Source organism: Oenanthe melanoleuca, chromosome 8, assembly GCF_029582105.1.
Source record: "Oenanthe melanoleuca isolate GR-GAL-2019-014 chromosome 8, OMel1.0, whole genome shotgun sequence".
In the NCBI taxonomy this organism is placed as follows: Eukaryota; Metazoa; Chordata; class Aves; order Passeriformes; family Muscicapidae; genus Oenanthe; species Oenanthe melanoleuca.
The window spans coordinates 12,005,098-12,077,186 of NC_079342.1; the positions used below are offsets into that span (position 1 = coordinate 12,005,098).

At 42.9% G+C, this 72,089-nt stretch overlaps 1 protein-coding gene across 4 annotated transcripts; it reads right to left on the bottom strand.

The window, feature by feature from the left end:
• Positions 1 to 6,968: 6,968 nt before the first annotated feature.
• On the bottom strand, positions 6,969 to 57,361 carry LRRC8D (leucine rich repeat containing 8 VRAC subunit D). Of its 4 annotated transcripts, none has more exons than XM_056497444.1 (2): positions 56,595 to 56,850; positions 6,969 to 9,844 (listed from the first exon to the last, which is right to left on the bottom strand). In XM_056497444.1, exon 2 carries the CDS (start codon positions 9,840 to 9,842, stop codon positions 7,275 to 7,277), a length of 2,568 nt encoding a protein of 855 aa, XP_056353419.1. In that variant the 5' UTR covers positions 9,843 to 9,844; positions 56,595 to 56,850; the 3' UTR covers positions 6,969 to 7,274. The 4 variants fall into 4 exon arrangements, 2 of the variants coding, with proteins under 2 accessions (XP_056353419.1, XP_056353421.1); XM_056497446.1 differs by lacking the exon at positions 56,595 to 56,850 and adding an exon at positions 36,576 to 36,627; XR_008841060.1 differs by lacking the exon at positions 6,969 to 9,844 and adding an exon at positions 45,125 to 45,258 and having other exon boundaries at positions 56,595 to 57,361.
• Positions 57,362 to 72,089: the final 14,728 nt, after the last annotated feature.

Sequence of the window (72,089 nt, forward strand, 5' to 3'; positions counted from 1 at the left end):
CACATCCCATCACAGACACCACCGTTTTATCAAACTTGGTCAACTGAGAGGAGAGAAACAGGAGTCCCAAACCACACCCAAACAAGAAAGGCTGAAGGAAGAGGTTTAACCCAAGGCAGAGAGAAAAAAAGGGTGGAGGAGAAGCACTCACTGCAGGAGAGGCTGTGACAATCACCAGGTGTTCTCTGCATCCTCTGTGAACAGGTTAGAAACACACAACCCAATTTCCAACAAAGATATGGGAGGCTCTTGAGACACAAAACTGCAGGAGCCATGGGGCTGCCTATGGAAGATGCAATTTAAGGATGTTATGGCAAGCTTTTCCTTGGAAGGCTGCAGGAAGAACGTGGTTCCCAGCAGCTGTGTGAGCTGGAAGTGGACAGGACCCTGCCAGCCCCAGCACTGCCAGCAGCAGAGTGGAGTGGGAGGCTGGGGGGAGCCTGGAGCCCTGCTGTGCTGGCAGAGCCCTGCCCAGGCAGATATCACCTGCCAACCAGGAGGGACAATCCCTTCTGGGGAAGCTGCAGCTCCCAGATTAGACTCTGGCCCTGATAGTGCCAGGGTTTCCCTGCAGGGTGAGCACGCAGCAGGGCAGGGGTGCAGCTCGTGCTAGGGCCCTGCTGGGGAAGTGCCAGCACGAGCTTATCACAGAGACTTGCACAGGAGCAGAGGGGAAGGACAGCATGCCAGCATGCCCTCTGCCTCTCAGAGCACACAGATGTGAAGAAACAAAATAGAAAAAATACAGGCAAAGTCATTAAGTGCCCTGAGAATTTGAACTTAGCTCTAGGCAGAAGCACCTGTAACTGCATTCCAGATTTTACACTATCTAAAAGTTCTGAAATGTCAAGCCAGAGGTGAGGGCTCTACCTCTTCTCAGGACCATTTATTCCCCTTCTCTCCCACTCATCCTGCATTTCCTCCTATTATCAAATCCCCATCTTTCAGAAACACTGCATGTTTCATTCAACAGTGTTCCCTTTATTTTGTGGCTAAGGGCACACTCTTTCTTGTACAGCATCTCCCTTAGATGCCTCAGGAGTGAGGTAAATCTGGCTTCCCCAGAAGAGCAGACCCTCCGTGGGGTGCTGGCAGCAGCCACAACACCCAGAGCACCTCCAGCAACACTCTTTGGGGTAAGCCTGCCTGGCCCAGGCCAGCAACTGTGGCTCTGGAGTTGCTGCAGCATGGTGTTAGGGAAAATGGTTCTAAAATCCATTTTTACAAACCACGCGAAGCAGCAAAAATACCCAGAACTGGTTAGCAGAACAGCAACATGTTCGTGCATTTATTTTTAATGGTCTACACAACCCAGTCCTAACTTGAAATTTTATTGTTTATGGGCACAGCATGTTCATTTTATGGGAACAGACCTGCTCTGTGCTGGAAGACTTCCTGCAAGCAACTGTGGTGTTAATTTAGAAGATGGCTTTCTTCCCAAACAGTCATCATTAAACCAATAACCCTGTGTTACCTCCAGCATCAAGGGGCAGTGTGCTGTAGGAGGCAAGACAGAACAAATGTCCCAGCGATAGTAATTGCAAAAGGGCTTCGGGGCTGTTCTCTTCAGGGAAGGGAGAGAGATGCAGCCTGGCCAAACTCCAGGCTGTGTGGTTTTAAAGATCCCCACTTGAGTTGTATTGTGTTAATGTGCAGCTTTACAGAGCTGCCACTTCTGCACCCATGCCTGGCTGAGTTACAGGGACTATTTTCAGCATCTCAGCCAGAAATGACATCTCTCATGACTTTTATCGTGGAATGAGTGCTTGTTTGTAATCAGCTTGGAAAATCTGTTTCTGAGCTTAATTCTAAAGGCTCATCTTTGCTACAGAAACAACTGTACTCAGTGACACAGTGTACCCTCCCTTGAGCAGCATGGGGAATGATTTGTGTCCTGGGAAATTGGTCACAGCATAAACCCACAGGGTTTTGCAACCTCAGTGTTTGATGCCTTTGGTTTGAGTGTTGAACACACTGTATAAGCACAAGCGAACAGCCTGAACTAGGAACACTTCAATAGTGCTGAAATGCTAATCATGTGGGTAATGCTGTAAGTTAATCATTAGTTTGTGCAGTAATTTTATCAATTCACAGAGGGAGGCAAGGGATTAATGTCAGGGTCAAAATCACAACAGAATTTGTCTCAAATCTTTCCATTTTGGTAATCTTAAGGATCAATTTGCGTGTTCCTACAGCAAACTTGCTCAAGAAACTTTTTATTTAAATGCCTCCATCAAATGTCTTTCTGGAGAAACAAAGCACCCAGGCTTTGCAAGGGCAAGGTCTCCAGCCTAAGACAAGGCAGACCAGTCATGGATGCACTGCACCGTGGTTGGCCCTGCTGTCGCTGGAGAACACAACTGCCAGCACTGGATCTGTAACTGAACTGATGCAAACTGTCCCTCAGGGCTTTTTCAAAGGAATCCTAAACTTCAGTCCTCCCAAGCTGCTTGGGATGCAACATATCTACACCTCTGCAAACAAACAGGTCAATATATTTCTAAGCATTTGGTTTGGCTTAAACAGAGCATTAGCAGTTGTCTTGCTGTATTTCTACAATGAAATGATTTAAGTAAACAGCTTGCCTAGAGAGGAGGCATTTCCATCACTGTCTCACCCATCCTAATATTGACAAACCTCTGACAGGAATGAGTAAGGGAACCTTATTTCTGCTTGAGGCAGGGTGGCAGGCTTGAAGACATCCTGAGGTATCTTCTAGTCCTGCCCAGACTGATGATGGTTTGCTGTCTAAATTAAATTGTGCTGGGATCACACTTTAGAAACACATTGACAGGGCTCTGCCATGCAGCTAATGATGAGACTGCCTCTGCCTCTTGAATCTTTCTAGTGACATAATTTCTGCATGATTTGCGTTTTCCATCATCATTCAGGCATTTTACTTCCCTTAAAGAATCCACAGCTTATAGACAGGAAGTGTTTTCAATATCCTTTACCCCAGGTGAGGAGAAGGCTGTACCAAACCTTAAAGTAGGTGTCAAGTCACAGGCTTAGCCTCCCTCCTTGCTGTGGACTGAAAAGCAGTGCCATGCTCCAGAGTGGCTTTGAGGCCACTATACATTATTTAACATTGCATAGAAAATAATTCCATCACACTGGGTGACAGCTGCCCAGATAAGCTCCCCTCAGACCAGTGCCACTGTGCCCCATGGCTCTGCTCTCCTCACCCCACTGTGCCACTGTGCCCCATGGCTGTGCTATCAATACCACAATCCCTCAGCAAATCCAATACTTTTGTTCTCATGTTTAGCACCCTCACAGGGCTGCCACCTGAAGACTCAACAGAAACCCTGTTTTTCATGTTCACAAAAAGCTGCAGAAGGTTACATGTGGGACTGTCAAGTTTCCTGCTCAACTCTCTGTCTTGAGAACTGAGAAGTCTGAAAGCCAGAATCTGCAAGAAATGAGAATGACAGTCAACACCACAGCTGTAGAAGCATCTGCCTTGTTTAACTTGACTTTATGTAAAGGAATCACAATCTAATCCATTGCCGTCATGTAACCATACACCACTAATTTCTCTGCACATCCATGGAAACACAATATACAGCTATTTCTCTAAGATTTTTATTAAGCATGCAGTCCACAAAGCAGAACCCTCATACTCAAACATGATGTACAGTGCCTGGGCATCCTGCTTTGCCACCAGAGAGGGCAGCTCAGGACTGCAAAGCCATTTGTGTAGCAGCAGAGAGCCTTTTATGAGTGTCAGCATCTTCCCTTACACCAAGAGGCTTGATACCTGCCCATAGTTCAGTCTGCATCACTGGAAGCAGTTTCCAAAAGGTCAGTTAATTGGAAAACTAAAGGATCTTTCCCAAAATGAGTTACTGTGGCAGAAGCAAACAGAATGGGCAATTTCCTACTTCCTCTCATTTGAACAAACACAGGTTTTTCTTCCAGGGCCATACGTGTGTTCTGCAGAATTCAATTAACCAAATAAAAACAGTGGTAGGTCATTTTGATAGTGTACATGGAAAAAAAAAAAAAAGAAAATTTTTTCTAAAGTACAGTATTCTAGATAGAAACATACCTACAGGATTTACTGGGAGCAGCAATTCATACCTCTTCCTTCTTAGAGTACAGGCACCACAGAAAAGTTCAGCATGAGGTACTTGAAATCAGACCTTTTACTATGCAAACACACTTTTCACCCATTAAAAAAATAGATTAGAGGAAGATATAAACATCTTATTTATTAAATCAAATAGAAATGCAAAATATATTTCACATGCCTTACATGGAAAAGAGATGAACTTCCAAGACTTTAAAGCAAAACTGTGTCAGTTGACACGCAGGAAACAGGAACATTATAAACAGTCACAAAGAGGAGGAAGGACTGGGGGGAGGTGACATTGGGCTGCTGGGCAGTTCCTCCTCACTCTGAGAAAGATCTCCTAAAAACAAGAATGAAGTTTATGCTAAGCAAACATTAGAAGCCTGAAATTAATTTTAACATACACTTATTTTGGAGGAAATTGTCTAAAGAAGTACAGTTGGCTACTAACTAGTTAGAACAGTGGTCTAAGTATATAATGGTATGTATACCATACTCATTAAGTGGACATGGGTTTAATTTTTAAGTATACCATTGTCCTATGAAATAGACATGAGTTTATTTTTTGAACATCAGTAGGGCAACCAGGAGAAACACCAAAAACACCTTTTAAAAACTAGATCAATACACAGCCACGTTCTGAGCAACTCTGCTATTAAAAAAGGGAAAGAAGATGAAAAATAGAACTATTTTCTAAATATTTTAATAATTTTGTCATCCTCCAACTCTTCCTCCCTCCTACACAGAATTTCTTGGAAACTGAAATGACACTCAACAGCAAATACAAAGCATACACCAATAGTATAGTCCACAGTTTTTCTAAAGAGTCAATAGTCCAGCAATTTTAAAGTGATCTATGTGCAAAAAATAAACAAATGAAAGAGTTTCTTAAAAAAAGAAAAGTCTGCTGCAGTCTTAACTTCTACTTTAAAAAAAGAATCTGAGGATTAGCTCTAAGTTTCCCAGTGGAGGACAGATCAGTAACTCAAAGTACTCTGCCTAACCTGTGACTTGGTGTTGCAAAACTGTCAACATCCCAAGTTTACTACCTGCTGGCAAGTGGAAAACAGACTGTATCCCCATGAGAAATAGGAAAACCACTATTCATAAACTGGTCTTCTGAGATACATAAACATATGGCGCAGGTATGTATTCAGAGACTGCTACCTACAGCTGAGAAGCGTCCTCCCAGCATGACTAACAGTAAATTATTAACAATAAAATGTGCAAGACTTCTAAGAGCAGTATTTGAAATGTTCCTGCCTGCTCAATGCCTCTAGGCCTAAACTATCTGCTCATTAATAGTGGTGTAAGTCAGGGCAGCTCTGGTGAAGTTACAGTAGAAATCACTGAGCATGAGGATTTCTGTGTGAGAAGAACAGTCCCTTGAACTACAGACTAGTTCAGTCCTGACCACACTACAATAGGGAATTGTGTTTAAACCATGAGTAATCGTGCAATCATCTCCCAGCATAGTACTTCTTTTCTGCACACATGGAATGTAAATGACTGAGATTTACAACTGATGATTTTGCAGATTTAATGGATTATATTTCTCTAATGGTTCTGGCAATGCAAACTCAATTTAAAAAAACACCAAAAAGGCAAAAAAAAAAAAAAATCCCAAGCTCACTGCTGTCTACTTTTTTCTTCATTGGATGACTTATCTGGCACACAGGATTTCTAACAGTAAGTAAGTGTTCAAAGATATCCAATTAGTTGGGCTGGGGTATGGTAAAGTCCAGGTGTGGACACCAAAACAGGTGATAAAGCTTAAGCACAGTTGAGTGAAAAAGCAGATTTTATGTCTGTTATTAGTCTAGCAAATGGAGATGATGCCCCACATCCTAAGCAAGGGCTGTGAAACAGAACAATCATCAACTCATAAATGCCTTGAGTTTTCCAGATAAAAACTCAGAAGAGCAAAACATGAGCAGTAAAGTCACTTGGTGTTTAACGGCTTTCAAAGTCACCTTCCAAAATGGTTCAGACATCAAAACTATCTCCAGCTTGAAAGCCATGTGGCAATATTCTCCCTTTTGCCACCCACTGCTGCATGGGACAGAGGAGCATTATGGAGGCTGAGGGGACACCAGCTGCAGGAAGGTGCCCAGCCTTTGCCAGTGTGAAGGACCAGCACACCAGTCCACAGAATGAATCTCAGCCAAAAACATGAAGCCTTGAGAAGGAGAATGAAGGCAAACACACTTAGCCTGATGCAAAACACTGAAGTACTGCAGAGTGTCCAGAGAAGGGCAGTGGAGCTGGTGAAGGGTCTGGAACACAAGTCCTGTTAGGACTGGCTGAGGGAGCTGGGGGTGTTGAGCCTGGAGAAAATGAGGCTCAGAGGGACCCTGATCACTCCCTACAACTACCTGAAAGGATGGTGTAGAGAGGTGGGGGTCAGTCTTTTCTCCCAGGTAACAAGCAATAGCACAAAAGGACAAAAGTTGTGCTAAGAAAGGTTTAGATTATTAGGAAAATTTTTTTCACTGAAAGAGTTGTCAAACATTGGAATAGGCTGCCTAGGAAATGGTGGAATCACCACCCTCAGAAGCTCTCAACAAAAGCGCAGACATGGTGATTAGGGACATGGTGGACCTGGCAGTGTCAGGTTAATGGTTGGACTTGATGATCTTACAGGTCTTTGCCAACCTAAATGATTCTATGAAACCACAAATCTTAATGCAGGAAAATGGTGGTTGTGGTGCAGTTCAAATCACAGCCAAGCTGGTTTCATTTGCCAAGGATAGCTGAACACTAACAACACAATTCAATGTGTTTCAAGTGCTGTTAGCCCATACCACATACATTTAGCCTTGGTTTGTCTCCCCATAATGCACTAAAGTAAAACCAGACCTTAAGGAATAACTTGCATAGTAAGAAAAGGTCATCAATTTAATCATTTACTTTAAGCAGGCAAGCAAATTTGTAAACATTCAAAAGCGGCAGCATCCAAGTTACAAACAATTTAAGGAAAAAAGAATTGAGATTATTAAGGTTCTTTATCCTCTCAAAAATTTTGGAAATGAACTTTTAAAACACTGCAAACATTGAACACTCAGTTGCACTTCTTCTAATCCTGCTAGTAATTCTGCCTTCCAAGGAATTCTGCTTTCTAAAACACATGATCTCACAATTGCCATACTTCTCAGCATTTGCCGTTTGGAAGTCAGCTACCAGAGCATTTCACCTCAGTCTAAATCCCATTAGCAAAGGGAATGCCTGTGTCTTGATTCAACACCTCTTTAACTTCTGAGGGTAAAGTGTCAAAGAGGTGATCTTCCACTACGAGCCCGCTTTTCCTGAGAAGCTGACACTGCCCCAGCGTAGCTGGCAGACGGTCCAAGCAGTTTCCCTTCAGTTCCAGGTAAGTCAGCTGCAACAGCTGGCTTACTTTATCTGGGATTGAGGTAATACAGTTTTGTCCCAGACTCAAAGTCCTCAATTTAACACATTTAAACAATTGTTTTGGCAAAACGTCGACTTTGTTTCCTGTGATGTGAAAATGCTGAAGATTTTGAAGCAAACCTATTTCTACTGGAATCACCGCAATGGAGTTGTAGCTTACATCCAAACACCTAAGCTTCTGTAAACTGAACACTGCGGCAGGTAAGGTTTCAAGTTTGTTATTGGAGAGATAGAGAGATTCCAAATTCTTTACGTGGGTAATGGATGAAGGAATGCTGACTATTTTATTGTGCCACAGCTTTAAACAAGTCAATCTTTTTAAATGCTGGAAACTGATGATTTCTTCAATTGTGCGTATGCTATTAGACTTTAAATCCAGTTCCTGTAAGTTAGAGAGACTGAAGATGGCATGGGGAATTCTCTCCAGTTCACAGTTCTGCAGTTCCAACTCTGCAACATTTGTCATTTTCTTAAGGCTATTGAGTACCACAAGCTTAGTGCCATCATTATGAATGACTAGTTTTGTCAGATGTGGTGCTACATCTGTGATATTGGGGGGAATTTTGGTCAAATTGCTCTTCACGTGGAGAATTTTAAGGTGTCTCAGCTCTCTAAGAGATTCGAGCCCTATCATTTTATTATTTTCAGAGTTCAAGTTGCCTATCAAATACAATTCACGGAGGGTTTTGAGCAAATACACCCAGGCAGGAATTTCTGCAACATCTGTGAATTTCACATGAAGGCATCTCAAGTGGTCCCGGAGGAAGCTGAAGGCAGTCTGCTCAACCTTCGCAGGGCAGTGGTACAGATGAAGCTCCTGAAGATTCGTCATCTGGGAAATTTTGGCTGTAATTTTGGCTTCAGGAATCAGCTCCAGTTTCAAGACATCCAGATCTGTCAGATCAAACACTGCATCGGGGACTCCCGAGAGCATGAAGAGATGCAGCTCCTGCTTGTCCTGGGCGTTGCGGGAGACGTGCTGCCGAAGCTTCTCGTAAGTCCACTCGTGGTTCAAACTGATCCCGCGCAGCTTGTTCTCGCTCACCTCTGACAAAAACACACCAAATCGCTTGGAATACAGCTGGTCATACTGATCCACCATGTGCAAGAGAAAGGCAAAATCGTTTTTGACGTCAGGGATATCGCTGAAGCTGCTCTCTTCTCTGACCTTTTCAAAAGAGTATTCTTTTAAAGGTATTCGGAACAGCCAGAAAAGCGTGTAGAGGCAGATAAAGCCATAGACACAGATAAGGGAAATATAGCTGATGAGCAGCTTCTTCAGCATATAAGCCATATTGTGTGTACATTCAAACTGTGTGTAGCCAATCAGGTGTTCCACTTTTGGGTTGCAGATGTGTTCAAAACTGATGGTGTTGACAAAGTTTGCAGTATAGCAGAGAATAAATATGAACTTGACAGTCTTGATGACAGTCTGGCCAACATAGAGCTTATAAATCAGATCACTGTCCTCCACGTGAGCCCGGAACTTACGGACCTTCTCAAAGAGTGCCTTGGCTTGTTCCCCATCCTTCTTATCTAAGATCGTGACACTGGGAATCTCGATCATCGGCTTGTCGGCTGAAAACTTGAAGCCAGATTTGGTTATCATGGGAGTGCTAGCACTTGGGCTTCCTTCATCACTGCTGGTGGAAACATACTTGGGAAGGGACTGGGCACCAGTTAATCTCTGTTTGTTCTCCTCAGAGTCCTCACATGCCGTTTCTGACAATGCTTTTGTAGTCCAAGGAGACTCAAAGCACTTCCCCAATATAGACACAAAGTGCTCAATTTTTGAGCAAGTCTTAGGATACTTGAACCAAAAATTACTACTGACTATTAAAATGATAGTATGGATGAGAACAAGATAGGGAAAATACTTTGAGTACCAAGGAAGAGCCAAATGATAGCACATCTGGTTAATAAATACGTACTGCTGAAAATCCAAATTTGTTTTACGGCCTGAGGAATCTTTCTGCTCCTTCTTCAGCTCCTGGCCTGATTCAGTGGGTTGATACTGAGAAGAGGTAGCTCTGCTCAGAAGAATGTCAGGTGCTACAGTGGTGGGACTTTCGAAGGAAACAGTTCTCACTGATGTTTCTTCTTGAACAGTGGTTGTTTCAACAGTGGTAAAGTCAGCCTTCCCTGCTGTATCAGGCTGCACCTTTGGATTTACAGTAGACTGCAAAACTGGCAAGCAGACCACCTGGTCTTTTGTCAGCTGCATGGTTCCAGCAAAAATGGCAACCATTAACATAACCACAGCGAGATAATCCATAAATACATCCCACCATGGTTTCAAGATACGGTAAGTTGGCTGGATGTCACTGAGCGATGCAACTTCTGCAAGGGTAAACATTCCTACAAGAGAACAAAGACAAAATCAGAATTGTTGACTGGGACATTAATTTTACCATATAAAAACAATCCCAGCATGACACACAAGTCCCTCAGAAGGTTTTGCTTTTTCTTATGGTTTTTTGCCTGTCACATGCTATCCATCATTCCACTTAGCAGTTTTTCCAAAGGATACGACCGAAACAATGAGGTATTTTAGCAAAACAGAAGACTTCCCACTTCAGGCTAGATCATGTTTGTGTATCTTTGACACTTCACAGCACCAAAGCCTGCTCTGTGCATGTGAAATATCTGAAAGATATAATACTGTAGCTGATATGTATTTAAAAAAGGAAGAGCAACAATAGACTATACAGCACAAAATCCAGTTCTGTAAAAATGACTGCTTGAGTCTGAGCATATAAAATCCAATACTAACAGTACCTTGCATTTAAACAAGCATTTAAAATAGTATTTTTCTAAATGCTTTGCACTCTGCTCATGACTTGGACAGCACACTTTAGGTCCTGTTGTCAACAAGGTCTCTCATTTTATTTTCATTTAGCACAAGACAGTATCTTCCACTCCTTCCTCCTGAGCATCCACAGGTGACTTACCAGATTGATTGGTTCCTTTCCATTTTAAGTATCACTGCACAAGTGAAAGCCTCATAGCTACTATGTGAACATTTGGCACAATCTCTTCTAACATACTTGGACATTGTAAAGTAAAAACATTGGACGGGGCCCTGAGCAACCTGATCTAGTGAGTGGCATCCCTGCCCACGGCAGGGGTGTTGGAACTAGATACTATTTTTAGGAACCTTCCAATCCAAACCATTTATTCTATGACTGGACTAAATATTAGTCCATATTACAGTCCAACTGTATACATTTTTCTCCCCAATTGATTTAACCCAGCTAACCAAGAACAAACCCCACAATTCTTTCTTAATATAAAGGGCAAAACATTTTTTCAGACTATCATCACAGCCTAGTGATCACAGGAAGCTGGTTAGTACAGGTAGGACAGGAGCTGACTGCAAGGCTTTCACTTTGTCTTAAATATATATGTGTGTGAGACAAAGCAGCAAACTGACCACATGAGGATCCAAATCTCTCTGCAGCTTTAAATAATTTGCTTTGCTTTTTGTTTTGACAAATACGGAGGAATCAACTTATCAGCTTTAAAAAAAACAACTTCCTGTGCATGCAGGATGTGGTAAAATGATCATTTTGACTGCTGAATGTGTGGCCCAAATTTGCCATTTCTGAAGAAAAATAGCTTGCTTGTGTGCACACATGCAGCTGGGAAGGAGACAGCATGTACACTATCCCACAGAGTCTGTCTCCCTTTGCTTGGGTGATGAACAGCTTAGCAGAGCCCAAGGAGATCAAAGCAGGGAGAATTCAAATAGACACAGAATTCAAATACCAGCAATTGCCTATATGGTCAAAGCCATGCACTAGCACCCCTCCATCCCCACAGCAGTGTAAGCAGCTCCCACTTCTCAGTCTGTGGGAAAGGCCAGCACTTGTCTGTACTACCACAGAGCTCAGGATCCAAGTGTCTCCTCCAGCACAGGGAGACAGCCAGCCCCTGCCCTCCCACACTGCTCCCAGAAGCTTTCACCAGTCTTGCACACCAAGCCTGGGATCTGGTGGAGGCAGCCAGAGAGGGAAGGACTTTATCGCACTGCAGCACTCATCTCCGTGCTCTTGGCACAGCTGCCAAAATTTAAGTTAGGGCTGAGTTTCTCAGGGAGTCAGCAGAAGGAGCTTCCAGTTCTCACCTTCTTTATTTTCCAGTGGGCATATGAATGTCAAATACTCCTCCCCATCAGAAGTTTTTGAGGTCTTACAGTCCCAGCTCCACAAGGACCCCCTTGCTGAGAGTTCCGAGGCAGCCCCTCACCCCTGCAGGGCGCAGCCGCAGCACCAAGCGCTGAAGGAGACAGTGACACCCCAGCTGCACAGCCTGGCAGTGCCTTGGTGGAACTGAGCTACAGCTCCCATCCTCAGTGTCCCCAGGGCTTCACCTACACCCAGTCACAGCACGACTGCTTGCTCCAGAACTACCACCTGACATTTGACATCTAAACAACAACAAATTAATTAATTAATGTGTGCAAACGAACAGCATTAGCCATTTGTGCTAATGTGAAGAGATGGATATAAAGGGACCCTCCTAACTCCTGGGGCCTGACTGCCTGGCACCTGCCCAGAACAGGAGAACCACAAACCAACAGAGAGGGGATTTTTTTCCCCTGAATGGATTTTTCCTTTCCAGGAAGCTCTCTGGAAGGCATTCTGTTGATCTCCACGCTGTTTGCACTGTGGTCTCACCTACCTTGGCTGCCACAAGAACTTCTCTGCCAGCAGGAGAGCACAAAGGCAGAGGCAGAGCGAGGCCAAGGCAGCCCAGCTCACACAGCCACGGCCGTGCAGGGAGAGCAGGGAGGAGGAGAGGGAACAAACACAGCTCCTGCCACTGCTCCTTCCTCTGGGCCAGCCTTTCTCTCAACTCTGCACCGCCCAACTACCTGGGAAGTTACCTCACTGTGGCCTGGGGCATGGCCTCCAGAACTCCTTTCACAGAAAGGTGATTTCTGTGCTTCTGCACAAACACGTGGATAATAAAACATGGAGACCCAGGCACTGCAGACATGACTGCTCTGAGCAACTGAAATAATGGAGAAGAAATGACAGAGCACAAAGTGGTTCCAGCTGAAGACTTGGAAAGAACAGCAATAAAAGCAAAAGTTAAAAATTGCCTCTGCCAAACCTCTGTCTTGCATACACAAAATCATTCCCAAAAAGGTTAGAGGACACAGAGCCCGAGTAATCCTCTCTGTGAGGCTGCAGGGAGCATGGTGTAACAGGAGCTTTACACCAAGAAGTACCACATTCAATGTTCTGAACACATCTTTTCTTTCAGGTTACTGATACTTAGAGAAGAGCTCCTGTTTTGGCAGAGATTAGCAGTTATAAAAACACAAAAATCTCCTCTGTGGGACTAACACTGTCTCATAAAAGACAGACCTTTTTCTAACCAGCAAAAATATATTCCAAGACTTGAAAACAGATCTGCCTCCTTACATGTCCAAAATGTTTAATGTTCTGAGTCTTAAAAACCAAAAGAAAAAACTATAAACCTACACACAGTACAAGACACATTCTAAAAGGCTGCAAATAAATTTGGTATTTTCTCTTTTAAATCCATCATAACATGTATTGCTGTTTGATTTTACTACAGTAATAACCACAGAAGTTAACTCCTATTTCTGTGCACACTTAGAAATCAAGCAATTAAAAGGCACTCAGAACAACGAGTCTGTACAGTATTGTAATGGGTTTGGATTTTCTTTATTCCAGCTGAATTTAAACTATTCAAAGCTTTTAAAACCTACTGTCTGGAATAGTCCTTAGAGTAGGTGGATAGTATTTTCACTGCTAATTTTCAACTCCTTTTAAGAGTGACAAATTAGGCTTTGAGTTTCATTGTAAGTTACAATGGAAACACAGAAGTAAGGAAAAGAAGAAAGAAAAAAGAAAGAAAAAAGAAAGAAAAAAGAAAGAAAAAAGAAAGAAAAAAGAAAGAAAAAAGAAAGAAAAAAGAAAGAAAAAAGAAAGAAAAAAGAAGAAAGAAAAAAGAAAGAAAAAAGAAAGAAAAAAGAAAGAAAAAAGAAAGAAAAAAGAAAGAAAAAAGAAAGAAAAAAGAAAGAAAAAAGAAAGAAAAAAGAAAGAAAAAAGAAAGAAAAAAGAAAGAAAAAAGAAAGAAAAAAGAAAGAAAAAAGAAAGAAAAAAGAAAGAAAAAAGAAAGAAAAAAGAAAGAAAAAAGAAAGAAAAAAGAAAGAAAAAAGAAAGAAAAAAGAAAGAAAAAAGAAAGAAAAAAGAAAGAAAAAAGAAAGAAACAAATGCTAGTCTGTGTCTGGCAGGCAAAGCCTGCAACACCTTGCCATAGGTGGTGTCCCCTCAAAACCAGTCATGGCATCTCTACTCACAACCCCAATGCAGAAAACATCTGTGAGCAGGTAGGTCAAAGTGAAGAACAAAGTCCTGTGCAGCTGAAATGTTGCAATACCTGGTTTCTCAGGGTGAAACCATGCTCTTCTTTCAGCCCTCATCAGGGCTTACAAGGCACCAAACAGACCTTGAGGCTCAGCAGAACATGGGGTTTTGATGTACCCAAGATCCAGAGAGATCCACACCAGAAAAGTGAGGTTCTTGAAGAGAAATTTTTTCATTTCCAATATGGAATGACTCCTTTTTTAAATAGCACATTTTGTTCAGTTTTAACAAGCATAGATTTTAATTCAAGCCTATCAGTATAATCCTTAGGGCTGCACAGCTACATTAAGGCTTTAATTTTAACAAATAACATTTTCCTTCCCAAACCCTGTCTCCAGTTTTGTAAATGGATGACATCCCAGGATAGCATCAACTTCTTTCATCTCCATCTATCACTTTTAGCTATCTACTGGGTGTATTCTTTCTCCTGAAACAAATAAAATGTATTTAGCCTAAATAAATGCCACTGTTCTAAGCACAGCTGTTTCTTGCTACCTTCTGAGATTTTAGGTGGAAAAACTTGAAGTTCTGAAAGTAGTGCAGTAGTGTCATTTGGAGCTCTAGAATTAAACCTACTTTGTTTGTTTTGCTGTTATACAAATTCCAGTGAAACTGGAATATAAAGAGAAAAAAAATAACAATGACAATACAATTGTCATAGGCCCACATTAAATCAGCAAGGGTAGCAACTAATTTAATAAATAATTCTTCTAATTATAATAATTTCATTAGTCTTAAAAGCTGTAATAAAAAGAGGTCAGAATGCGATTAGCCTGGAGAATTTCTGACAAATTTCAGACTATAAATGCTGAAATACAAAATGGACATATTTGGGATATTTCCTAAGAAACTGTTCTAGCTTAAATACAGAAGTTAGCAGAAAAGGAAGCAGCAGATTGGTATGTCACTAATGTTTATTTACATCCTACTTCTTCCTGTACTTACAGATAAAAACTGTCTGTCCTGTAACTCACTGGCCCTCCTGTCTTAAAAGCATATTTAAAGTTAAAGCAAATTCAAAGTTAGAACAAACAAATAAAACAAGAATTGTAGCACATGATACGCTCATTTACTCTCAGGTTCCCAAGACTCCAAACAAGTGCACTTTGTTTCAGGAAACAAAAAGATTCTTGAATTCGCCTTGTTACTACATCTGGCAAAGAATTTCCTAAAAAAACTCAACATTTCTAGCTGAAAAGAAAAAGTGCTACCATGAATAAAATTGTTTTCTCCCTTCCCACAGGAAATTAAGGAGAAGGAAAGTTTTCCCATAACTAAAAGGATTTGCTTGCTTGTTTTGATCAAGTGACTATAAGTTTAAAGTTATTTCTACTGTATATTTTGTTGTCTCTTTCCACCAACCATTTCTACTTCTGCAATATCCTAATAAAGCAGACTATAAGACCTTAATGTTATAAGAATGGATTATGAGATTCTTGTTAGCCAGGATGTCAGTCAGGACCCTGCCAATATCAATTACTCTCTGGACAATCTGCAAAAGTCCAAAAGGCATTATCCTTTTTTTCCCCCCTCCTTTTCTTCTCCACAGAACCAAGTACCAGGAGCCCCAGAAGCTCCTTATTATATATTGTATATATTCTATATTCTATATTATATATTGTGAAATAATGCACAAAGACATAGAGGAAAGTCTATGAATCAGGTTAGGCATTCTGAGCATACAGACACAGCCACAGCTGCACTGGTTGTTCAGGTTCTGAGACGGGAAAGTTTAAAACAAACTGAAGGTTTAACCATCAGCAGACTTTGTAACTGAGTAATAGAGGGAAATTGCCCTGCTAAACTAGGTGGGAATATTACAACTATCCCTAGCCTGGTTTGCAGCTCTTAGTGCGCCCTGGCTAAGAGGACTCAGCTCTCAGCTGCTTTACTTCACAAGGGATTATTGTGTTTTATGTGAGCCCACTCAAGCTAAAAAATCAGCTGTAGGTACAACAGTGACTAGAGCTCCTCCTCTCAACCACCCTGCAAATAAACCCCCAAAGTTCAGCTAAGCACAGATTTGTGCTATGAGTGCCTCTACTGCCTGGAAAGTCCAGGAAACATTTCACAGGAAAATACAGCATGGGTGTTTTTATAGTATTTCTCTACTATAGGCAATGTTTTGGTGCTATTTGAGTGATGGAAGGCATTGCAGAACATTAACACCAGGATGGGGCTTATGTTATCACATACTTCCTGATCAATGCTTTTATCTCTGGAAAATAAAAAACAGCTTTAACATAAAAAGCTGCATAGAAAAAGATTTCCATTATTTCTTTCCACCCAATTAGAATGACAAGAATTCCCACTTATTGTTTCTTCCCTAAACACCTGACAGCAACCAAATCTACCCATTTGAAAGCAATCTGCAAGATCTAGTTTGGCTTATTTTTGTATGGCTACCTTGTAATGGATGATGACTGGAGCAAGGAACAAAAAGCTTCCTATAGAGAAAAACATTTCAACTAAGGAACAAGAATTCCACAATAGCTTTTGATTAAATGTTCTTAGATAAATATATATGGAAACATATGATGCTCTTATTTGATAACACAATTAAATGATCAAGGAGGAATAATTAGCATGACTTGTACACTCATTATTTGAGAAACCAAAAAGCAACCAAACAAACCCCTCCACATCTAACCCATCTCCCCAGTTCCCACTGCCCAAACTGCACAGCTATAATTTTGGACTTTCCCTTAAAGTGGAAAAATAATATTTCTCTCTATATATATTTATATATGTAATATATATAATCTCTGATATAGTCTGCAAATACATTCTCCAGTTAAGGAAACACCTTTATGAACAACATGAACCTGACAGTGACTTGCAAAACAAAAAACTATCAAAATCTTACTTCTCTTAGACTACATAAAGAAATATTAGGCTTCAGTAAGTTGGAGACAAAAATAAGATTCTTTACATAATCAGTATCAAATTAATACCATTTACAGAAATGAAATCTATAAAAACCACTTTTTTTTCTTTTTTTTTTAAATCTTAAAAAATACAGCCCTTCAAAGCTGGGCTTTTTCAGGTTGTGTAACACTCTAACCTACTTTTAGATGCTGCTATTTAAGTGTTTACACTGAATCTTCCTTGTTTACCAGTTCTTTGAAGGTCTAGTGCCATACACCACTCCTACACAAATGTGTAATCAATGTGATATTTAAAAAGCAGTATTAGCAGCCATTATTTCCCTAACAATAAACTGTCAAATCTTACCTCATTCTTGCCTTGCTGTAAATGACCAGAGAAGTCTGTTTAAAAATGACTTTCAAAACAGGAGCCCATTTTTATATTTCTGAATAGTTACCCAAAGCATTATTAACACAATTAAAGCTCCCCAAAAACCCCCAAAATTATTAACACAATTAACTCTGAATTTGCTGAATGCAAATTCTGTGTCTGCAGAGCACAGAAAATTAACAACTTCCCACTCTGCCTAGTTCAGTACTCCTGAGCATGCTCTTATTCAAAAGCTGCTTTGACCAGAAGTACAAGCTTCAGGTTTTATTGCCATTTATCCCCAGGCTCAGAATGCAGAGCAGGTGCCCAGTATACTTCAGAAAGCTCAAGGAGACCCCAAGCTGGATGTTCAGCAGTACTGCTCCATCCTTACTTCTCACAGTTCAGCAGGGTCAGAGGCCACGAAGGGCAGGAGAGAAGAGCTGGAAGAAGCAAACAAGACTGGAGAGAGTGGTCCTTGAGCATCCCTCTCCAAGGGTCTCTGTATCTGGTGAAGAGCTCAGGATCAGATGTGCTCCAGTTGATGTCAGTTAACCACATGTGATTTTACAGCTGCAAGACAAACCACCCAGCAAGGCAACATGCTAGAAACCAAAAGAGGTGGCTAACGAGACACTAGCAGGGTAAATACTCAACTTAAGATGCTTCTCATACCTGTAAGCAACATTCCATGAATGCACAGGCATTTCATGGGCACAGAAATCCTACAGCAGAGTGGCAAGGACCTGGCACAGAAGGCAAAGATCATGCCTTGGATGTACCCTGGCACATGCACTCCCACCCCTACACTGCTGCCACAACCCCTCTTATTTTTGTTATGCCAGTTCTTCCTCCTTTTATCTCAGGCAGCAGATCCCAGTGATCCGAGTCACATCCCTAAGGCTGAGTAACCAAATTCCCAACAGCATTTCCTGTTTCACCTAGCCAGAGAGAAAAAGCAGTGAGCAAACACTTTGTGTCTCATTTCACAGAATTCCCAAAGCAGCCAGACCAGGGATCTTGAAGAGACAGCCCAACTTGTGCCTGCAGGACTCCCAGTTTAACAGCAAGCACTTTGACTCAAGTGCAGACACAACTGAAAGCTACTGAAATAGATTTAACCTGCACTGGCATGGATGTAAAATGCAATTAGAAGTTACACCATACAATAAACTAACAGCTTCTTGTGCTCAAGTATAAATATTTAATCCTTTTGCCCTTTCTAAATCTGCTGTTCCCTGTCCTTTAGGCCGTGAGGTTTCTGCAGTTTTCATGACCACTATCAGGACCAGAGGAACACACAGTAAACATCTGTCACTTCTACTAACCAGAGCACTTTGGGAATTTATCAAGTTGCAAAAGCAAGCTGCATCAAAATAAAAGCACATCTGGTAACTCCGTCCCTAGAGGCTGATTTTTATCACTAAAAACAACCCAGCAATACAATTAAAAATAAATTTAAAATAAATTAAAATTATTGGAAGAGAAAAAAAAAGTAAAAAAATAGAACAAACTTTTATTTCCTTTTTAACTTAGAAACCTGAAAAATAGAATAGTTAAAAATGGATTATATCCAAGTTACTTATGTAAAGGCAAATTTGAACAAGTCCACATGGCTACAAAGCTTGTTACATGAAATTGGTTTATCTCAGATAGAGACAGCACTCAGCAATTCATGCAATGCCTCTGAAAAATACTCCTCTCTGATGCACAGCCACACACACTGCCAGTCTCTCTGTCTCCTTTTTCTGAATTCACTTGGAACTGGGGAAACTGCAAAGTGGTAAGAAATTGAACCTGGCATACATGGAGCTGATAGTTTGGTGATTTTAGGCCACAGAATGTAAAGACAAAAATCTTATTACAGAATGTATTAGTAAATACATGTACCTAAATGTACCTAAAGAATAAGGAGGAGTGCCTACCAAAGAGAAAGAAATGTGTTGCTGAAGTTCACTTTGCTGTGAATTTTAATAGCCCCTCTTCAGGGCAAAATGAACTCTCCACCCTAACTCATGGTACTAAAGTCTAATTTTACCTAATTTCTAAACTGCATTCCCATCCACATGGAAGCAGGTTTATTGAGTAACTAAAGTAAATGATTTTCAATGAATATTCTCTCCTTCCTTTTATTTTTAATGGACATGTCTGCAACCTTGAACAGGAACATTTACAGCACCCTCATGGAGATCTAGAGACAAGAACAGACAAAAAGTTCCTGTAACTAAAGAACAGGCTCCATTGTTCCCTATCTGAGCTGGTTCATCTCTTCAGCCTGCAAACATAGTGACTCTTACTGGGTTACATGTTGAACAGAAGTTTCATAAAGATTTGCACACATACAAGCTACTGTATTTTCAAACATCTGCAGTGGCACTTTCATTATACCCATTAGCTAAAAGCAGTGGGTAAAAGGTCACACTTTAAAAAAAAAAAAACAAAAAAAAACAAACAAACAAACAAAAACCCCTAAAATAACAAAAGCAAATTACACATATGCACACACACAAAAAAGTGCCCAGTACACAAGAAGCTACATGTAAACATGAGCCTCCTACTCACACATCAGAGTTCCTCTGTTTCTGCCAAGATCTTTTCTGTAGCAAGAGCAGGAAGAAGATGAATTAAATGCAGTAGAGAATCAGAACATGAAAAAACACACTCCAAGTCCACCTCTCCTTTTATCCACTCTGCTGCTTTGATAAAATTTAAAATGCTAGTTTACAGCTCAAAAAATAGGCTGCACCCTCAATGTTCAAACACACAATCTCTCCACTCTTCATGGAACAACAGTCTAACTTTGTTCCTACTTAAATGTCACATAGCTGCTTTTATCCCCAGGGAGAAGGGGATACTTCCTTGCTCAAGCCAAGGTCCAGCTGTAAAGCCCAGTCACAGAAAGCACTGGGGGCAACAGCCAAGCAGCCCCTGACACCCCCAGCACCCTGTGGATGCCCCGAGCCAGGGCAGGCACCTCTCAGCTGACAGCCTGCTGCCAACTCTACCTGCTCTTTATCAAGCAGAGAGATCTTCTACACCTCAGACATCCTGCCAGATGGGCAACAACTACGACTTCTCCATAAAACTCTGATCAGCAGATGAAGGATGAGTTATTAATGTTACCACATTCCTGCCAAGCTTCCAATAGCTGAACCTCCAGTGGTTTCATGCCAGGAAAAATGCCTGCAGCTGAAGCATTTATCCTCAAAGGGATTTATTTAAGTTTACTATAATTCTTTTTCCTCTTCTAAACTTAAGCTGCTTTCTGTAAGAGATAAGCTATTTGCTTAGTCCATCTAGTCCCATAATTGTTTGGTACAGGGTGTGTACTTCAGCACTTTAATATCAAAAGAAATTGTGCTGCAACACATTTTTGGGGGCTCTTTTGAAATTTTGCTGATGAGTTCAGATCACCTCCTTCCTTTCTTTTTATACTTTATTTTCTTAAAACCCCTTTCAAAACATTGCCTTAAGAACAGAAAGAATGTTCCAAGACTTGCTGTCCTCCTGGAGATCGCAGCATTCCTGCTCTAACAAGCAAGCTTTCAGTTCTGCAAAAAGTTTGAGTAAGTTCCATTGTATTGCTTGATGCCATTCTCCAGGACTAACAGATGTATACAACCTCCAATTTAAATATTTACTATTGCTAAATTTGTATTTTGATTTGACTCAAATGCTCCAGCTGGAATCGTAACCTCTTCACTCAGGGCCCTCCAGCAGGGAGTGGGCAGACAACCCTTGCCCCTGAAGGCTCACAATCTAAAAGTGATTATTTGTTAGGCAATAATAAGCATGTTTGTGGCTGTAACATTCAAAGAAAAAAATCAAAACTCCTTCAGGCTTCCAGAAAAAGATAAAAGAAAGTGGGATAACAGCCTGATTAAAGTATAATCAAATTTAACGTTTTAATGCACTGCAATCTTTGAGAAGGCTTAACATTATGTCCAGATAAATCCCTTTACAATTACAGCATTCCTGTATACTTAGAATACTCCTTCCCACTGCTTTCAGGACAATGCTATCTCAAAAATAAGGCACTAAACCTAACAGGTCTTGAAACCTACCTTTCCAGTGAAATGGACAATGAAGCTTTCCTTTCCAGTCAAATTTGTTTTAAAATAGATAATGAAGCTGAGTGTATACTTCACTTCAAGTAAAATAAAAGTACAGAAAGGAGACACTTTATTCAACCCCATTTACAGACACATACCACTCCTGCTGCAGCACTTACAACTTTTCCATGATTACTCCAAGCTTCCACATGAACATGCAATGAAGTTTTTGGCACCCACCTTCACAGACAAGCTCCCATGCACCATGTCACTGTCTGTCTGACTTTTACAGCTGACATCTGACGATATCCACATCAGAAAATCAGTGCAGAGGCAGCTGTTTTGTTCTGCTGGTAGCTTCCCCTTATCCCAGGTGCTCTCCATTTGAACTGGTTTTAGCAAGTTTCACATCACTTAAGGGTAGCACAATAGCTGCTCCCCAGCTGCTACAGAAATAAAAGCAGAGTGCCTTCTAACAGGAGGAAAACAAAACAATCAGGTTTTGTTGCTGCTGCTGTAAGCAATTTTCACATCCTTCAGCAGGCCCCAGCCAGGTCCCCAGGAGATTCTGTGCAAGCATGAACAGCCAGCAAGGCAAGCTCAGCACACAGCACTACATCACACTGACCTGGTGGAAGAAGGGTCCTCACCTTCTTAATCACCTTCTAGCCCTTCCATCAACATGCCAAGATTAAAAAAAAGAAAAGTGGAAATGCAAAGTCTGAGCTTTGATCAAGTACATCAGTGATTTCAGAATCCTGGCTCTCATTGTGACTTCCATCCAGCATAATGCAAGACTTTCAGAAAGAGGTGCAGTCCAGCCCCCCCAGGTGCCCTGGTGTCCTGAGCAGAACAAGAACTTGCTCTAAGGGAATTCTTAACATCACATGCAGCAGTGTTTCTATAGGCATGTGTGATGGACTAAGCATCACCTATGCACAAAGCAGGAACAGTGGAGCAAATGATCTTTTTATCTTGCAAGAACACCAGAAAACACCCGTTTTGGTGCAGTGGTGGTGGTGAGAGTGAACAACAACAGTGCCCTCCTCTCCAGGTACTCACAGTGATCAGGTGGCATGGGCCAGCAAACAGCCCTCTCAGCACAGGGTATCCTGGAGATATCCTGCAACTACCAGGGCCAGCAGGGATTATTTGAGCTCTTGGTTTGCATTTCAGGTTGTTGACTCAACACAAAATAAAACACAGAACGACCACAATTTCCCACACAGTGACCTGTATCACGTCACAGCTGAACACAAGTCATCTTCTATACAGACCTTTCTGTAAGTCTGACTAGCATTATTTTCACAAAAGTCTGCTCAAGAACATTAGGACAACTAGCTTTATTTACATTTTCCTGTAATCTCATCACACACTTGGACAACTGCCTGTGTGTGTGGGTGTACAGCAATAATATACATATGACTACATACCCATCAGCCATCAGTCAAGAGTTTAGGATTTGTCATGGCCAGACTGAAATCATCCAGTTAAGATAAGTTTTGTAACAGCCTGTGTTTGACCAAGAGCTCTGCCTACCACCAAATCATGTCTGAAGTACATTCTTTTAAAAATTAGAAAAATTTTATCAAGGCTCATAACTCTATGATAGTTTTTGTTCCCTTTTCAACTAAACAGCAATTCTGATCTCAGTTTCAAGTTCCACAAAGGCTAAAAGAAAAACCCTTTCTCTTAGATATAAAACCACCAAGCACCTTTGGATTAATGAAAATTTAAGTAAAATATGCCTTTTAGTCTTCACTGGTTTCAATTTCCCAAGAACAGATTTGCTTTAGGAAGCCAAATGAAGTACTGCTCTCTACCCCCACGACAAAGCTTGGGACATCCACACACAGCACCAACTGACCAAGCAGGTAAGGTCCAAAATGGTGACTGAAAAAAGGCAGGTGATGTGCTACTGCTGTGAACTCTCAACTCTTGCACACGGACACAGCCCTGGATCACAATGCCAAAGCTGGGTCCTTGCTCACCACACATAACAGGCACTGTTGCTGCAGCCTAGTCTTGAAACATGGCTCATGGCTGGCAGAGCTCCTGCTGGGTCACACATTCTGTATGAGACAGAGCACTGTGACAATCCTGCTCCTGACTCAGTAGGGATACTGGCTCTGTCTCACCATGCCATGCTTCACATGTCACTCACTGCCTTCCACAATACTTGATTCTATGTTCCACGTGCCTTGCATCTCCAGCTCCTGTGTCTTGGTCAGTTTCTTCAAATGGACACAAACAAAGTGATTTTTGAACAAGACTTGGACTCTGCTAGCATTTGGTACTTAAAAGTGCATAAAAGGTTTAATACCCTAATCTATATCAAAGCCTTACAGCATTATACAGTGTGTCATCCTGTTTCAAAAGGATTATGGTCCAAAAATTCAGTTGAATTTCATCAGATTTCATAATGTATAACACAGCAGAGTGTCTGAGGAAGGGAGAGTTTCAAGACTGACCAGTTATGAAAAGGAAGAACCTTGACATTTCTGCCATGGACTAGAAATTGGAAGAAAACTTTTGTTCTTTACATTAGCATTTGACCTCAGGAGTAACCACAAGGTAAATTCATCCTAAAAAAATTTTCCAAGTACTGGCAGTGTGTTGGAATTATTCCTTACTATGCAACTCTACCGTGAAAAGTGATTGAACCAATGTATCATTGAAAGATACAAAGCAGCAGGAAATTTTGGTATTCCCATGCAGGTGCACAATTCACAAATAAAACCATTTCTCTCAGAGTTACTGAAACTCTTCTTTTGGGAGTGTAGCCAAGTTTCCCACATACAGTTGATCTGGTTATAGTTCTTCTTAGGGCTCTGCATAGACGTACTTGATGAAGCTGGCCATATTCACTGGCACTTGCTTTGTCAAATTACGAGAAGCAAGTCATAAATAAAGTTTTACTTCTACCCCTAAAAGGGGGAGAAAAAACTGCATGTATGAAATGAGTAATCATGAAGTGGTTTAAAAAAGAAACAAAATCCCCATTAAAAATTAAAACAGTCATGGAAGTAAAAGCCAACAGGATTAGACTACAAGATCTCAAATTATATAAATAAGAGTAATAATGCTATTATGACTCATTTATTAAAGAATCTTTATTGCTTTCAGTTAACAAAAAAAAAATAATGTGATGATGGCACCGCTTGAAATTAAGTTACTTAAAATGATTTCTTGCCTCTGAGTCGCTGTTTGTGAATAGCTGCAATTTGAACAGAGATCTCAATAAATCTTCACTATAACACAGACTCAAAATTGGAGATTTCTTAGCAATGAGCAAAAACATAATCATATTAACATAAAATATTCAATTCTTCCCAGTGAGGCTTTCACTTGAGTTTTTTAATTACAAGGTCTACACCTCTATCATCCACAGCAAGGATCAGCAAGGAGCAATCAACCATGTCACATCATCACAGCCAGCTACTAAAGTTTTCTCCAGTCCTTCTCTGTGACATCTGTCACTGTCAAAGCCACACCACACCACAGGGTCTGATCCTCCAACTCCTACAGAAGGTCTCCCTGCCAACTGTAACACCATCTCACCAACCACTTCAGGGCAAACTACTTCTTCTTAGTAATTTTAAGTCACTGGAAACCCACAGGACATAAAATTATAAATCACCATAGCCATGCCAAAACCCAACATGGCCAAACACAGCAGCAAAGTGTAGCTATTTCTCTGTAGATGAAAGCCAAGAGATTTCTAGTGTTTTATTTCCTCTAATGCACAAAACCTAAATGCCAGCAGCATGCTTCTTGGTAGAAGCCCAAAGACCACTTAAAAGTCAATTTTCAAGATGTCTTAGACTACATAATTTATTTCATTACTTTTCCCCCCTTAAAGTACAAAAGCAGCTTCAGTTTCCTCTATGATCCCCTCTGACTCTTAGAACTCCTGTGGGTAGACAAGAATAGCAAGAGTTATGAATACAGCTCGTATTTGGCATGAACTGAGCATCTTTAATTTATGATTACAATTACATTACAAAATGCACATATACACAAATGTGTCTTACAGATCAAGCCATCTTTCCACAGTCAGCAAATGATGCAATTCATTCAGTCATCACAGTCCAGATCAGACCAGTGACACTGTAAGACATCACACAAACAATACAATAGCATGTACTGAAGAACTACTGAAAACTCATTTAGCAAATAAAAGCCATCTCGTAAAAAAATCCCATGAGAGTCTTTTGCTGCAGTATATCATCTGTGTTTCAGACTCAGCATTCAAAAATATTTAGCTTTCCTACAACAAAGAATTTAACTTGTGCTGGAACGACTGCATGCAGGGAAAAATATGGCAGTCATACAAAGCCACAAAATATCACAACTCACTGTGTTTCTTGATCCAGCTCTTAAGAGGCAATTCACAGCATCTGTGACTTGAACGTGGTGTTTTCCTCTGCTCACAGTCCAGTATCCTTACTTGATCCTTTGCCAGATTAGCTACATTAAGCTAGAAGGGCAGCCTGTAGAGGTAAGACTGACGTGTTCCTTTTATCCTTGCAAAGAACTTCCAAGGAAGTCTGCTCACTGGTCCCCATCTTTGGGCCACAAATGGCATGACAAGAAAATAACCATTCCCATCTACAAGGACTGCAATGCTAAAATGTTTCCTTTTTTGAACCTGCTTAAGTTTTGAAACTTGAACTACATCACCATTTTTCTCATGTCCTTGTCCTAAGACTTCCCTTTCTTTATAATCCTTCAGATTGCTTTCCACCAAGATTTGGGTGGTGAACTGATGTGTGCTGCAAGACCCATGCAGAACTGACTGGGTTTCCTTGACCATGTGCATGTGCTTGTGTGTGGACACAGTGACAAACACAGAGGAGCTCTCTGCTCTTGGTGGGGCATCTCAGGAGCACGCTGAGCATACACTGCTAACAGTGCTGAGCCATCCCAGGGCTTGGAAACCATGAAAGGGAAGCAGCACTGAAACAACCCTCACAGTCATTATGCCTGTACCTGCACCTTCCCATCAATACTTTCTGTCCACTTGTATTTACCAGATACAACTGTCACACCAAATAAAGCTGTGGGTGTGCCTGTCTCACCTACATGTAACCTTGTCAAGAAAAAAAGGGAAAATAAAAAAGTAATGAAAATTACAGCATTTGTAACTTTCCATTTAAGAGCAGAGAGAAGCTTTCTCCAAAACAAGTGTCAAGAGGTGATGACAAAGGAAATTGAAGACTATGCCTGACAAAAACACAGCTAAACCTTCTTCTTTCCATAACTTTAAATCTCCTTGCTCTAGGTTCTCTCTCCACTTCTGATGGAATCAATCCTCAAAGATGTTCCATCTTCCCAGCAGATTAATTACTTTAATACAACAAATACTGTATAAGTACCATCACTGAAAAGCTGAGTATTCAAAAAGCAGTTTGCTACTCTGATCCATGTAGATCAGCATGTATGCCCTGCAATCAGAGGTACAATGACACATTTTAGCACACAGGGTGCGTTCTCCCTTTATCACCACCTCCCCTTCATACACACACCCTCAGTGTTCCTTCAGCCCGAATTACGCTCCTTCTCATATCAAACTTAGAAACAGAACTCTGAATCACCCTTTCCTGTTGTGAAAGTAGCTAGAAACAGATACAGCAAAAGAAGTTTCCTAGTAAACAGCTATAGAATAATCAGTCCACCACATCACACCCCATTGTTACCAACTGCTTCGTAAGTCCAGAACAGAATCATACAGATTTACATGAAACTAAATAAAATAATTTCCTGGGTGTCTAATCCATTCTAGATTCCTATCAGTTCTTATCCGTAATGGTATTGTGCAGCAGTGAGTTTCAGAAATTAACTGTTCACTACAAAAAAGGAAAAAAAAAAACCACCCTCCTCCCTAAATATTACTCTTGTACTCATTGCTTGTGAGCCTGCTGCCACACTTAGTCCATTCTGTTCTACTTTTCCTCAACACTCCTTTAGATGCACCTTCAAGAAGAGGAACAGGAAGATCTAAGCTGCTGCTTTGTGAGAGAAGAGCAGCACAAAGATTCCAAAACTCATTATATGCAAGAAAGGTCAGTTCTAGAGAGAGAAGAGCTCAGACAGCATTACACATAAGTTAGTCCGCCCCGCAGAGAGCAATTATCCCAGCATAAGCAGAGTGGAAATGCACTCATGTTTCCCAGTCTGAGTCCATGAAGAACTATATGCATGGTTAGGAAACTCTTGGTCACCACTTGTGGGTTCCAGTTTTTTCAGTTGCTCTTGAAACATTTAACAGAGAAGCTACAAATCTCAGGCCAAGAGGCACCACCCATGTTTATTCCTCTCCTGTAGTATACACACACATATGCTATATATATATATACACACACATATATACACACACACTTTCTAGCAGAGAAGCCAGCTGATGCTCAACTGTGCAGCACACATGAAGAACATTTTGGTTTCTAGGTCTGTATAGTCCCATCTATGACCAATTCATTGAAGTCAGTTTGACATCACATACCACTACTCTCAATAATTCCTGTACTTAGCACATAGGACACTTTAAGAAAATCTTTCAGCCCTGCAAACATTTTGGGTAGAATCCACCACTTTCCTCTGTTATTTATTTGTCCTAGCACTTATGCTCTCTCACCATTACAAATGCATTTATTTCCAACTGCCTGATTGCAGCTCCCAGCCATGTTCTGTGTTATGCCTGCTGGCATTTTAGCCTCCAGCGTGCTTCCCACCAATTACCGAGTTCCTCCACTTATCAAAAAACAACAAACCCAGAAACAGAATGAGCATTTCAGGCTCTCCTTGTGGAACACCAGTCTGCCTTCAAGTATCTCCTCTGACTTAAGTGAATTCACTCCCATTTTCAAGGCTGTTCATGATCTCAGAATCGTACACTGGTCACCTTCCTTCGCCCACTGCCCCTCCTACACACAAGTTATACCCCTGTGCTGCCCTGCAAGACAGCAGCCACATCCAGTTGCTGACTCACTATACCCCCAAGCAGTCTTCACCCAAGCTCCTATTCTGTCACTACACTGAAGGACAACACCTGCAGGCCCCATGATACTGCAGATTATATTAATTGCACCTTTGATTGATACAGTTCACCAGGCTGTGCAAATTCCATTGTACAAGCTGCCCTGTCCTTGTTTCCCACACTGCCTAGTGTGATATAGCCTGCCAATTCTATCAGTACAGATCCTATCCTTGTCTCTAGCCACTTGATGAAAAGGTTCAATGGAATCTTGGCCTCACCTCAATCCTTAAAGCAAGATTTCTAGAAGCATTCCCATTTGACAGTGATTCACCACAAGTGACTAACTTTTAAACATCAGTTAGTCAGTTCTTAATTCGTTTACTTTTGCAATATCAGAGCAGTAACATGCCAGGACAGGAGTCCCCAAGGGACACAGCAGTCCTCACTGACTACCTCTGCTGCTGCTGAGAAAGGGAATGAGAGACAGGACTTGGAAGGAGCTAGGGAGTTGCAGAGGACCACAATGGGTTGAACTGTCTCCATCACCCTTGCATCAGATGCCTTTTAAGACACAGTTTTACTACATCTCAGTGTCCTGGTTGCTTTAATTTTTCCAGTGTTTTGGTGACTATTAATGTCAAGCTAGCTGGAATATGATTAAGCCGGTCTCCCACGCCTTCCTTGTCTATTCTGTATATTTCCTTGTCTATTTTAAGACCCCCAATAACAACAGTTATTAAAAACTGTCTGCATGCCTACAGACTTTTCATCAAGGTCTTTAGAACAATCAAGCCACAGCACTGCTGGTTTACATATGGGCATCCCTAGAAGAAATCTTCATTTATTAAATCAGACTTCATTCTTTGCTGGAATTGCAATGATGGTACCACATTCTACACTTTCCCAAATATGGAAGAGTATTAAAAAATATTTCTACTTTTTTGCAGGAGCTACTTTATTATATCTGTCTAGTAATTGGAATTATTTCTGACATAGTTGAGCTGTAGAAAATATTCAGTTAATTCTCTAACATACTTGCTTAACTTCTAACTTGCATTCTCATATATCCATTTTCCCCTTAATTACTGTTTTTCTCTGAAATTTCTAGATCTGTCCTGAAACCAGAGGGTTTTTAGTATAGATGTCTTCTTTCTTTAAACCAGAATTTCAGCTTTTGGACTATTTAGTATCTTCTTACAGGGATCTGTTTTCCATATACCTTTTTTTTCCTGCAATGACATCAAGTTCTCTGTGATGACAAATATGCTCTTTTGAAGCACTAAGTCTAATTTCTTTGGGGCTGTTCTCTGTTTGTCTATCCTTTACACAAATGGGTCACACTCAATGGTCCCATGGCAACCACCAACTTCTAGCTGTGTGATACCAAAGTCCACAGCAGCTTTCACAGCTGAAGACCTGAAACAAGAACTGACCTGCAGTGGGCTAAATTTCCATGGCACTGAACATCTTTCCATGACGCCAACAGGACGTTCAGCACTCTGAAGGCAACCAAAACAAAACTTAACAGAGTATACAAAGGGAAACAAACCCATCCATTTGCTGATCAGCCATCTCTAAAAAGCACCTCAAAATCTAGTCCTTGACTCTAAGGTGAGGTATTTACCAAATAACCAACTTGGTAAGTCAACCAGACTGGACAACATACAAATTCAGACTCTCACCATCAGCCTGACCCTCACTCTGGCTGACAGCTTCTGCACAGCCCAGCCATCTGCTGCTTGTTTGATGAACAAGGCAAAATGAGCTGACCTCAGTCTGATCCCAGTGGGACACTGCCACAGAAACTGCACAGCTCCTCAGCCAAGAAAGGCAGAGCAAAGCACACTAGAGTGTACACACAACATCCCTCCTCTGCCCAAGGTGAAGGCATCTGTGCTCTACCTGCATTTCCCCATCCTGTCAATTAAGCCTTAGTACAGAAACAGTTCTTAGTCTCCAGGACCAAGTCTTTCACAGGGCAATAAAACAAAGCATTCAGCAAGAAAACTACATCTGAGTTTATAACTGCCTCAAAAGTAAGAAAAACATCCAGAACCTTCCATTTTCACAACCTTATTTAAATAATATGCTAACTATCCACACAGTGATGTGTTATATGTTCTAGAAGCATGGCAGTAGCAATCTACAGATGAATTCTGCAGTTCAACATACATGATGGACCTTTCCACCTAATCTCACATGGCTGCTGGAACACATACTTGCATGAATTTAGTTACATTACAAATTCCTTCCTATGTTTCGCAAGCCTAAACTCAGTAACTGAAAATGCAATAATCTGTGCTCTTGCTGTACATCAGCCACTGCAACTTATTTTGCACAACTGAAAATGACTAAGGAAACATACCTACAGTAGTTCAGACATTCCTCTTTTTATTAAAGCAGGAAGTAAAAAAAACAAAAAAAAAAAAAAAAAAGACTGTAGCAATACATTAAAATGCAAAATGGAGAGTTCTGCCCATAACTTCTCCAACAAATTCCCCCTGAATTAGGCAGCAAATATTCAAAGCTGCCAGTCTGCACAGACAGTTCTGTCTGAAGAGCACAATCCCTGTGCCAGATTCCCCTGTCTCTTACCCTTGAGGTAAACATAACTATGCAGGTTGCCAAAAGCCCCAGATAACAGAACAGTCAGCCTTTTTCTACTACCCAGATTTTGCTAAAGGTCCCTGCTTCATACACACATCTGAAAAAAAGACTTTGTATGGGATGGGAAGAATTTCAGTTTGGGGTGGAAGTCCAAGATTTGCTCAGAGGGCTTGTACTCCTCTAACTTCCTTCACCCTCCTTCCATCAGCTTAGAAAATCTCAGAAGAAATCAGCAGCAATACCCACGAAAGTGCATTCCATTCACTATAAAAGATTAAATATGTGAACTAGAAGTTTCTACTGAAATTACATGACTAGTGACAGCTTTAAGGATGCCATCAGCAGCAATTCAAAGGTCTACTGCAAACACTAAAGTCAATTAACATCCTTTCTTAATTTCTGCTTAAGGTAAGCAGAGTCAGAAGGTTGAAAAATTAATTCAGATGAAAGTGCAAGGTGACTTTAAAATACAAGTGCTATTCCTGACTAGTAACACATCTGCATCCACATAAACCCTCCCAAATCCTCAAGAACAGCTTTCCTATATAATACAATCCACTTTGAGGCTTTGTCTGCATAACGCACTTTGGATTAATTCTTAAAACAAAAACCACACAAATTTAAAAAGTGACTTGATTAAACTGCTTGAGACCTTCTCCAGATGCTCTTCAGAATCAGAGTGACTCTCAATTATTCTGCCTCAAAGATGTAGAACAGTTGAAGCAATTCACTTTAAATTCACACCTTCAGCTGACTTGAATAATTTCTTAATGGCATGTGAAGACAAGCCCTTAACTCCAGAATGACACACAGAATTTACTCAGGAGTAACTGTCCAAAATATCTCCCTTGGGAGACAGGCCCAGACAACACAACACATCAGGATACTGGTTCAAAACCAAACCATTCTAAGAAGAATGCAAGAAGCCACACAATCAGAAAACCTTGAATTCTGCTAAATGGGATTCCTGGCTGTGTATTTGTCAGGTTTTAGAGAAGTATTTCTAGCAGGCACCTAGCCTTGGCTTAAAAAGCTTTTTATTCTGACACAATTATCCATGATTCCTCTCCAGTCCTTCCCTCCCCATCCCTACCCTTTCTCCAGGAGCTGCACTCCCCAGCTGCTCTTCTAAACCCCAGCCTGTTGCCCTAACAGCTGACACATGGGGCACAATCTAAGACAAAAATGTGACAGCCCCTTCTTGACAAATTTTAAGCATCACCTGCCTACAATGCAAAGCAGCTTGGAACAGAAACTGCAGGTGCAGAACCAGCAGAGAAGTGCTTTGACTTCAGATGCTCCCTCCCCCACAGCTAGGCTCTCATTGTTTTTTCCTGGGGATACATCTTCAGACCAGAGCCACAGCCTGCTGCAGATACAGAACAGCTTTGCTCATCCCACCATTCTCTGTCACCAGCAAAAAATAGCTCTGGAGGGAGAGGAGGAGGTTTTCAGCTGTTTCCTTCTCCACTTCTCTCTCTCCTCCCTTGCAGCAAGGGAGAAGCCATTTTCTCATGTCCATGGCTTGATGTCAATAACTGTTTTCTTACTCTACAGAGCAGTAAATCCCCAGATGTGCCAGCAAAAGAAATTTAATAGTAGCCACAATGCTCCAGCAGCATCCTCAGCAACACAATCAGCAGGCATTTCATGGAATAGCAGAAAGAAGCTGGCTGGCATATTACTTGTTTCCTTACCAAAGGCAGCCCAGAGAAGTGGCTGGAGCCAAAAGGAGAGGTCTGCATAGATGCTTCTCCTAGGCACCACTGATACTCTTACAGGGTTCAAAAGAACCACCAGAGAGGGACATTTTCCTAGAAGGGTCAAAAATAGATGGAGGAAAAGCACGTAATAAACTATTCTTTAATTTTCTCATAAACAGTAACTTTATTCTTCTCGAAACATTGATTGACATTTGATCCTGTTATGAACAATTCTGAGGCCTCCCCCACAGAGCATCTAAGCTGCATCACATTAAAGCTGTTCCTTTCTCCTTGCCTCTAGCATATTCCTAACATGTAAACAACTCTGCTGTGCACACAGGCAAAGGCACTGCTAGCTAGTGAAAGCTGCAGCACTAAGGGCACCATAGGAACCCATCCAACCCTAATAACCCATTAATTTCACAGGGCACTGTATTTATTAACCAGAAGCCAACTGCTATTAATGCAAATGTACATGTGAAAAATTATCCCAGTGGAAAAGCTGAAGGAACATTACAGACTTATTTTTCACAGACTGTCATGTTTCACAAGCTTTGTTACCCCTGTAACCCAAACACAGAAGTAACACCAGTCTGAATGGTGGAACAATTGTGACAGACTAGGAGAAAGGCAAGTGTCGGGAAATCCAGCAGCCTTACTGTCTGAGGATTTCAGCTGATGTGACACCACATGATAAGTAATGTTCTTGTGACCAAGCCTCCAAACCCATAGGGACTATTTCTAGTTCAGCTTAATAAAAATTAAAAAAAAACAACCCAATCTCACTTCTCACCTATTCAGCAGTTAGGTAATTAACAGGAGATACTTCACAGAAGTTACCAAAGTTGATGCAAAGGGATTGCCCAGCTATACTTTGTGTATGACAGGCTCTGGGGAGCTGCCCTGGTGAGGCTGGCTCCTTAGGCAAGTTCCAGTAGCCACAGTCACCCGCTCTGCCACGGAATCCTCTTACAGCTCCATTGCTCAACACAAATCCCTCTCCGCAGGCAAATCTGATAAGGTCTGGAGGAAACACCAACCCATCTCTGACCCCATCACATCCATCCAGGAGCTCTGCAGTGATCCCAGAGAAAAAGCTAATGAACTGCAACAACTTCTCTTTAGGGACTTCTCTGCCTTAGGATGTTTCCAGTGGCAGGAATCCAGAGCAAAGTGGCTCCCAAGTTGTGAAATGAAAGCAGCTGCAGTGCCAGGCTGCAGCATCAGGACATGGAGCAGGCTGGGGTGCCCTGGGCGACCATTCCATTGGCAGCCTCTTGCCCCTTCAGTTAAAACAAAACCTGGTGATTTTTTGCTGTCCTTCTGATTTCTACTGTCCACACCTACTTTGCAAACTGGAGCAAATCAGTCATGTCCCAACACCCACCAGCTTCCTTTGGCTTCTTTCTTGCATTCAAAAATGTCAAACTATGAATTCCAGACCCTGCTTCTTCCTTCCAGAATGCAAAGTATCGCCCTAGTCACACACACACTTCTCCCCTCCCACTTCTTGTCAAATTCCACTGCCCATACCGACACCAGAGCAAGTTTTATACACTTCAAGCTGTGAAATCATCTACTTCTTCCCAGCACCCCTCAAGAGCAAACTGCTTTCCTGTCCCTCTCTCTCTACAAACCAGCAGGTGAACACCCACTCAATCCTGCACACGACGTTTACCAAAGGAGGCTTTGCTGGAGTGAAACAAGCATTCAAGAAGGTCTAGTTTTATAAATCAGATTACTTATTCTTCCCTGCAGCTAAAATCTCATCTCCACATTTCTTAATTTCAATGCTTTCAACACATATTAAAGAGGTAGTTTGAGGGAGAGCTTTCTCCTTCCATATTCTGTGCCCAGGCAAATAGCGATTTTTTCACAAAGGTCAAAAAATAACCTCTTTTTACAAAACTTCCTGAAGTCTAACTTTAATGCTATCCTTGCAAAGGCTAAAATCCCTACTCATAGAAACTCTGCAGTATGCAATAACTATTATACAGCATTTACAAAGCAGTGCATCTAAATCTTAACTTCTGACTACAGTAAAATAATGTTCACAGTTAAAGGAGGCCAATGTATTTCATTATCTGCAGGCTGGAAAATTTAGACAAATCTTCAAAGACTGAGGCTTTGCAAAGTGCAAGGTGTCAGCTGTGGTACCTCACATATCTGACAACATGCAACATCACAAACACCAACACCAGAAGGTTGTAGCTACATCTTAGTACCACATATGTGGCAGCACTTTTCTTTGTACAGAAGCCTGATCAGAAGACAACAGCCAAGTCATAGTTCAGAATTAAGGGAATCATTACACCAAAAACATGAAGCATTTCAGGTTTAAATTATGAATGATAGCAACAGCTCAAGGTAAGATTATTATGCACTTTCATTCACCTTTTACTCTTATAAATAAGTAAAAATAAAGTTTGGAGAGTGGTTTTTTGTGCACTGTCAGCAAACAAATGCCTTGATGTATGTTCACCACGCACTAAATATTCAAGATTCAGTACCTAAATTGCCCAGGATTGCACATAGCATGCTTTTGATTAAACAAAAAGACAAAACACAGGTTATTACCTCTTCTAATATCAGAGTCACAAGACCTATCTTGTATCAAACATCTGTCCCAGACAGGAGCACTCAATAGGATGCTCCTTTCTGGAATCTTAAACGATTCCAAAAGGTTGCTGAAGCTTCCATGCCTTTCATGGACTGGGTTTCACTGACCCCTCATCTCTGACCTACTGCTGTTGAACACCCCCTCAAATAGGCATTATTTATGTCAATTTAATTGAATTCAAAGGGCCCATTTCAAGTCATCCTTTCAGGGTCACACTGCAGCCAGCAGCATTCTTCACTTTTACCACTATCCCAGCATAAAGGCAGAAAGCACCCTGGATCCAGGGTTTCTCAGTAGACACCCAGCTCAAATGCAAACCTGTAAAAACACAAATCCTTGACTGACAAATGTCTACTGAAGAAAAGCAAAGAACCTCTATGTGAGAATTTCTGAAAATCAGGAATGCCATTATCCATGAAGCACCTGATATACCAATGCACCTCAAAAAGGTCATAAGGCAAGGATAATCCCAGCACACCAAATGGGAACATTTGGCTCCTTCTAAGTGCTGTAACCTCATCAGAACACTTGAATCAAATTTGACATTTATATCTCCATAAATAATGTGTGAGCAAAAGCAAAGACAAAGCAACATTTGCAGTTCAGGGAAAGACATCAAAATAAACACTTCCCTAGCATTCAAATGTTAAACTACATGTGGGAATCTGATGATCTTTTGAATGGCTGAAAGCTAGGACACAGAGGAAAGGGCATCTTGTTTTTAAATTAATTATTAATCAATCTTTTCAGCCATCAAATCCCTGCAATGACTCATCCACTTGCTTTACCAAAGTCTAAACTGTTATGGGGAGACTGCAATTCCACTGGAACATTACCCTCCTGAGTGTGATACTTAACCCTGTATATATGAGAAAGGATTTTAGTAGATTCATTCCTCTCCCACAAGATCATCAAGCCTGCATTATTCCCGGAAAGAAAAATTACCAAAAAAAACACCCAAAGAAAAGAAAAAAAAAAAAAAATAAAAAAAAGAGAAGGCAAAACAGTATTTAGAATTTAGCACTGAGAGAAACAAGAGAAGAAAAAGTCCACCTCAGTCATGCATTGCAAAGCCAGTGTTCTTCCAGCAACAGTATATACTGTAAATAATAAGAGGATTCACACCACCAGAAATCCTCAATTACCATGTCATTGAACTGTACAATTCTTCTACACTCATTCAGACAGTTTCTACTGCCTGTAAAGGAATTTAGACAACTGTGGATTGACAGAAGCTACTTTTTAAGTTTACAAAATTATGAACTTGATCCTATACCCCACATCCATGCAAATCTCTTTTCAAAGTTTGACAGCTCCACTAAATAAACTGAGCTGCAAGACTGGAGTTCAGTTGGTGATACCTATGTACAGAGCTTGCTCTTTTCCTGTGCTAAAATTATATCAGAACATTACAACACATTTGCATATCTCCCACACATGTAACTTTTTGCCAGCAGTAACAAGACGACATCAAGGCTTAGAAAACGTACCAGAAAGAGATAGAAGGAGAGGGTGGAGTTTCCTGCAGGAACACCCAGGCTGAAGTCCAGCAGCTCCCAGGGAAGGTGCTGCTGTTCTAGGGCCGGATGCCTTTGGATAAGGCTCCCACTTAGCAGTGTCCAGCGTGAAACTCCACCCAGGAAACAAAAAGCTTCCTTTTGTTTCTCTCCTCTCCGCAGCCTCCTGGTGAAAACCAGTATCACTTCACCCTTTTCCCACCAGAATGGTTTACATCTTTCCATTTTTCTATGCTCAGCCTTGGAGCTACCACAGAATACAAGAAACGGGGGAAAAAAAATACTCTGCTGGGTTATCTCCCCTAGTCTCTCCTGTATGGTTTTTCTGAAACATTCCTAGTAGCAGCCCAGAGTGCTGCTGTTGATTTTAATCATGCAGAAGTAATTCAAAATTCACATGACTACTGTCAGTTTTCCAGCCGCACAAGTTTTGCAAAAACATCAATTAAAACAATCTGATCTTTCAACTTTTACCCAGGAAAGCTATAAAAAAAATTACAAAGGTAGCAGAACTTTGGGAAAAGTTTGGTTTATAAACTGGTGCACAGTTATTTTCAGAAATAAAGTTATTTTCTTTAAAAAACAGAAATCACAACAGCACTGAAGATTTCTGGCACTTTACTTCCTCCGAAGATGCCAGTAAGGGGAAAAAAAAAAAATAAAATCTAACTGAGCCAAGTAAAAGCAAGTAATAAAAAGTCCCTGGAAAACAACTGACTTGCCTTGAATAAAGTGTTACTAAGGTGTGAGAGTGAGTTTAAGTGATTTTGAAGTCAATAATGAAATCCAGTGTTATTCAAGGTATGCTACACACTAGAAATTCTAACTTGAATCTCAAGTTATAGGAAGCCATGACCTTCCTTCTGTATCTTTCCAGCGGCCCATTTTTACCAGTCCCACCCTACCACAACATCCCAATAGCAAAACTCAGTTAAAATGCAAGTAGAACCAGACAATCCAAAACTCAAGAAAGTCAAATATTGTGCAGGGAAATTTGAAAACAAACCCCTACAAGTGTGACAGTGTAACAATAGCTAACAGACCAAATATGAGTCCCCCCCAAATCATTAATACTTGTTTTTCAACGATCGTGTTAGCTGCAGGGAAAGTGCCTTTGTAACATAACATGATTAAGAGCCAACTAAAAAAAAGTGAAATTGTCAGAAATTGCTTTTGTTAGTATCAAATTAGGACAAGTACATGCCACATACATGGGGATAACATTTACTCCAGGAAGAAGGCTTTTTAACACCAGCACACTTAAGATCTAAATTACCATGGACTGTGGAATGGAAAAATGCAGAACCGCATAAAAGGAAGGCAAACCCTGCTTACAAAATAGCAGTGAGTCAGCTCCTGAGGACTGGTCTATGACTGCTAGGAAAGCAAGATGCACATTCCTTATGTGCACTCTGATTGTACAGAATGAAAACAAGCCAATCCCCTAAATATGCAGTTAATAGATTAGACGACATCGCAGAAAAAGTGCCAAGAAACATCACTGTTTAACCCATACAAACTTCAGAAAACATTTTCAGCCAGTGCTGATCTACAGAGCCTTTTAACCATGCACACATCCACTCATGCTCAGGGCATTTAATATGCAAGAAACACTCATATCTGTGGCCTCAGATCAGTAACAGCTTATCTTGGGGACACCTCTAACTCTAAAAGGTCCTTGAGATATTCTTTACAGAATCTCCTTCTAAAACACCATGACCTTTTAGCTTGTCTAGTTCCATCATCTGTAATCAGACTATCTAGAAAACCAAGAATAAGCACCAAGGCCTTTTGTGACAAGCTGTGAAACTATAAATATTAACAAGGCATTTAATACTGCAATGAACAACACATAACATAACTACTCCACACATTTATTTAGAGAACACGATTACATTCTCCCTCATTCAAAAATCAAAGATAAATGGTGGGCTTTCATAATCTGTCTCCCTCTTAGCAAGTGCCCTTGGCTACAAGCAGCTCTGTCCTTAACCAAATTATAGCTCATTTTGTTGTTGCTGTTTAGGGATATCTGGGGGCTTTCTGGTCTCCTGCTCTTTTTGCTGTTTTCAGATGTTATTGGTGAACAGGGTTATTCCTGGTATACTGATTACTTCTAGGAAAAAAAAAAAAAAACCACATGCAAAGAACTAATGCACCACATATGCAGGGGAAAAAAAGCCCAGTAAGTCAGCTCTATCAGTATTACTTGGTTGACAACTATTAAAAAAAGGTGTTGGCCACCGAGTATCATGCCAGCACACTCTGAATGGAAGCTCCCTGTCCAACCTCTCTGAAAAAACAGAAACCTGGAAACCAGCTCATTTCAGGGAAAGGATTAAAGGTTGTTTTTTCAGGTGTCCTTGCACACCAAATCCCTCTGCCAGACATTGCAGTTTATCATTGCTAAACACTTACACTGCAGAAGTACGCAGAGACCTCAAGCAGGCCAGGACCTCAGCATGCAAAGTACAAAACTGATGCATAATACTTGACAGTCCTTGCCTCATCATATTTTTCAATTTCAAGTGTTTGTCTTCCCACTAGCACAGCTATTTGAACAACCCACATAAGGAAAAGAAACTCAATGGCACTGCAAAAAACCCACCCTAGTTCCACCACCAATGTACCAAAGTGCTATCCAACATACAAGGAAAACAGAAGTAGCTCTGCCCCTTGTTAGGATATTACACATAAAGATCTAGCTGAAAGTTAAATCAAAGCAGGTTTGGGGCTAGGGTTAGGTTTTTAGGTTGGCATACCTCCAACCATTCTAACAAAGACAGAAGAGGTTGTTGAAATAAACTTTGTTCAATGTTTATGGATAAGAGCTCCGATTCTCATGTTCCCATCTCCTACAACCTAGACATACCCTTTCAGTTGCTGCCTTCAGACTGAACCCTGATTGAGACAGAGCAGAGGTGCAAAAGCAAATTAAAAGAAAATTTAAATGAACTGCAGGGAGTGGAACTAGTGTGCTAAACCTCATGTTTGCATCCCCTGAATTAGTTCCATTAAAGTTGAAAAAATATGCAATAAATCTGAAAGGAAGCTTAACAAAATGATAGAGTTCTTGGCAACCTGATTATTTTAACAAGTTGACAGCCAGTTATTTCAGATTGTCTCAGTTTAAATACACATACTAGGACAGCACAATCCAGAGGAGTGGGCCAATACACTCCTGCAAGATTAGCTGCGCTTTATGTTCCACGTTCTCCCTTCCAATACCTCCCAGCTCCACCTCCACCCACCTCTGCCTTCACAAACACTCTACCAGGTCCTGCAGAGGTTACCTGCAGCTCCCATCCTGTTCCCCGAGTTGAAAAGGAAAAACTGGCATTGCTGTGAACTTGACTGCAAGTTACCACCAATCAGTGACTGCCCAAGGACTAGAGAGCACAGAGACTTAGAACAAAATAGCCCTGAGTCATCAGCCAAAAGGTGGTGACTTGAGAGGTGATTGTCTGGTTCTATCACAGCCCATCACATCCTGCATCTAAAGAAAAACCCATGCAGCACCCCTATTTCCAGTCCTTCTCATCTCACCCATGGTACAGGAATGTCTGCTGCTCCCAGCCTTTGGCAGCATCTCAGCCTGCTGTCACGGGAGGCAGTAAGTCACCAAAACACACAACTGGCCAAAAAGGCAAAGCATCTGGGACTGCCAGATCCAGCTGCAAACTGGAGAGCTGGACACCAGAGTGCAGCTCAAGTATGAGCAACAATCTGGTGGGGTTTAGGGGGCAAAGAGTGGAGTGGTGTTTGAGCTCTGCCCCTAAAGCCTTAAACTACAACTCTTCCTCCATAGTAAAGACTGGAAAAAACAAACCAAACCCAAACCTGGGCAGTGCTGCCCTTAACTACCACAGAATTTCAAAACAGCACGTGGTGGGGCCAGGGGGAAAGGGCTGTATGGTGTTTTCCTTTCTTAAAAATTTCTTTTCATAGAATTGCTTTTCCCTCAATGTTTCAAATATCAGTAATGTAAACAATCATTACATTCCTTATCATAATTACTTGAACTGCCCCATGAAAATCGTTTTTAAAACTGCCTGGAAAAACATTTTACCTCAAAAGATACAAGATTTAGCTTATGAGCAGAAAAAAAAAAAATCACCTTTTTTGCCCAGCTCCTGCAGACTATAAGAGTTAATGGAATGGAAAAGAGACTGATGCTTTATTGATCAAAACAATTCTATTTATGTATAAAAGACTTTTCCATCTTTCCAGTAACACAGTGAGCAAAACCTACTTCATGTGATGCAGTCAGATAAGCAGAAAGTTTGGGAGCTCACTGTTTAGCAACAAAGGCCAGAATTTTATATATGCAATCACCAGAGGCAGTGGAATGCTATAATTTCAAGCATATTCTAGCACTTGAAATAATAAATAAAACTAGAGAAATGCAATATTTATATAAATTTAAAATTTTTCTAAAAGAGGCCCATAAAAAGCTGTGGACAGAGTAACACAATATAACAGCCAAACCACAGAACCACTAAAATAATTGAGCAACAAAGAGCTGATTGCTCATTTTTTTCCCTTGCAAATCTCTCTCTCTTCCCCCCATCTTTACTATCTGAGGTGCAAGGCAATAATGTCACCAACATCTTTCTGCATGTCTTTGCCATCATGTGCAAATGCAGCACTACGAGACGTGTTGGGTTCATCTACACAAGGAAAACCTGGTGTTGGAAAGGTCAACTCTTCCCCAGTCCAGTCTCTCCTGTGCTTTCTCAATTGATGGAAGTGTTTACCTCTCCTGAAACCACATGTATGGACAAGGACAGGCAGATCTCACTCTTTGATGCTGAACCTCACTACACTGATTGAGTGCTGCAGTGCTCATCCAGCCTTGGAGAGAAGAACTGTGATGGTGCTGCCTTCTTCAAAACAGCATCACCTACCAAAGACAACACACAAAGCTTGAGGGAGCAACATACTGAGAATCACTTGCCATCTATCCAAAAGGCACCTCCTGAGACTCCAGCAGAGAACTGAGAGCAGGTAAGTATTTCAAAACAACATCATACTATGTCAAAACACAGAGCAAAGAATGCTGCAGCCCACTGAGTTTGATACATATCCAGGACGAAACAGGTCTGTGAACACAAAACCATGCAGCAAGGCATTACTCCAGGGAAGGCTGGAAGAGAGCAGTGCTGCATTTTGACCCTGCTCTGATTATTCTCTGCTATAGCAAGCCAGTGCCATCTCCTTCCTGCCCCGTGCTGTGTTGGTGCCACTGCCCATGGCCAGGCTGGGGTCAGGCTCCAGAAGGACAAGCTGGAAGCAGCTCAGCTCACTGACCCATGGCTATGGGGACTGGCTTTTGGCATCAGTAATGGACAAGTCATCTGCCTAGGCAAAGAAATATGAGAGCAAAAAACAGTGAAAAAACCACCAAAGTGGGACTGTTTTCCTGCTATTTTCCAGTTATTTTTCAGTTTCTGTCTAACAATAACATTGAAAATTCTGCTGGAAGGACAGGAAGAAAGAAAGAAAGAAAAGATAAACCAACATGAAAATTGTAACATTGGAGTGAGATGCACAAAAGTTCTTTTCATTGCAAAGAATTACTCAAAATGACATCTATATCAGCACTAAGGAAAACATTGCTCCTACCTTGAGGTGGCCTGGGCAGTAACACTGATGCAAGCAAAAAACAGTTTATCATTTTTTGAGGGAATTTCCATCAATTTAATTTATCTGTCAGTTAATAACCTTCTAATCACTACTTCTGGTGTTGAAACACACACAAGGCAAACAGCCCTTGCTCTGCAATCCCCTCACCATAGCTGCCCCTGGCAGTGGGGCAGCAGGACCAGCAGTCATTCTGGTTTCCTGTCGAAGGTCAGCATTGCTGCTTACTATGTGAGTATAGTAAACAAATAGCTTATACAGACAAGTTGTTCTTAAAACAAATCAAAAGCACATCAAGTGAAATGTGATCTAAAATAAGCCAGCAATGTTTCAGAATATCACTATTTCCCCTGGCACTTCATGATGCTGCAGCTGCAGAAATTCCTCTAAAACAAGTCAAGACTTAAAGCTTATGCTCCCACAAAAACAGATTTCCAGACAGAAATGTATTATAAATATACACACACACACTCCATCACAGTAACCAGACCAGAACACTTGCACAGGAAAGCCCCTAGCCACACTTTAACATTTTGTTCATTGAACTGTATCAGCCAAATTTTTTTTTCTTGCTTCCCAGCTATGCCAGCAAAAATCTTACTGCAAAAGCCCTTCTAGTGATTGCAAAACTTTTCTGCCTGCATAAACCATTCCTTTCACAGGACATGGTATAAGCAGTACTAGCAGAAAGAATTCCTCTCATACCAGCAGAGGAACCTGAGAAGGAAGTGGTGAGAGCAGGTAACAGGGAAGGCTGAAAGCAAAGGAGAGCATTGCATCAGTGCAGCTAATGTGTACAGAAAAAGGCAGGGAGCAGTAACTGCCCTCACACCACATTTGTGCCAGCAGAAACTACAATGCAAAGTCACAACACTACTACAAGAAATAACAGCATGAAAACACTGCACACAGGTCAGACTGACCAACTTGACTGTGACAGACCCAGCATTTTGTTTTCTCTTTGGATTTTTGTGTCCTGTTCTGTGCAATGTATAATCTTGAGAAACAAACATCACCTAGAAACTGAAACATAAGCCATGCCATTTATGTCAAGTGGATATTAACCCTATTCTCCTCAAGAGTTCAAGTGTCAGTTGTGTTAACTGTTTCACTAAGGAAGATAAGATACTTAGCATAACTTCTTTGCTAAAGCCTATCTCAGAACTCCAAGCCATCTGTAAAAGCCTCTTAGGAGCAAAACCATCCACGTATCCCCCATCCAGGAGTAAACAACATCTCCACTTTTCCTAATGAGCATCCTTGTAACACAGACTCATTCTGGCTATGTGAACAATATCCAAAACAAAGAATAGAGAAGTATGGGCTAGAAAACAACAAAAAAATTTAAGACAAATTCAGTACAATTTTAAAGATTTGTCTGTGTTTCCACTCAAATACAAATCTTCTCTGTATTCCCTCTGCTTTTTTTTTTTTAAACCCCAGATCTGCTGCAGGTTATCCAGCCTGCCACATCACATCAACACAGAAACCAGTAAGGCCTGGCTGCAGAATTTAGGTCAGCTCGTCTGTGGAGTACATAAGGTCTTCCACACAGCCATGAATTTCCTAGTAATGCTTCAATAATCCCTCTTCATCCTGCTATGCAGCTATTTCACTAGGAACTGCTAGCTTTCCCCTAGCTCCCCAACAAAGACTCTCCACAGGAGGGATGTTTGCAGGCAAATGAGCCACTATCTCTTCCTTGGGAAGCAGGAAGCTGGTTGTTGAATCAAATAAATGCTGATTCTTATTTCCCAAGACAAAAAAAAACAAAACAAAAAGAAGTGAAGTATTCACAATGGATGCTAGAAAAAGAGCCCCTATCTTTTAACCACACTAGGAAAGATAAAATCAGAGCTGGAAATTACCTTTGGAACATTAGGAATCATTTTCTTAACAGATTTTAAACAAACGCACACTGCTTCCACCCAGGTCAATAAATAAAGTAACAAAACTGTGACTAATAAATTCAGTCTAAGCAACAGAGGCTGGTATTTCTGGAGAGAAAGCATCTCTTGAGGTGAAAAAACACTGCACCTCTTCAAAGAATGCTCCCTGTAACAGTGAATTGCATGCCACTGCCATCCCAAGCATTGTACAAGACCACATTAGTAGAAGCTCTGCTCTTAAAGGATCTCTAATGGCCTATAAAAATATGCAAAGTCTTTTCAAAATATGGTCCCCAGAGCAGGAGTTCCACCTAAACTGGAAGGTACAGTTACAAAAGACACAAACCCCAAACTGAATACAATGAATCAAAACCTTGAACTTCTCTGTCTTCATAGAAGATGAAGCGAACTAAATCTTCTCAAGAACGACAGTCTGAAAGATGTGAATGCAATAATAAATACCAGTTTCCAGGAACAGTTATGGACATCTCAGCAAATAAAAACATAGCAAGCAAGCTGACAGCTGGTTTTGTCTTAAAACCCATCAGTCTGCTACCTCTCTGTTCTGCTCTATGTTCCCACATAACATACTGCTCATCAAAAGCTTGCACTGCAGTCTCCCTACCAGAACAAAGAATAAAGCTGAGGAAAAATCTTTCCTCAAGACATCAAATTGCTCTTCAACATTCAAACTTTTGGTACTCCTAGCCCATTCTTTACAACTTACATGAACCCTGGAAATGGTATTGGCAAACACATACTGAGCAGTACACATGAGATGTGCATATAAAATACCCCAAAAAACATGTTATATTTGTTTATGTTCACCTCAGACATAAGACATGCAGCCATGCCAGGCCCACAGATGTGGCTGTCCTTACTGGGCCTCCACTGCATCACACATGTTAACAAGACCTTCTAAAGAATGTAAGTTTTTATAACTAAACTCTGCACCAGACAACTTTTCCCATTACTGGCTCAGTACCTGATCAGGCTGTGCTTCTCCACCCTCCTCCTCTGGCTTCAGCTGGGCTGAGGCTGGCTCCTGAAGGCTCCAGCAGCAGGAATACCAAGCCAGACTCTGATGATCACTTCCTCATTTTGACAAGCGCCACAGATTCCTCCTATACAAAAATAAACTGCTGTGAATCAAACTGGCCAAATAAAGTGGTCATGGTAGCAGGGGTCAGAGGAATGCCACTCTGCAACACAGAAGACAAAGGTTACTCATCCTTTTGCTGACAGTGCTTCATCTCTGGGGAAGACTGAGCACATCCTTTTTTTAATAACTTTGGAACTACTCTAAATGAGCCATCCTACTCTTGAAGAGCATAGATCCCAAATTAGCAATTTGTCATTTCCCACATATTTTCTTAAACATACTGGCTCATCCTAACTTAACCAAGAGCACTGCTATTTCTACATCATCACCTCCCTACACCACCACAAAAGCCAGACCAGACCCCAATGATGTGGCAGCTGCACAGTGCACGTGCTCCACACAAACACCTTGATGACACTTGAACTGCTGCATTACAGCCATATGCCAGGCAAGCAGACCACCTTGAGTCAAATGAGCTGCTTGGAAAAACCTCAGGAAAAACCCCTATTCTCTGGGATGAACAAAATAGAGAAGAAGTGGGATTATCCCCCTCCTACTTCAGCCAAAACTTCCACCAGCTAAGACTCAGCACAGCTGCCTTCACCTCCAGAGACCCAGAGGCTCCAGGGCTGTGCAGAGAACACAGACAGAAAGCAACCCAGCAAAAAGAACAGCCAGACTCCAGCAGGTAATTCATGAATATTTATTTCAGTTTGTTGCTTATTAAGTATGCCTTGTTATAAATCAAGTATTTTACAGTAATTGCCTCCAATCAACAAACACGGGGAAAGCTGCTGTGTAAACCAGTGTTGCTCCATATCCAAAAGGAGTCCCTTAGCAACAGGCAGGACTCTACAGGACTCTGAGCAGCCCGCTGGCTGCCACTGCCTTGCTGCACCCCAAGCAGCACTGCTGTGTGCCCAAGGCGTTCCCAGCAGTGCCAAGTGTGCTCAGAGTGCCAGGCTGCCAACACCAGTGCAGCAGGCACAGCGCACTGCGAGGGCAGCAAGCCCCGGGCACGCGGGACAGGGACAGCCCTCCAGAGCTGAGGATGCTCCTCAGCCAGGGACAGCCAGCTGCATCCCTGCTTCAGCCCCCACCATTGCCCCCAGCCCAGCAGTGCCTGCAGCAGAGCAGTTCTAGGGTTCAGCAACCACAGGGGTCTGCACCCAGCACCAAGAGCAGGGCACTCACCCACCTGAGCTGCTCCCAAACCACTGCAGAAAAAATGAAAACCAAGCCCCCCTCTCCCCCCAAATCTCCCTCTAATTTTTTATCTGAGGCTTTTCCAGGGGTGGCACCCACTGGCACTCAGAAGCATACAGGAACATGCCCTGTGTCAGGCTTTCCACTGAGATAATTTTAAAGGTCAGCAGGAACCTGCTGTTCCAGGTTTCTTCTCAGCACTAGAGACCCAGGATAAGGAGATGGGGAAAACACTGTCAAATCCTCAAATAAAATATGCCTCAGACTTTTCTTCTTGATAGGGCTTGGGGCTGGTCAAGTGATCTCAGGAGAAGCAAATCTTTTTATGCACTGGAACTGGAGTTTTCAGAGACTCCAGGTTTTTAAATACATGGAAGAAAGAAACGACCAAATACTTTCCAAAGGTCTACAGCAAGCAGACTTCAGAACAGACCTTTGGATCATACCAGAGGTCTAACAGAAAATGCTCATAGCCACGGGGCCATTCACCTCAGCTGCTTCTGTAACCCTTTTTTTTCATGAGGTCAGAGAGCCATGTAAGAAGGGTCTAAACAGAGTTCACAATGCCCTGCAATCCCTCCTCAGCACCACCCCAAAGCCATTCCCAAAAACAGCAGGCAAAGGCAGTTCCCACTTCAAAGGAGGACTGTTTTTTGAGAATGTATCAGCATTTAAGGAAAGGGGCCAGGAGAGGCTGAACAGCACCACCACCACACTTGGTAAGGCATGGAAGAAGAGGAGAGCTTGTCTTCAAGAGCTGAATCACAATCTGAAAGACTGCTGAGGTCCATCACAGCCACCCTCCCCTTCCCAGAACAGGCTGAGCACATGGACTGGATCACACCTGGAGGAAATGTAAAGGATAACAAACGACAAAACACTTACAAAATTTTGGTTTAAAACAAACAAAAGAAAGCAAAAACCAAATAAAAAACCAATCTAAAAGCAGAAATTCGTACATAAATCATAGCAGTGCATAAGTAGATGTTTGGGCAATGCCAAGACTAGTGAAGAATTCTTTCCTGCAGTTCTTACCACAAACATTCTCATGGATTCTGTTCCAAATCCCACTTGACAAATTCTCACTTTATGCTACTTCCTTCACCTCCCTCTCCCATTTTTGAAGTGACAACCTCAATTTATTAAAACAAAGCAACATCTTTCTTGCAGAAACATCTGCTTTGATACAAGAATACATGCCCACTGGTATAGTCAGTATGTGGGACTGTGGCTATGAAGGAGATTAAATAAGGAGCACATGCACCACTTCTCTTTTAACCTTGTCCCCTCTGGTACTCATTCACTTCAATACCTTCCTTTCAGGGCCCTGCAGCATAGGGAAAAACACCACATTTACATTGGGGTGTTGGCATCAGCCAGTGCCAATTTCATCTGAATCACAGCCAGGCACTTGGCACTTCAGGCACAACACGTGCAACCTCCAAATGCCACGTCCTACATACAGTAGCCTACATGTGGCAGCCTCCATTTGTACAGTCACTTGATCAAACGTCTTCTCTATTAAGGAAAACAATACTTCTGATGCTTTTAACAGGGAAATAATCATTGGTAACAGAGTGAAAAGAACCCAAACAATTCACTCAGAATAAAACATTATGAATTCTGTAGAGAAAGGGAAGGGAGGGAAGTATTTTGAGGAAGAAGTAGAGATTTTGGAAAAAAAAAAAACAAACAACAACCTCAGCTAATTAAATAAGTAAGCTAATCCAGTCATTAGAGGTTTAATTTCAGCACAACTGAATAATTCTCAGTTCTACGTATATCTCCAAGTTCCCAAACAACAGCAGACATTTGACAATCTCTTCAGTTAAAATGCCATCTTCCTCCCTTGCTGCTGCATAAGAAAAACAACAAACCAGCTCACAGGAGAAGTATCATGCCATCAAGAGAGAAGAAAAACCCCAGCACAGATACTCAGTGTAGTAATACTGTCAGAAGTAGCATGTAACCTAACCAGATAAATACCAGATTTTGTTGCTATCTCTGAGTAAGTTTTGCAATTAGCTGTAAATTATTTGTGGCCACCCTGCTACTTAACATTCCTGCTCTCTCCATGGTGTGTGCCTGGGAAAGGCATCTTGCCCAAAGCAGAGGGTGGGCTGGGAGGCAGGACTCCCCCTTTCAACAGCAGTGCAAGCTCAAATTTGCTCCAGCCGGTCTTGAAACCACACTCCCCTTGGAAAGCACCTTAGGCATTGCTCCTGCTACATGGGATCCAACAGGATCCCACTGCCACTCCCTGTGGAGTTCATTGTCCATTCTAGGGCCTTGCTGCAGCTTTTCACATGACACCCAACACCCAGTTTAATCTGGGAGCTCTCTGTAATTCCTCCCTTCTCTTGGTGGCCAGCTCCTCTTCCCCCATCCATGAGCCAGAGGCTGTGTGCAAACTCCTCCCCACTCCCTCTCTTCTGCTGCAGACAGCAGGAACACAGCAGAGACAAACTGATCAAACCCTGCTGGTCAAGCAGGCAAAGCTTCTCCCTGCTACACCTAACTCACTGCTTGACCCCCAGGCAGTACGAGGGGGCTGCTGCTGGTAGCTCTGCCATTACACCCTTTGGCAAATGGCAACAGAGATCTAAGATTTTACAAGTCCAAACAGCAAACAGGTAAATAATCAGATGCTGAAGAAGTCTTAATATGGATGAGATGACAGAAATCAGCAGCTATGAGAGTGTGGAGGCCACCATCCTCTCTCTCCTCAGGCACAAAAGAAACAGCAGAGAAGGGGCTGTCTGCTCCTACGCTGACCAGCTGCACACTGCTTGTTTCCAGGCTCTGCACACGGACAGACTACAGCCCTAAAATACAAATGAGCCACGTGCAAGCCATTAGTCCAAACCAGGCTGGTACTAATTCACCCTGTAAGCTGCAGGTACCCATTACATTTCATGCAATGCATTTTTTGCTTTCAAGCTGACTCCAAACAGAGAAAACTTGGCCATCCCACTGTGAGCATGAAAGCCTTGTTTCTGGAATGAGGCACCCTCAAACAAACAGAATTCATAAATTTTCCACTTGCAGAACAGTAAATATAACCTCACACTTTACCATTTTATGTTATATTTACTCTCACTCTACAGTTTTGTTATTTCCTTTCCTATGCCTCACTATTACTATTCTCTTTTGTAATTTTGCATGTTTCTCATGTTTTTATTTTCAGGCATTACTATCTTTGTTCTCCTCTAACCCTGACCTCAGGGGTTTCTTTCTTTAAAATCTGTTTGGGTTAAACTGATCAATGCTAATAAAGACACTCTTAAATTCACCTTTCAATTTAAGTACATCTTAGTTAACTTTCACTAAAAATAAACAAAGCATAAATACAAGTTTTAAACACTGGAAAAAGAATCTTGTTCAAACCTGCGCATTTTTCACTTTTCTGGATGATCATTAGCACAATTTTGTTTCTCTCAGTCCACTTTTTTTTCTAAGAACCCTTTTCTTCTATTACTCTTCTGTTAAAAACTTTCCTATCCACTTTTCATGGGGACATCAGCACTGGTTAAACTCACAATTTCTGCAGCACCAACAAGCCTTTATGTATCTGCATTCCTCCACTTCCTTGTTTCCAGAGCCAATAGATTTGTTTCAGAAGGGCAGAAAAGGAAAGGAGCAAAACTATCAAGCCAGTTTTTCCTTTCTCTCTACTATCAAGGCCAACAAAGGCAAAACTGCAAAGAAATTTAGTATAGGTTATAAACCAGCAAACATTACTTAAAAAAAACTCAAGTGCATGAGAAGTTTCATTTCCCTTTTGTCAGTTCCTCCGCTGAACTGGGGAGGTTAGGCTTTGTTTCTTAATTTAATTAGTCAGAAAGCAAATACATGAAAGTTTCTGGATGGCAGCCATTGAGAGGACCCCTGTATGTGGACTTCTCAGTTTGTATTTTTAAACACCAGCCAGCCTGACCGTGAAGCCTGGTTCCTCCTTCATCCTCGATGCAGGCAATTGCTAATGCATGTGGAAAGCGTGTGTAACCATAGTGGTGCCTGCAAACAGAGCAAGCCAGTGCACTACCCCTAACACTGCTCCCTCAAGTTTTAATGAGAGACTGTCAGACCAAAGCAACTCCTATCCTGCCTCTCCATGATCTGTACAAACCACCATTTACAAATATGCAATATGGACTTTCTTTTCCCCATTATTCACTGGTATTTGCATTGGTTTAGTGGACAATTTTATACAGAACAATCCAAACTACATCAGCTTAACACCCTGTTCCTCTGTGCAGGACTGCAAAGGCAACAAAATGTCTATTACATAACACTTCTGTATAAAATATTAATTTTCACAGAGGAAGCTCTTGAACCGAAAGGTTATTTTCAATGATTACCCAATCAGTGTTGTATAAGCTTGGTTATTTAATCAGTTTATTTGTGACAGACAACAAGCCATATATTTTATTGACATCACATGAAAAAAATCAACTTTTTAGGTGCACACAGCAAAATATATCCATCCCCAGCACACACAGATTCAGCAAGCTTGCACTGGGATAATTGCAGGCATCCACATTTTTTATTTAAGTTCTCACACCAGCTGAAAGCATGTAAGCCACCTTTCCTTCCTATACTGCAACAGATGAAGAACAGGTAAATATTCAGCCATCATATTCATATACACATCCCATGCACTTGTTCTGTCCTTAAAGCTATAATTGGAAAACCACTGCAGCAAGAGTAAAGTGCTTCAAAATCTTTTCCATACAAAAAAAAAAAATCACGTTTTTAACAGGCATGTTGGTATCTGTGCCATTGGCCAGACTTGAAAACACCAGAGGTGTGGCAGCCCTGGCTTCTGTAGGACCCAAGGGCAATCAGGAATACCTTTCATAAAGAAACTTATCTCAATGCTGACTTGTAAAGAATGAAGTTCAAGAAAGGAAAAAAAGACAAAGCTGTATCTTGGCTGTGACTTTGTAGCCATTAGGTTGCATGAGGACAGGCAGGAGCCTGTCTCACTGCCTCATCAGAAGGATTATAAAGAGTCTTCATGCATGAGGTTTTTCCTTTCTCTGTGTATCTTTACATAAGGAGTGCAGGGAGGGGGCTCATCTTGAGCATCACTGTGTTCAGCAGATGGGCTCATCATATTTACCAGCTCCATGTGAGGGTCACAGGTAAGACATATAAAACAGCAACAGACACTTCATCCACCTCATCCATGGTCTAACCATGCAGGAGATACAACTCACAGAAAATTATTGAGCAAATGAATAGAGAGATTATGAAACAGTTTGAGAACTGCACTTTTAAAAAAAATTATATGCACAGCAAACAGTTTGAAGAGATATCCTGCATTTAATTATCTGTAGTGCCCTCCCCTGAGGTCTGAGAAATCTTCCACTGCAATTTTCTTGTCTTCAAAGTAGACCATCATATGATAGAACACCTGAAATGCCTAACTTTTGACAAGAAGACGATATACAGAGGGGTTTTGGTTTTATTTTTTTTAACACTAACAAAGAGCAAGGCAGATATCAAGAATCGGGACTGTATCTTCTTCTACTGATCATACAATACAAAAAGCAAGACCTTGATGAAAAAACAAATGCTATCTTCATCCAGTACTGGATGCCACATGCTTTCAGCCTGGTCATTTCTTTCTGCTTCTTAATCAGTTATCTTCAACAAAAAAGGGCCTCCAAAAAGAAAAAAGTATCTGAGCAACAACTATCCTTCTTCCTCCCTAAGGGTGGCTGTATTTTACACCACGACTGCTTCTCAAGTCTTGGATGTTGCAATTACTTCAGTCTCAGAACAAATCACTTCTGAGGAAAGAGCTCAATTGGAAAGAAGGAATATTAGCTTTGAGGCTACAAGAACAATGTGGTTTTGTATCCTGATTTATACTTGAAGAGGGAGAACAAGAAAAACTAAGGTATTTCTTTTAAAACAGTTATAACAAATGAGTCCTTGGTGCAGCCATACTTCCCATACTACTGCTTGCCTCCAAATGTTGGGCAAAAGTGGCATTTAGTTGGCTTAAGTTCATGAAAACATGTTCTCTCCTTCCAAGGATATCTTTCTGAACATTCTGGCAGCTGCTACACGAATATCTTTCAAATTCTCTTCCTATCCATTTCCTGAAAGGGGACAAGAAACCTGTTCTTGCTACAGCTGAAGGGAATATAGAAATAAATTAAAAGAACTTCAATTCTTTTAATTAAATAAATTTGTGGTAAGAGAAAGATTGAAGAAGTGTCAGCTAAAATTAATGATGCGGAAATTAGTACTACTGACAGTATTTGGTGCCAACTTGACTTGTGACGCACTTTTCTTTCTAACATGCCAAAACCAAGATGATTCTCAAGAAGTTAGACACTAGAAATCCTGGCTTTGTTCTTTCCTAAATTTGTTTGTAATCTCTGAGAGGAGAAATTGTTTGGCAAGCAATTGGTACCTATTCTTTGTTATATAGCTAAAAGAAAATTGTACTCAATTTGCTCCGACCAAATGATCTCGAGCCAAACCCAACCCAATGCAAGCAAGTCAAACAACGTAGCTCAAAGTGTTCTCAAGGTTAGAGGAACTAGATAGCCTTGAAACACTAATTACAAATGCTTTCACAAAACATAATGCTAGTAGCTGCTAGAAAACTGCATTTCACAAACACCTTTCTTCATATTTCAGCCCTGTGTGGACCCACAGCAGCTCATCATCACAGCCAAGAATAAACACTTCCAAGATCCAGCAGCACTAGTGTGACCTCAGAGAGCCTCCTGCTCTCTCCTGCATGCAGGGAGACTCATGAAACTATATATACATGGAAAATCAGTCATGGAAACAAGTCTTAGCATGGTGAAGCCTACAGACTTTTCACTGCTTGTTAAAAAAAATGTTTAAAATGCCAGTTATGCAAAAGCACAGACAAATCTTCATCGAAATGTAAGGTTTCCAGAGAAAAATATTGTCATTTTTCTTAATACAGCAGTAGCTTTTTCTTTTTATGTTGGTTAGGATATAATCTTCCCACCACCAAGAGACAATAAATAAATAAATAAAACAGAAAAAAAAAAAAAAAAACAAAACCACAAAAGAACTGTGCAGCCCTATTTCAATGCTAGCAAGAGATGGAAGAATTTAAACAGCAGAAACTGAAATAACAGGTTTTGTTATTTCCTTTTAATGTTCTGTGCTATTATATGTAACATCTGAGTATAACAGATATTGCTAATTGTGTTTTATGATATTTAGAGATCTACAGCAGCTTTGTGAATTGGAAAAGACTGCTTTTTTGAAAGGAAATTAAAACCTTCAGAGTTCATTATTCCATGTAATACTTACTCTGGAACTCCCGGGTTTTTTTTGGCACCCAGTTGAGAAACTTGTTTACTGAGTTCCCTCGTGTTCCCCCATTTGTGACCCAAGCTCCTTCTCAGCAAAGCAGCTCTCAGCAGCCACACACAGGTTAAGTGTGTTAAGTCTCAGGCACCAAGTCAGTGATCACAGTGTCCATGTATCAGTACCAAAACTCCCTCTGGCTCCCAGAGGTGCAGGACAAAGCAAAGGCAGCCCCTGGGCTGGGGAGCTGAGTCAGCACTCCAGCTGCACAGCAGCCCAAGCCTCCTGCCACAGAAACAGGACCTGCGAACACACAGCAGGTAAGAAACTCAGCCTGTGGACAGGGCCTGATTCAAAATCCACTTACTGCCACTGGCTGTAACAGACTTTGAATGGGACCTCAATACACAGAGGAAATGGGAAGACCTAGAGATTTCAAAAGAAACAACATCAACCCAGGAAACTTCAGTCCCTTCTTATAAAATTGTGCCAAGCCACAACACACATAGCTGCAAGTGCTTCTGACCACAGGGATGGACAAACTCTCTTCTCCACCAGCATTTATTCTCTTATCCTCCTGTCACTGGCAGGATTTATTGCAAGCCCAGCACAAACAGCATTAGCTTTTTTCCTGCCTATCCAGGCATGCAGGCAAGAAAACTGTCCATAAACAGGAGGCAGAGCTGTGGTACCTCTGTACCACCACTTATGCATTGGTACACAAGGGAAGGGGCAACAGGCACAAAGGGATAAGAATGCAAGAACTACATTTCAGGTGTACAGCTATGTGTTAGTATAATGTTCACTAGTTAATCTTTGCAGGGCAAGCACCCAAGTGCTTTCACTCTCTGCATTGTTATTATAGAGGTTGGCTCCTATTAATAATTACCTTCCTCTGACTGCAGCACACAGTTTTTCTCCGTTGTTGGTATTGCTGTTCAGAATTCCTTTTCCAGATCTCAACACACCGGACAGATTACCATCCCATCAAGGATGTCAGGACTGGTAGAGATCTAATGTGCATACCCAGATCTTACAAAACAACATCTTAACGCTGCTCCCTTCCCCACACAGCCATTCTAAACTTTTCATCTTTTGTGTTGAAGTAATCACAATTAAAATAACAGCAACTATTTAATATTCCTTGCTATTATGTGCAAGAAAACAGACACAGCAAACAGAGAAGTGTTTTTGACACTAAGCAAGATACAGGCAAAGCACTAAATGAGTTTACTATAAAGGCAATGCCTGCCTAGAGACACAGCAGAAAACTGTGCAAAAATATATAGCCACAGAAGCATATCCCTAGGTCAGGACCTCATAAATCAGTTCCAACTAACAATAAAAGGTTTATATGGCATTTGTAAGGCACTAAGAATGAATAGGATCCTGGCCCCAAGTAAGGCTTGGTGAATTAATTTAAGATGGCAATCAAGAGCAAATAACACAACACTAACCTTACCCTAAGTTTGAAGAAAGATGGTTTCCTTTGCCTCCAGGAAGAGGTGAGGGGACAAAAACCAACAAAACACCACCACCAAAACCAACAAAAAAGACAGAAATAAAACAGAAAAAAAAAAAAAAATCAGCAACAGAGAAAGAGTCTTAGCTATCCCACCAGGCATGAGAGTGCTTTTTTGATAGCTCAGAGCTGCGTGTTTAAAATCTCAGCCCTGTTCATGTAAATTTCTCCCATTTCTCTAAAGCCCTCTCTCCCAAACAAGTGGGCATTGTCACTCCCCACCTTCAGTTTCAGAAGCAGAAAATACTATCCTTTCCTATCACGGTGACAGACACAACGCTGAAAAAAACCCAAATACTTCCCTATTGAGTTTGAGGATTTTTTTAAAGCTGTAACTGGCAAAGCTTATGAGTAGCAGGTACCCCAAAGTGCTCTCTGCACCAGCAGCCAAGTCAAGTAAAACATCACTTTCAGCACCACCATTACAGGAAGTACTGCTAAGACTTATCCACCAAACAACACCACCACCACTACCGTCCTCCATTTTCAAGTCTGAATAACCTATCTCATGGCTCTGGCACACTGGGAACGTCCAGGGAAGAAAGTGCCACGGGCTGCGGGCGTGCTGCACACGCAGAGCCTGAATCCCCCCAGTGACCGCAGACCGGCTCCCTCCGAGGATGCTGGGCAAGCCACAAGGCTTCTGCGCCTGAATTCGTGTTTGTTTAAGAGCAGGGGCAGCACTTGTGACGGGGGAAATGGAGGTTGAAGAGCTGCTGTGCCAAGCTCAGGGATTCTAAAGGAGCGGGAGTCGGCATTGCCACGTACTGGGGAGCAGGGTGAAGGGAGGAGACGCGCCTCGAAAAAACAGAGATGGTTATCTGACAAGGGCCGGTTCTGCCCTGAAGATGTGCTTTATTGACCGGCCTGGGCCCCTTCAATCCGCGTGTGCTGCAACACGAAGCACAGCTGACCCCACACAAAAGCCGCACAGCTGGCGGCCCCGGAGGGGCCGGATCCAGCCCCACCGGCCCCGAGCGGGGCTCGCAGCTCCCGCCGCATTCCCCAGCACCGCGCCGCGCCCCCGGAGCCGCCCGGGCCAGCCCCGCTCTCGCCCCTCGCCATGCGGACACGTCCTGCGCGGATGCGCATCCCGCGGGAGAGCAGCGCCGCGAGCGCAGCCGCTCCGCCGGCACACCGGCGCTGGCAGCAGCACCGGCGAACCGGCCCAGGCCGGTCTGCACGCAGAGAGATAAAGAGAAGCGCGACGGAAAGCGCGGGGCGGGAGCGGCGGGGGCGCCGCTGAAGATGCCGCCCCCTCCCCGCGGCCCCTCCGCCGCCTGCCCGAGCGCCTCCCGCCGGCCCCACGCTCGTCTCACCTCAGGGACGGCTCTGCGGGCTGCGGACCCCGAGAGCCGCCCGGCCGAGCCGAGCCGAGCGTGCGGCGGGGGCGCGGAGCTTCTGGCGGCGGTCAGTCCCGCGGCGCTGCCATGCGGGCGGGCACAGGCGGGGCGGGCTCGGCTCCTAGCAGCGCCCTGCAGCGCGCACCCGCATGGCTCGGCGAGCGGACAGCACCGGCTGCCGGCGGCGGCGGGGCCGGCGGGCGGCGGCCAATGGCTCCCGCGGCGCCGCGCATGTGAGGGCCGGGCCGCGCCGGCTCCGCCCGCTCGCCCCCCGCGCAGCCGCCGCGCTCAGGTGCCCGCGGGCCGGGGGCGGAGGCGGCGCCGCCGGGGCTGCGCTGGGGCCGCGGCGGGAGCGGAGCGCCGGGCGGCCAGACCCGGCCGCGCAGGTAGATGGAACGTGCTGCGTGAGCCAAAGAAAACAGCGACAAGTTCAAATTGCGTGGCTTAATTATTAAAATATTACCACGGGGAAGGAGGAAAGTTATTTTATTTGTCTATCTTGAGCCCCTAATGGAACCAAAAAGTCGAAGGCAGCTGTAGATCTGGCGGGGGGCGGCACCGCTGGGATCGCAGGGACGGATTCCTCCATGGGGCTCCAGAGGCTGAATACAGGACACTGAGAAGAAGCCGAACTGACCCTGATCCTCGCCCCGAAATCCACTAGAAAATTTGTTTCCTACTTGAACTGAAAAGTCACCGATATTCTTAAATATTTCTTGAACACTGAGCCGACACGTGACCAGACCTGCAGGTGTTTAGATGTAATAATATATAGATGTAATCTATTACCTTTGAAAGTATATTGGTCTCGATCAAAATGGAATTTAGGGAAAAAAAGATACAAGCTCATCTTTTTCATATTTTATTTCCTCCCCACGTTTTCAAGAACTGGAGGAGATGGGAAGTGATCTTTTGGTGCTTGTTCAGAGTAGCTTCGTGTCCCTTTAAAGATTGAGAATTTCCCCTTTATATTTTTAGACGCATTTTTAATCAGACCTTCTGATCTAAATGACTGTATGATGTATCTAAGGTTACAAATGAAAGCACTTCTTAGCAACAATTCACTTCTGAGACCAGAAAAAATCAGGCCAGCTTGTCCTGCTCTCAGCTGTTCAGCACTATTTTCATACCAGAGTTTTCATCTGGTGGGGAATTTTAGCAGAGCTCAGATTTAGTCTAATGAGCTGTCAATTATTTTAAGCTTTGATTTTTACAACCTTCATTTGGCCTTTTAGTTATTTTCTTCTGTGAGATCATCATCACTTGTGTTATTTTTGTCCAACATTTTCAACCTCACTGTTTTCTCAATAAGGTGATTTTATTATCTGTTTACTTATTCCTGCTCTGACCCAGTGGCCAAGGCACATAGGGTGTGTAATACTGGGGCTCCACATTGAGGGAGGGTTAACAGAGATAAAAGCAGTCCAATCTGGTAAACATCAAGGCAAGTGAAAACAGATAATAACAAGAGCTGCTGGCTGGGAAATCCTGAGTCGAAGGCAGCTGGCAGAGAAATTCAAGCGGAAGAAAAAAGGATTTTTTCAGATGCCAGAGCTGGTCAGAGCTGGCTGAATCCACATTCACTTAGCAATCAAGATACTTTGCCAAGCTGAGGCACACCAGCAAAACAAACAAATGGCTCTGGGGACCTGAGAGAGAAGACACCTGGAACTGGGCAGATCCGGATCCAATTAAGATTCGCTTTCTGACAGGGCAAACACAAGTGTGAAGGACTTACCTCCTACAGAACATATGCTGGGGAGTTTGTTTTGGTTTTTTTCTCACTCGTTTTGGTATGCATTTAGGGTAAAGCAAATGGGTTTTAATTTAAACCTCTCTACACCCTCTCTTTCAAGCTTCTCTAGTCAAGACCTCTCCCACTGTTTCAGGTTTGGTCTTCCCCAGGCTCAAGTCTGAGTACTTCTGGCCAGCTCTTTCTAGATTGCTGTTTCTGGCTCTCACCACCTAGGACATGCTGAGGAGGGACAGAAAAGAGAGGAGGGGAATTATAAATCTGAAAGAGCTCAGTTCAGGGCAAATAAAAATCCCAACTGTTCTGTTATCTTGCTATAGTCCATAGGCAAAAATACAAGTCGGCCAACTCCAAGTTACTCCATGTGATAGAAAAGATGCCAGAAAACAGAAGCTGTGGGGGCAAAACAGCTCTTTTCCACTTGCACAGTTTTGACATTGGCCCTTTACAATTAAATAAACTAATATTATTATTTTGATTTGTGGCTCAGAAAACTGAGTTAGTGATTACATTAACAAGCAATAGCAATGTAGCCATATGCCTCACAGGATAAACCAATCCTCTCTGGTTTTACAACTGCAGTTTAGTTTTTCAAATTCCATAATCTTGAGTAGCCAAATATGTCATATTTTTCAACCTTATTGTTATTCTCATATCATTAAAATTTTTTTAGAAAATATCAGCTCTCCAACAGAGTTATGGTTTTGGCCAGGTTGAAAGCTGACCATTTATTCTGAGATGATTTCCAGTTCTTTCCTTCTTTCACTGAAACTGCCTTACTGTGCATCTCATATATACCTGCATGACATTGTTCAGCAGGTGTCCAAGTTCAGTCCAAGGGAGCCAGGTACAAAAGGAACACCAGCAGAAGGTGAACAGAAGGAAGAGATGGTGTCAAAAATAGAGTGTGCCAGTGGTTCCTCAGAAAACAGTGAGAAAATTCCATACTGGGAAATATTTCAGTTTTGGCTTTAAGTGGGCTGACAAATTTGTCTCCCAAGCAAATTTAAGATGAAGGAGAATTTTTATATTGTGGATTAGACAAGATAACCTTTAAAGATGCCTTCCAACCCAAACTATTCTACGGTTCTATGATTAAGAAGTAGATGAGGCTGTAGTTACTTGGGAAGAAGTGCAGATGGCTACATAAAAGAGACAGGCAGGGAATTAGCTTTCCCCTTTCCAGAAACAGGGCAATTTGGCTTCATGGAATGGGCAAAGCATGAAGGGGAAGACTCCAGTTTAAATAAGGAGGAGGATGTATATGAGTCACTTTTTTTGGCTACTGGCCACCTGTTTTCAAGAAAGAGTATTTCTGAGTGCTGAACAGCTCAGTCTGTGGTGTTCACCCAGGATACATGGGCAGGAGGATGGGGCTGGGGATGCAGTCAGACTTGTCAGCCCGATCTGCCACTGCCACCCTCATGCCCACTAGTGCCACCCCTGTGCCACGTGCCCGCATAGTGGCAGCGAGTCTTTCCAGCCTGCCACTTTCCAGGCAAAACTGGGAGCTGTGTTGGCAGCTGGCTTATTGACCTGCAAGCAGTTGTTGGCAAGGGCCTGCTCTGTACATGCCCACAGCTGGCTGTGGAGAGCCTGTTCCATGGAGAGCCATCCAGAGGGTGTGGGGATCAAGGGCACTGCTCTTCCAGAGAGGAGAGGGAAGGAGAAGCCCAAGGACTGTGATCCCGTGCTACCAGACTGCTGCAGCTTAGTCTGCCCTATCACCAGGACAAATTGCCAAAGCTAATCAAAATCTAATCAAATTATTAGACAATCCTCCTTTAGATACATTTTTACTGACAACTCCAAAAATATTGAAGAAGAGGAAAAGAAGCATGTTTTTTCAATATAAAAAGCATTGCAAAACCCTGTCCCTACTAGATTCATTTGTAATTCCATCAAATTTTTTTGTAATTCTTGCTAACCAATTTTCTTGCCATTATGTAACTCCATTATAAACAATTATCCAGACCCAATTACTGCTTTTTCTGAAGATATTTTGCTATTATGCCTGTCTTCCAATACCTGGCACAGCAGCCTCTGCATTAAAAACACAGTGGTTCTTGGAGGCCTTGCGACCCAGCCTATTCTGGCTGGGATCTCCCAACTTCTGAATTTTCTGGATGGAAAAAAAATCATTGCTTATCTTATCTTTGCACTGAAAAAAAGGAGTAAATTACCATTTTAGGTAAACAGCAGTTTCTACTTACATCCAGAAGTCCAATGTCCTCACCACTTCTTTTATTTAGTGATGTCAGCCACCCAATGTGCAGTTCCATTTCTAAAAATTTGGGGGATGAGGCATCATTCTTAGCAAGTACCTTTGTATTTTGAAACGAGCAGCAGCCACAATGGTGTGCACCGCAAGCAGTGTGTGTTATCACACTGCAGCTCAGCAAAGTTGTTCAAGTGATGGCAGGAACACATGCTGGCTGCTTCTGATTACACAGAAGACCTAGTTTTCATGAGTTCTCAAATTTCATCCAGTGGATACACAAACAGATGGCCAATCTGTTTCATTCTGTACTAATCAATAAAGGACTATAAAGTCATAAAACACACAGCATCATAGGAGAGGGAGGCATGGCAGGAAGGCCATAAACTGAGCTGCAGGAAAACCTGCCCTTCACCCTGGCAGCTTGCCAGGGCAGGACTTTATTTTAGCAGAAGCAAGAATATGGTTGTGCATTGCTTGGCCAGCCCAAGATAAAGCCTGTGTCAGTCAAATGCAGTGGCTGGTAACATGGATCTGTATACTCAGATCAGAGCCCAGGCAGGAATCACCTCTGAGATGTTGAGTACCTTCAGATCTTTAGAACCAACAGGCTGGGAGGGGGTGTTAGTGTGTTCCAGTCCACTTAATCTACTTAGCTCTTCCTATTTTCTTTATTTTGCACTTTACTGGTTCTATGATCTCTGCCTCTTCTGCTCGCCACCATTTCCACAAATACTAAATGCTAAACATGGAGACTGAATTGGAAATAAAAATTAAAAACCTATCATAATCAAAATTAGCAGGATAAGACCAAAAGAAGTTTTCAGGTGTCACACTTTGTCCAGCCCTGCTCTCTGGAACAATTTTCCTGCTTTCCCCAGGACATGTTGGTCTGTTATTTCTTTCTTCAAATCATGCCTGAAAGCCCTTCTTTCCCCTTCAGATCTCAATTGGCTTTCTCACTGTAATGGCTGTGGCTCCATGTGCAAATGGAGTGACACAAAACCTAAGTGCTCTACCTGGATCTAGGACAATGGTGGCCTTTAAAGAAATGGCAAGCCAGTTATCTTCAGAGTACTGAACTGTACCTGTGCCAGTGCTTAACCTTTACTTCCCCAATCACACAGGTACAATAGTTAGACCTTGCTGATTTTGTTATTCTTTTGGAATAAGTTGCCTTAAAATAGCCTAGCCACAAGGGTGTAATGAGGTGCACAGCTGGGCAAAGCTTTCTGAGCAGCAGGAGGAAAAAGAAAGAATGTATGTGGGACCAAAATGCTCTGAGCCTGCAAATGACTGATCTCCAGTCATTCAGATGGCTAAAGATTAAGGACTCACCCAACTAGATCAGAAAAAAACACACAAATCCAAAACTTAAAAAAAAAAACCCACAATAAAAACAACCAAAAACCCCTCAACCACCAAAAAAACTACCAAATTTGAGGAATACAAGGCAAAAACAGCAGGAAAAAGGGATAAAGGAATGATATTTATATCTTACATGCTGCATTTTCTCTCTGCCTTACTATTTTACCATGGAGCAAAGAAACCACCAGGCATTCTGTAGAAGACTATAGAACTCTTATTTTAAAGTGGAGCTCCTTAATCAGGGACCCAGAGATACTTAAAGCTCTTTTCCCAGAACTACAAAAGGCCTGCTTTTGTTTTTGTGCCTGGGAGCCTACAGAACCCAGATTTGCCAACACAGCACTAAAAGAAGTTAATTTTGTTTGAAATGGGTTATATTAATCTTCTTGCTTTAAATGCAGCACATTCTGCTGGTAATGTGTACATATTATAGATCAAACAAAATCAATTGCTTCATTCTATCAATTCTACCCAAGGGAAGAACAACAACATGATATAAATTCACCTCTGAAATCCTCTTCCCAATATTTTTTCAAATACAATGACAGTAAGCCAAAGTATTCCAGTCACTAAAGCTTCTACAATTAGATATCCACTGTTAGTCTAGCATCATACTATCCACTCTAATATTACACACCTTAAAGATTCCAAGTATTCCTGTGATTCCTATGCACAGGCACCATGGCATTCAGCATGCTAATTTGAAAACCTGCTTCATCTCCTGTTCCAAAGACTGATACAAAGGAGGACACCTTTGCAATGACATGGGAAGGAGGACAGCTTTGCACACAAATGCAATGACAGGGAAGAGGATTATTCTAATGTCCAAATAATCTGTTTTCTCTGCATTTAACTTAAATATAAACTAAATGGAGAAAGCACTGGTAATATTTTTATATATTAAGAGGAGGGCATAAGAGATCAAATTCACTGCCAACACTGTATAGCCACCACAAAATATATACCTCCCTCAGCCTCAAGCACCTTCAACTTATTACCATTTAGAAATAGGTAGAGGGAGAAGGAAGGTCTGATCACGCCTTAACCTAAAATAACGTTTTGCTTTGTCAGGTTAATTATATGTTCTGACATCAGAAACTGAAATTAGCAGGCGATTTTCCCTTGGGTTGCCCAGAGACTGTAGAATGAATAATGCCTGCTCTTGTGCTGCACCCAGGACCACGGAGAACAAGGGATGGAAAGACCAACATATTTATTTCCTTACTCTGATCTCTGTGGCTAGAGAGTCATAGCCACAATCTGGCTTTGTAGGGGCTGTGATGTGGCTGGCTGGTATTGCTGTCATCCCAAATGTGGCAGAAATGGCCATCAGCTTCCAATGGGTGCATTTCCACTGCCACAAAGGAATATTCACTGCTTTCCTCTGATCCTGGTGTGAACCCGTGGCACCAGAGTTTCTCAAAGTGTCACTGAAACTTTCTGAAATTAATTTGACATGACAACGGTGTTCAATACAGGGCATTCTCCTCGAAAAAAATACAGCCAGAACTTTTAGCGCTTAAATACACAGAAAACTCTCCAAGTAACTAAGATACCCTCTTCCTCCTTACAGCTATTTAGCACAAGATACCCTGAAGTTAGCCTAAGTCTTAAATCTTGGAAAGAGCACCCAGACACATCTTTTGCTTGTCTCGTTCTTGTTTTTTATACCTAAAGTTCTCATGGAATTTTGTTTCCGTGGTGGCTGCTTTGCAACCACTCTCGTTCTCACTCAGGCTCCTTTTCCCCTCATCCATTCGCGTGTTCAAAGCTCCCTGCCTGGTGCAGCAGAGCAGCCTGCAGTTACCTCTGTCCAGCCCTGCCCGCCTCCCTCCTTCCCGGGCTGCTCCTGCCAAGCTTCGCCCGCTCCTCTTCCTCTCCCGGAGCTCCCTCTGCTGTTGGATGGCCGGGAGCCCGCGGAGAGCCCGAGCGCTGCTGCGGGGACGGGCGGATCTCGGCGGGGCAGGATGAAAGAGCAGCATCCTCGTCGGACACCCCGCAGGGTTGTTCTTTCTGCCTGTCTGTCAGAGCAACAGGAAAACTTGCCTTTATGTTCTGCCTCCAGCTGTTTAGCGTAGGACATGAGCACGATGGTGTGGAGTAGATGCAGACCCAAACTGCTGATTAATTAGGGGAGATACGATAGGAAGGGAAGGGAAAACTCTGCCAAAATTACTGAGTGAAGAATAAGGCCCCAGCCTGTGAAAGCCATGTGCTTTCTCTGCTGTAGGCAGACTGGCCTCACACTATGACAGCCGTGCTGGAGGGCACCCACACACCGCAGGTGCCTGGAGGTTTGTGCCAGCTGCAGCAGGACATGCTGAGCCAGGACGTGGGAGATTTCAGCCCCCAGCCCCATGGCACATGGGCATGAGGAGGGGGGATGCTCACTCTCCCATGGCTCCCTGCAGAGCTGCCCCTCCCATGTGGCACACAGGCACCTCACTGCTGGCTGGATGCTCAGCAGCTCCTGCTCCGCTGCACTTTGGGATTCCTAGGATTGCAGAAAGAGAGCACAAGACACACATTTAGCAGCAGTGAGGGGGCCGGGCCTGAAACCTGCCAGTAACTCGTGCTGGTTTCTGCAGGGGCAGAGCCCTGGTGCCCAGGGATGGTGCATGGCTCCACTCCCACCCTGAGGAGGGGCACACAGAAACGCACCGAGCTGTCCCCTGCTAACGCTGCCACGTTGACACACTTGCTGCATTTGCCTTCGTATGTTGCCATAGGAACTACAGCCCCAGCATCTGCTCCTGCTCCTCCCTGCCATGTTTCCTCTGCACCCCACCGGGCTCAGCCCACTTCTGCTCCTCTGCCAGCCTGATCATGCCTCCCCCTCACTCACGAACTCCCTGCCTCATCCGCTTTTTTTGGGTGACAATCAGATAACTGCTGTAGCAGTTAATTATTGCATTAGTTATAATTTGCCTATTCATTTGCCTTTCCCCTTCCCTCCCACCTTGGAATAGTTCCATCTCTCCATCCTTTCCACCTTCACACTACCTCTGCTGTCTGACTCCCATCCCCTTTTCTCTTGCACTCCTCAGCCACACAAAGCTTTGCTGCACTGCTTCACCATTTCCGTCCTCTTTATCTCCCTACTACTCACATCTGCTGTACTCTCTCCTAACACCTTCTGCCACCTTCTTTAACCTTACTCAATCCTTCACAGCTCCAAATCCTCACTTTGCTCCAGGCTCCAAGGTAAGCACCTTGTAATTTGCCCTTGTCCCTAAATCCCACCCTTACACACCTTTCTTATTCCTTGTCCTCTGAATGGGAGAATCCAGCCAGCACCACAGGCAACTCCACCCCCGGCTTAGCAACCCTGATCTATACTTTTATTTCAGTGCTTGCACCATAAAGTTTCACAGCCTCTCACTTCTCCATTTCTATCCCCATCCCTCTGGCTGTGTTGCTGCTTCTGATGCTATTGATTGCAAATTCCCTTTGAAGCTGTATTCCTTCCTGTCTTATGCAATTGCTTTTCTTCTCTGCTGCCTTCTTTCTTTCCACAAAGACCCTTGGAACAGGACCCCAGTGTCCTCCTTCCCTTCCCACCCCAGGCATATTATTCATCCTTCCTTGCCCTGGTCTGTTCCCTGCCCTCTCTACATGGGAGTCTCCAGCAACCCTATCTACTCGTTCCTCCCATGTGAAGGACACAAATGTCTCCTGGGTGACCTTCTGGAGACCAGCTCATCTGCCTGGAGGGTTTCATCTACAGGTCTGCTGGTCCCCATTCCTGATGGGTGTCTCTCCACCTTGCATCTCAGCCAACCCCATCCTTTCCTAGATGAACTGAGTGCTGCTAACACCACCTCCTCTGATTCTTTTACTTTTCCTTGCAAGTCCCTTGCATTTGCACACTCTTTTTTCCTATTAGAAACATTGCTTTTTCTTGCTCTGTTTCTTTTGCTTCCACTTCTCCAGCCTCACTTCATCACCACCAAACCACCAGGGGTCAAGAAATTGTAACATTTAAACTGTTGCTGCAAGACATGCAGGAGGTGAACATCATGAGAGAGCATATAAAGATGCTTTAAAGATAAGGAATTTTCCACTTGTATTATATATTTTCAGACATACTTCATACCATCTGCAGAAAGCTGTAAAATGACTAGTTGGAAACATATTATAAAATTGTGCTATTTTACTTAAAACATTAATTTAGCAGACTCAGATCTGAAAACTCAGCAAAACGTGAACAGTTTTCTTGTGCCTCCCAATTTTGCTCATCTTTTAACAACAACAAGGTCTCATAGTTTAATGTGACCCAGAGTCTTGCCCTACCATCTGTGACTCTTGAACCCACATTTGGCTGCTAGCTTGGCATGTGTTACATTTTTCTGTAGTCTCAGGTCCACATGCGGTTGTTAATGCAGCCTGGAGTAATTTGCATGTGTGTTCTCAAGTAAGGAAAAGTGAGGTGACACTTCATTATTTTGTAATGACACCTCTGGACCCTGAGATCAGTACATTACCAAGTTGGGGTTTTTTTGCATGTTTGCAGTGTTCTTTGCACACCATATTGTCCTGCTATCTATATATTTGGACTCAAATTTCCAGCTTTGAACACTCCCTGTCCATTTGAACAGCATCCCGAATACACTTGAAGTTAGCTTTGTCACCATCTCTTTCCTGTTCCCCAATATTTGGGAAAGCTTCTTATATCTATCTAGTTTCTAAATGCCATTTTGTGGCCATTCTGGCCTGGGGGAGACTATCAGCATTATGTTCCTGGTTTTCCCTGTATGAAATTTCTATACTTTAGTTCCAAGCTATTGGAAAAAGAGACTGTCTGTGCTGTTAGCCCTCAACTGCCTTTTTTTTTTTTTTTTTTCCTTGTATGGAGCAGCTTGTCTTACCTGTGCTTACTGCAGAATTTCTTCTTCAGGTCTGAATACCAGTTGCTGAATGTATCTTTAAACACTTCTAGCACACCCTCTATGTGTGAGCCTTTTCCCTTGTGCTATCAAAAAGTTCTCCTGTCTTTCCACTCCAAAACCAGCCATTCATATCTTTCCTGTATGAGTTTCACTGCAAAACAGGTTAGTGCAATAGAGGGTGAGGGATGGGTACCCAAACTTTCAAATTACACAACCCTATGCTTGATGCTGCTGTGGTATCAGTTCTGCTGGTACTCACATACATTGTCCCCCTGATCTTCAGCTGTTTCCATTACAAATCCCTTTGCTTGGATTGCTATTCAGTAAATCTCAATATTTATGAAATGACAGTAAATTCACTGAAAACAGCCTAACTTTTCCAATTTATGCCCACTTACTATTGCCCTTTTTCTAGGTTTCCTGCAGTGACAGTGGTCCATCACAATACCTCCAGAGACACAACCTTCACACACGTTGAGTTCCTACACATGAATCGTGGTGGGAGTAGCTGGCTCCAGCAGGCAATATTTTTCACTCAGAGCTTGTTTGCAGAACAAGAAATTAATCTCCAGGGGTTTAAGACAGTCCCACAGCCTCATTCCCAACCCCAGGGAATCCACATATTCCCCTTTTTCTATAACTAGGTTTTGTTTCACACATAAACCTCTTGATAACAAGCAGCAGCTGCACAGAGCAGTGGCAGCTTGTGAGTGAACCAGGATTTTCTGGTGCAAGTAGGAAGAGCCAAAATGCACCTGAGGAAGAACTTCAGGAAGGATTGGACAGTCAGTGTCTTGTGATTAAATTGTACTCCACATCAGGACTACTCAGATGGCAGACACTGTCTAATTTTGGAAGTCTGGAAATTGGGATTGGGACTAGAAAACAGAACGACTAGGGGAGATGCTGTGACTAGTACCCTCCTCCAGGGGGAGGAGTGTGCTGGAAAAGGACAGACAATTGGAGCGTATGTCAGGGAACAGATAAGCCCTTCGAAGCACAGGTTCTATTACTGCAATATTTCCCATGAAAGACTCCATCAGATGTCCAATATTTCTATGTGCACTGGCAGATCTTTGTGGTAACATCAGACATCAGGCAAATGTTTCCTTCTATTGTCTTCGCATATCCCAAAGGACCTTTGGTTTGAGTTTCTTTGCCAGCAAATAAGCAGCAAAAGCAGTTGACAGATCAAGATCAGTGATGATGGTAGGAATGAGCTGACCATGTTGGTGGTTGCTGTTTATTCTTCTCTGAACAAAGCACTACAAGTTTTCCCAGAGCTGCATGAGCAGGAAGGAAGAGCTGATCTCTTCTTTAAGCAAGTAATGAATAGGGATGAAGTCCCAGCTTGAGAAACTGGGGCTGGGGGTAGCTGAAGATCCCTTAAATTAAGACCCATTTCACTATTTTTGTGTTAATTACTCCTGTGTGGATTTTCTAAATTTAGATGAGTAAAATGTGTCTCAGAAATAGTGGCTGGTTTGCTTGGTTTGCCAGGGGGAAGGACAAGGTGAGCTCCACACTGCTGGTGTTCAGGCTTGGAGACACAAGCAGAGGAGGGTGCTCTTCTCCTGTTTTGCTTGCCTGCACACTGCAGGTGGGCTGTGTCCTTACCTCTTCCTTCTGGGCTTGGAAAGAACAGGAGGAGCAGAGGGGAGATGGTCTTTCCACTCAACTCAATTAGCAGTGCCACTACAGACAGCAAAATTCCCAGCTCATTGAGCTCACATTAGTGTAAGACCCTTATATTTTCCTTTCCCAAAGCTGGATCATTTGGAAAAGAGGCAAGTCACTATATTCATGGACAAGCTTGTTGTGTTCCCTGTAGCAAATCCATGGCTGGATTGGAGTTTGCAGTTTGTCTCAAAGCTAATACAAAATCTGCAATTGAAGTGCAGTAGACATTACAGTGGAGTGATACATGCACCTCTGGGATGCCAACCTGCCAGATCTCACCTGCTTTGGACACCATAGTGGTATCTTTGCTCAACATGGTACAAGAATTTTTAGAACATAGAAAAGCAAGAATGGATGACACACACAGTTGCTGGATCTCCACTTCGTTCTTTCAAGGTTCTTCCTCAGTCCATTCACTTGAGTTTTGTGGATGTTTTCTTACTGTTCCAATTCAAGGCTGTAGAGGCTTGAAAAACACTTCTGCAGGTCTTTGAAAACCTGGAATGCAAATGATGGAGAGGATTGAACTGTCCCATTTGGAAAGACATGATTGTGTATTGACATCTGCAGACCAAAGCTTATGAATTCATTTTCTGTCTCTAGGAATTTGAAGGTGGGATGCAGCATTTTACTGCATCTCTGGTAAATCAGTGCCTGGCACAGCTTCACAAGGGACATGGGTCAGCAGCCAGAAGGGCTTGCAGACATGACATAGGACCATGAGAGACCTCTCTTCTGCTGGAATAACAACTCGAGGTAAAGCAGGATATTGTCAACATCAAGACTTCCATGATCTCTGTGGAAGTAGAACAAACCTTGAGTTGCCCTGAAAACATCCCATGACACTGTTTATGAACTGCACTAGCAGAAGCTCTACCTTTAAGAAACACAATGATACTTTTATTACAAACCTGGAAAAGCCCATGCTTTGAAAGAATAGCTCCTTTTAGGTCAAGAAAGCCTCTTTTACTTCACTTGGGGTAGCTGTATGCAAAAGAACCACAGAAAACTGCATGGCAAAATGATCCAGATAGATCACATGGAGAGCACTGAAGGGAAATACAGGCCTCCCTTTCTTCCCATCATTGTGTTTGGAATATGTTTCCAATTGCACTAGTCACAAAGCAATCAAAGAAACTTGTCTACAGTGGCAAACTGAAGATGCCCTATCAGACCACATTACAGGGTGCTATACAGTATTGAATCCTTAGTCAGAAAAACATCCACATGACTGTAGGCCAAAATGCACTCAATTTCCATATGTTTTAACAGAAAAGAGAGCATAGATCTTCCAAGAAAATGAAATCTTTCTTTGGAGGATGCCCACTAACATATTTCTTCCCCCTCTCACATCCTTACTTCCCTTGCATGAAAAGGGGAAGAAGGGAGGCCACCCCCTGCAGCACCAAAGAGGCAAAGAGCTCATCAGCCAGAGATCCTTGGCCCTTCCTAGAATCCCAGCAAGCTCCAGTTCCTGCAGCCCATCCTTCATCATCCATCACCTGTGTTAGTAGGCTGTTCCCTAGGTTTGAGGGCAAACAAACACTTCGCTCATATGGTTTTGAGCATGCAACATTTTGCATTCCCAGTCTTGGTCTGCTTGCCTGAATGTCTGCTGGTTTTAACAGTTCTGCAAAGGAAGACAAAAGCAGAATTATTAAACGATGCAGTCATGGCCTCATAGTACACAACAGCTGGGGCTGGCCACCACCACAGGGAGCAGCCTGGCCTAAGTGGGCTCAGGAGCTGCCATGGGAACCCTGGCTATGAATAACTTATCTGGAAGAGCAAAAAGAACAAGTAACAGACTTTCTGTCATGCTCCAAAATCCATCAGAGATGAGTGAAGCCTGTTACTGCTGTATTCCAGTACTTGTTATAAAATGATTGATGTTATAAAAATTGCTATATCTAGCACTATGAAACACTCTTTTTTTCATGAGGTCAATCTTGCAGCACGAATAGAAGAAGTAAAAACTGCAAAGTAAAAATGTTTGCTTTTTATTACTGCAAAGATACTTCGAAGATGGTCAAGTTAGGGAAGTAAACTCTCCTCAAGCTACAGCTGCTCTCTGTCCTGAATGAGGGCTGCACGCAGAGCATTCCAGAGGGTGCTGCACAGCCCTCTGCCGAGCCAGAATGTGTCTCTGCAGAAATTCGTCCCTTTGCTTAACGGGCCCGGTGCTCAGGCGGGCGGAACTCCCTCTGGGAGGGCTCGCAATCCAGCCGAAATCCCATCAGAGGGTTCGAGTGCGCTAAAGCAAACGCTGGCAAATGGCGATTAGACCCCGGCGCTGCCCGGCCCCTACAGCAGGTGCCAGTGCGGGCCAATGCCGGGCTCCGCACAGCCCCAGACAGCTCCGCACACCCCCGGGCTCTGAGCACAGCCCCGCACAGCCCCGCACAGCCCGGGCTCTGAGCACAGCCCCAGACAGCTCCGCACAGCCCGGGCTCTGCCCTCAGCCCCACACAGCCCCGCACAGCCCGGGCTCTGAGCACAGCCCCAGACAGTTCCGCACAGCCCGGGCTCTGCCCTCAGCCTCACACAGCCCCGCACAGCCCGGGCTCTGAGAACAGCCCCGGGCTCTGCCCTCAGCCCCGCACAGCCCCGCACAGCCCGGGCTCTGCCCTCAGCCCCGCACAGCCCCGCACAGCCCGGGCTCTGAGAACAGCCCCGGGCTCTGCCTTCAGCCCTGCACAGCCCCGCACAGCCCGGGCTCTGCCCTCAGCCCCGCACAGCCCCGCACAGCCCGGGCTCTGAGCACAGCCCCACACAGCCCCGCACAGCCCGGGCTCTGAGAACAGCCCCGGGCTCTGCCTTCAGCCCTGCACAGCCCCGCACAGCCCGGGCTCTGCCCTCAGCCCCGCACAGCCCCGCACAGCCCGGGCTCTGAGCACAGCCCCACACAGCCCCGCACAGCCCGGGCTCTGCCTTCAGCCCCGCACAGCCCCGCACAGCCCGGGCTCTGCCCTCAGCCCCAGACAGCCCCGCACAGCCCGGGCTCTGAGAACAGCCCCGGGCTCTGCCCTCAGCCCCGCACAGCCCGGGCTCTGAGAACAGCCCCGGGCTCTGCCCTCAGCCCCGCACAGCCCGGGGCCATGACCCGTGCGGGCGCCGGGAGGCCGCGCCAGCAGCTCTCGTGAGGGGCTCCCGGCCCGTCGGCAGGAGGTTCCCGGGAGCCGTGCCAGGGCAGCGACACGGGGACAGGGCAGTGCTGGCCCCGCCGCGGGTCGGAGCGGGCTCCTGCCTTGGCGAGGCTTTGCACCTTTAAAAATCACCTTGGCACTGCACTCCGGGACCGTCATTGTTACTCACGAGGAGTCATGATGACGCTCTGGAAAAAGCCAATATTCTCCTGTTTCCGTGACCAGGAAGAGAGGCAGCCACGGAGAAAGTGTGCCATGCTGTTAAAGCTGAGTCTTTACACCCACACCATGAATGAACTTCAGAATGGTGGCAGGCTTTTAACTTCTTTTCTTATTGACATTTTTGGTCAGGAAGGTGCCATCACACACAGGGGTGCTGGGCAGGCTGCAGTTTGCAAGCACAGTCTGCCCTCAGCA

Bases quoted from the DNA above. Each gene is read 5' to 3' on its own strand.
- LRRC8D (XM_056497444.1), bottom strand. From the start codon at position 9,842: ATGTTTACCCTTGCAGAAGTTGCATCGCTCAGTGACATCCAGCCAACT.